Source organism: Ixodes scapularis, unplaced genomic scaffold (assembly GCF_016920785.2).
Source record: "Ixodes scapularis isolate PalLabHiFi unplaced genomic scaffold, ASM1692078v2 PGA_scaffold5__190_contigs__length_132052651, whole genome shotgun sequence".
NCBI lineage: Eukaryota > Metazoa > Arthropoda > Arachnida > Ixodida > Ixodidae > Ixodes > Ixodes scapularis.
In genome coordinates this window covers 9,526,560-9,598,484 of record NW_024609880.1, presented here as the reverse complement: position 1 = coordinate 9,598,484, position 71,925 = coordinate 9,526,560, and the positions used below count along the sequence as shown (strand labels likewise).

Here is a 71,925-nt window from a genome sequence, read left to right as displayed (position 1 = left end):
ATACATAATTTAAGGAGTTAGAATTGAAACTTTTTTTTTCCAAAAACATTAATTATTCGTTTTGGCAACCGAAGCACATATTTGAGGACTATAAATCAACTCCAACAATCGGCGAGAAAGTTGGTGAGATCGCCGAGCGCAGCGATTGAACAGCGCAGCGTTTTATCTTCTATAGAGTTTGAGAAAGCAAACGTTGAATGCCGCACGTCGGCGTTCGGCGTTCGAACGCCTCCGAACAGCGAGAAGAGGCTAATGCCGCAAGTTTTGCGCCTACCCGCTAGTGTTTTTTTGTTTTGCAATCACAGCTCTCATCTTCTCCTCCTTAGTTCCTGCCCGTACACTCAGTCTCGTCCTAGAGTCAGAACCTCATTCTGGACATAAAGGCCGGTCAAACGAAAAGAATAGCCTTAACGTGCAGGAGACCAAGTCAGGCAGGTGTGCCTGAGAAGTGAACACTACGCTACGCAGACGGTGGCACGAACTTCTCAAATTTTCCTATTCATTTATCTACCGTCCTCGCAAGATTCGTAACTGTACAGGTTTAACGCTGGTACTAGCTTACCCCAACTTCGTTGGAGTTTCTTTGCTCCTGCACGATCTTGGGCAGCAGGAAGTAGCATGTCAGTCATGCAGGAGACCGCGCCTCGCACAGTGCCTTCAACAGGCCCGAGCGGAAGAGATTGGAATCCGGTATCTGACTGTCGGTCGGTGCCTGCAGTTAACCGCGATTATGGGCGGGTAGCTGGACGGATAGCCTCGACGTCGCCGGTTGACGTCATCGTAACCTTGTCACCGTAATCGTCATCGTCACCGTAATCGTAATCGTAACATCGCTTGTGCATGCCACGTCGTTTTGGTGACGTGGTGGCGTCGTCACTACCACCATCACCTGTGCTCTCAGTGATCAGGCGGTGACGAGGGCTCCGGGAGGAATCTCAGCCTCAGGTGCATATCCACGTAGCTCTTGCTCATGGTGGCGCCGTCGCCAACGCCCACTCTTGTGCTCCCAGTGTTCGCAGTGTAGACTGTGTCTATAAAGTTCGGGCAGAGTTTTCTGCGGCATCCGTCACTTCTGCTTTCACACGTTCCACGGTTCCTTTTTTCGGACTTCGTTCACTTTATATTTTAGGTTCTGGTCGGAGAAATCCGCCACTGCCTCGTCACACGTCACCGCCGCAGTCCATACGCAGAGCGCCATGGTTTCACGGTTCCACTTCTGACATGCTAGAACCTCGTCGCCGACATGGAGGCCGGTTAAAGAAAATAAATGGTTCAATGTGAGTCAGGCCAAGTGAGGCCAACTTAGGCCAATCTGCCTGACAAAGAAACACTTAGCAACACGGATGGCGGCACGAGCCTTCTCGTTATTCTTGTCATTTTTCAGGACGGCAGTTACACCAGGTCTGAGTAGGAACTGAAGCTAGTGGCAAAAGAAACAGAAACATACTAAGCAAAAACGCGGCATCGAGACACATTGTTTGCACTTATCAGTTGGCGGTGACACAAGCCACGCCGCACGAAACACGCCATGATGAGGCGCTTTTGGCTCAACTTAAATGGTTTCATTGGGACGTAACGTTAGAAGCGCTCGGACATCAGGTAAAACATTGCATTAGAACCATATCTGTTCTTTTATTTAAACAACGAGCATTTTGATAAAGATACTCCGGAGGAGCCCTATGTATTTCGGGCGTCTCTATGTGCTCATTTAAAATATTATCAAACTTTGGCCAAATGCTCTTATGCAATTTATCTGTAGGTGGGCTTTTGGACTAAATTTCTATTTTAGTTGTTCCTACAGATACAATTTAAACAGGCAAATCATAAGCTACAAAATGAGTTCTTGAGAAAATATTCGATCTTCTAGGTTGCAGAAAGTCGCGTGAGAGCAGTGTTGCACTTGACCGTTTTGGCCTCGTCCGACTCAACTCGTTCGTTATTTGCTGTATGTCACAGTCGCCGACGACGCAAGAACGTTGAAATTGTTTTCTAACCGCAGGAATTACCAAGTCATGGAGCTGTTGCAAGTGGAGCAAGAGCCAAGCGTGCCTTGGATCGTCTGGTCAGTCTCCGTCAAAACCGTGCTGTTCGTTGTCTGCCTGGGCCTTCTTTACAAAGCTGTTACCATGTACACCAAAGGAGTTTGTCGATCGACGCAGCAAATGGATGGCAAGACGGTCATCATCACGGGCGGCAACGCAGGTTTGTGGTCCACTGAAAAACAAAGTGCCTTACTAGGAAAAACTTCCTATTTCGGGGACGTCCAACGGCCTTGGCGCAACACATGTACAGAATACGCCGAAAAAGTAACTAAATATACAGTACTCCTTACTCGCTCAAAAAGTAACTAAATACGTTACTCCTTACTGATTTTCACAAGGCACGCGTTACTTTACCTCCAAAGTAACGAGTTAATCTTCTCGTTGCTTTGACGACCAAATACGCTACTACTTTGGTTTCATGGATCCTTGCTTTCTTTTCAGTAGTCGCTGCACATAGCCAGTATACCTCTCAAAGTTTTCATCAGTTATGTTTCCCCGCTTCCTTGAGAACACATCTCCGGCGACGCTGAATGGTCGTTCTATACTGACGCTCTCGTAGAACCGACAACGCTGTGCTCTAGGAAGAGCTGGTGAATCTGGGATTCCCATCTCTCTTTGGTTCTCTCTGCTTGTGAAGTTCCAAATTGACAATGGGTTGAGTGCCATCCCGTGCTGGCAATGCCCGGGTTAACATTCGGCCTGCCCGCGATTCTAGAAGGTTCGACCAACGAACTTTATTGTGTTTGCGAGGTCAAGGACGTTTCGAGCTTCGGAGTTCGACTGATGTGTTCAGGGTTAAATGTAGCTGTACTGTCATACTATACAGTAATTGTCTTTTCCGGGTTGCCGATCTGCCCTTGTAACAATAGGCGCATCCTCAGGTTAGAATTAAAGCAAGACTATTTAAACGGGGTCCTTCCCCTTTTCTAGAAAAAGTAACTAAACACACCACTCGTTACCGTAAAAAGTAACTACGTAGAAGGAACTCGTTAATTATAATGTGTTACGTACATGTCTGTATTTATGATATAACCGTAACTGTCGCCCACTCTCGTTTCGCTTTCCCACCAATTCCTTACTATTTTCAAGATAACTTTTTTTTTTTTTGTTGTTGCTTATACCGAATATGTTTGCCAGGTGGCTGGGGACCGGAGTGAGCGGAGAAGGTCTATAAGCATCGGTTCACACTTTACAAAATGTGTCGAGAAACGCTGTCAAATGCGGCGAAAAACACGAATACAACTCCTTCGCCAAGGCGCGAAGGAGAGAGCAGAGCGACGGGTTAAAGCCACTGTGCGGCGGCCGTGTCACGTGATTTCAAGATGGCAGCCTTCACGCGACAGGGGGTAGAATTGTCTTTATTAAACAGCTAGGTAGACCGTATGATTGCGATGAAGTTACCAGTTTTGAAATTCGGCAAACTAGTCTTTTTTTAGCAGCGTAGATTAGAGACGCTGCTATTCGCCAATAATGAATGTTACGAACCGCGAAAGGGTCCACAATCCAATGCAGACTAGAGAGATGAGCGGCGAATAGCGCATTCCCCCAAAAAATTCTGAGAGCCCTAATGTTATATTCCTGGCTTTTCTTGATCGGGAATGGGGTTCGGGGGGGGGGGGGGGGGGGGGGGGGGCTTCTTTTAATTGTTTAAGGATAGCAAGCGGCGTGCTTCCAAGGATGGCGTTCTTCTTCTTTTTTCTTTTTTTCATGAAAATGGGCTTACTGCACCCGGAGTAACTGTATATGCTCCGTCAGTGAAGCAGAGTATCGAAATGCTGTTCTTAGGGAAGTCATGTTGGACCTAAGTTTCACTGCGGGGAAGCGACCGTCGCTTCTACAGGAAGCCCGGAGATGCCGACGGCGTGACTGTGAGACCGCTTGCCGCAGCGAGCGGAGCGGAGCAAATATAGAGCGGCGACATGCTGCGCGTGCGCCGCCGTTCGTCATTTGTCTCCGTGTTTCTCTTCATGCCCCTGGTAGAGCGTAGTAGCCGACGGAAACCTCGTTCCTTTGCAAGCCGTAGCGGCTCGTCATAGTCTGGTCCGGGGTGTCCGGATGTGCCTAACGCGTATCACTCCACGACCGCCCCTGACACTAGCAACTCTATCAGAGATGGCAGTAATGAGATTACTGTAATTAAATTACAGTAAATAAATTACTCTTTGTGGTAATGAGTACTGTAATATTTCACATTTATGGGCCGGTGACTTAGTAATTTAATGACTTACTTTGAGGCAGTAATTCGAAAAATTACTCATTACTTCTGAAATTATTTGTTCCAAATTAAAAGTTCCCTGGTGAGCTTTAAAAAAAAAGTGAAATTTATTATGCATGGTCCGCCTACGAATCGAAAGAGGTTCCAAAGGGGCAACAAACGACGTCACAGGAGCCTGCGTGTCACGCCAGGACCCGTAATCTAGCCCGTTGGTTGAACGCAGAAATCCCGGCAAAGCGTGCGAGCGATCGTGAGTGTCGCTCTCGTCTCCGCGTTCTTAACCCTGGCCACCCAAGCTTACTTGGACTGTTAAAGTGAAGCAACGCCGTTTATATACGACAAAGCCTGGCAGATCGCCACGAGAAGCGGCCGCTGAAATGGGGAAGGTGGAGCGGCAGACGACGGTTGAAAGATGAGCCACGTGACTGGCGCCCCGCTGCGGCCAGACGCCGAAACACACTTCTCCCGAGCGAACAAGTGTGTTTCAGGTCCTCGCCGCTGGAAAAGCTGTGCGCTGACGTCCGGGTTCCCCGAGAGATGGCTCTTTGATGCTCTGTACTACCAGATTCTCGTGCTCCAAATCTTCGACCGGGCACTCTATGGCTCCGTCGTCCAACTGCCAGGCTTTGTGTGTATAGAGGAGGCTGTAGCTGAAGGCGACAGCCTGACACTTGTAGGACATCATCAGGTAGAAATCGAGGGACCGTATTTGAAGACACGCGCTGTCGCCGAGCTTCGGCGTACCTGCCGCTCTGGGCGGATATAGGGGATCCACCATCGATGGCGTAATGGGCAGGCCTTATCTCTCGGGTGGTTCGACTGTAGAAACCTGAGCAAGACGTCCCAGGCAAACTTGTTCACACTTGGCACGCTCTCTTACGTTTGTACTCAATTGGCTCTCTGGATTTAACGGGCCTTCAATTTGTCTTTCATTACATGCAAGCACTCCTGTATTTTCTTGGTGCCACTGTAAGTGCCTCGGTTAAAGGACAGCCTTGAGGCACTGCCTGATTTCGTGCTCGCATGATTGGGAACACTTTCCGCATGTTTGAAGGCAGCATGCATCGACGATGCTTCAGGCAGTGATAATTCTCTCGTCAGGTCTGCAAACCGCGTCTTTTGTATAATGCGTTTACGGTGCTACCGCGGCTTTATGGGTTCATCTTCTTGGAATATAAAGGGCACAGCTTTATTAGTTGTGCTCAAAATCATTTTTACGGCCGACTACTAAAAGAGATAGAATAATGACAAATGAAAATTAGGAAAATTTATACTTAGACAGGAAACTTTTTTTTTTGTGAGAGTGAAATTTACTTTTCAGTTTCTCAACGAAAATTTAATGTGCAGTTCGTGTTGCCTCTTCAAAGATTGTTTTGTTTTTTTTTTCCGATCTTCGTTGCGCTTCTGTTTTCCTAATGACGATTCTTTTGCGTTCTTTTGCGGAATTATCTCTGGGTCTTTCTTAAGTTCCGTAAAAGTTGAACTGAATCGAATAGTTAGATTTTTTTATCGCTATAACATGTAGGAGTTTGTGTTGCGAAAATTCCAGCGTCGGCGTCGGCGTCGGCGTCGCATCGGGGGGACCAAAAAATTTCATAATGCAACGCGCGCAGCGACGTGTGACGTCACACGTGGCCTTAGCGTCATTACCCTATCGACCCCCTCAATTTAGCGGGAAAATGTTTCGGTACGTTTAGCGGAAATGTTCCCCTTAAATTTAGCGGAACATTTTCCCGCCAACTTTAAAGGAAAATGTTCCCGACATAATTAGCGAAAATATTTTCCCGCAACATTAAGCAGAAAAGTTTCCTGCAAAATTTGAAAGGAACATTCAAATGAAAACACGTGACGTCATGTGACGTCACGTGAGACGTGGCGCTACTGACTAGATCATGCACACATGCTTTCACGGTTTGAGAACGAGCGCAGGTTTAGTGAGAAGGCTTTGCGAAGGGGGCCCGATAACGCTATCGCGTTCCACTCTTAAAGGCGAAGCTTAAGTGTCGCCCAAGTTTTAAATCTCTGTTATTAATACCATTTTAATTGTAAGCTCCGAGTTTTAATCTCCCCTTCCAACCGCTCCTGAGAACAGAGCGGTATACTTGCGAAAACAAGAGTTCTTCCTCCCTTGCTCATATGCAATGCCCACCTCCGGTGAAATTTTCATGCTCAGGAAATCGCATCAGATTCTGTTCAACAAATATATAGACCCATTTGAACCAATAACCCAAACTAGAAGTCAAAATACTTTTTTCCGTATAGTTCTTAAAGTTTCAAATTTGTTCTCAGAGGCTTGGAGGCTGTACTTGAAACACTGAAAACCTAACGTCAGTCGTTGTAATTGGTCACATTTGGAAAATAAAGCTTGTTCCAGACAGCTTACAAGAAGTTTGATACTGTGGAATAAACGTCTGGGAAGTTCACGCCATCAAAACGAACAGGTGCTTCAGACGGTGCTTTGGACCGCCTGCTCAACTTGTAAGTTATACAACATTTGGCGTCATCCCACTGAAGGGCGCGAGAAGATTTGAATGGTAATTTCGGAATAACCTTTATTTGTCGGTTCTTCAATACCGATATTAAATATAGAGATAATAAATAGCTTGCTGTGAAGAGTGAAGCCCGGCTATTCCGAAAATATGTTTAGTTTTGAGAGAACAAAATAACAACTCCAGATGCTGTGTTTGACATGTCTCTGTGTATCTGTTGTTCTTTTTTGCTGAGGAACTTTTTATCATGAAATACTGCAATTATCGGTTGTACCAATCGAGGATTGGAGTCGTTCTAATTACAAAAATCCAAAAAATTCGGAAAACATAAGGCTGGGATCAAATCTCATAAATTCACATCTAAAACAATATAGTGCAAAACAAGAAACTTATTTTGGCTGCACACTTTATGAACACGAAGCGCTTCTGCTATAAATTATAGAGACAAGCATAATCTAGAGTTTTATGGTTTGTTTTAATAATAGCAATAATTACTAGTAACTGTAAAGTTGCGGGCACACTGCTAGTACATGATACAAAAGAAAGTCCGCAGACATGCTCTATACATGCCTGAAGCAAACATGCTCCCGGCATGCCTGAGGCGTATGCGCAGGTGATTTTGTTATCATGTCCGCAGCGAACGCGGCGTTTCTTGGGATGACGTACGAGCTGCGTGGCTAGGAGGACTTTTGCCGGTGAAGCAATCTCTTCATTTCCAGCGCAGGCTCGGTGAACTAAGGGCTTGTTGTTTCAGGCATCGGGAAAGAGACCGCCATGGAGCTCGCTCGCCGCAAAGCCCGCGTCATCCTCGCATGTCGAAACCTGGAGAAGGCCAACGAGGCGGCCCGGGAAATTCTGGCGGAGACCGGACAGAGCGTTGTCGTCAAACACTTGGACTTGGCGTCCTTCAAATCCGTTCGCAAGTTTGCCCGGGACATTGTGGACACCGAGGCGAGACTGGACGTGCTCATCAACAACGCCGGCATGATCCACGGTGGGTAAGACTAAAAGCCACAGTATATATATGATTTAGGTGCCAGAGATCCGACGCCACCCGAAACGACCTATATGGGGGACATTAGAAGCACCATAGCCTCCTCTATACTGACAAAGCTTGGCAGATCGCCACGAGACGCGGGCGCCGTAAGTGAAAAGGTGGTTGGCAGACAACGAAAGAGAGTATAGAGCCACGTGATGGGCGCCCCGCTGCGGCGAGACGCCGAAACTGAGCGTTTCGCCGCTGCCGCGAGGCGCTGTGGCGAGACGCGAGGATCCAAAATTGTGTTTCGGGTCCTCGCCGCTGCAAAAGCCCTGCGCTAACGCTCAGGTTCCCCGAGAAATGGCTCTTTGATGTTCTGAGCTACCAGAGACTGCTAAGAAACTGCCCAAAGACGTTTCTTCTTCGAGTAGAGCACCCCTTTACCCCTATGGGCCACGTTCAAACGTTCGACGCTCCACCGTCTTAGGGACGGTTGACATATTGGCTGTACAACACTAGAGCGCACGACACTAGAGCGCCGACATTAGAGCGCCGACATTAGAGCGTCGACATTAGAGCGCCACGACGTTAGCGCGCGCGACACTAGAGCGCCGCGACGTTAGAGCGCGCGACTCAAGAGCGCTGCGACGTTAGCGCGCGCGACTAGAGGGCAGTCCCTCGAGCGCCCATCACGAAAGCGCACAACCAGCGCGAGTGGCCCGACCGGACCGACCAATTTTTCGGGCCATAGCGTGTTTTATGTAATATTGGCAAGGCTTTATGCCGCGGAATTCCGCAATTGCAATGCCAAATGAGTCAACGAAATTTTTGCGTGTGGCAAACCAAGAAGTGCGACAAAAAGCTATCAAAACAAATTGCAGCGTTCATTTTTGCAGAAAAAAACATTGCAGCTGACCTAGCTTCATTAGTTTCTTTTATTTTGTATATCACAGATTTGGAGGGGAGATTTTCCTGAATCTGTCAAAGGACTGGAAAGATCTACATCCGATAAAATTGCGCTGAGCTTTCCTTCGATGAGTTTTTTGCTGATACTTTTTAGCGGTGAGCTTTCTTCATCACGGACAAGGACATCAGAATACCATTTAAACTTATGCGAGGGACGCCTAAATAGCCACCAAAAATATAGGAGCCTAAATGCCTGTCAAGAATAGACAAAATATTGCAAAAAGTAAACTTCTTATAGTATATCCGAGAGGCGCACCGCAGCGTGCACTGTGAAGAAATCGTAGACTCGCTGCTCCACTCAACTGCAAACTTTCCTTATATGCCCCCGCCCACTACGCTGTCCCTTTTCTCTCATATGTCAGTAAACAATTAATTAAAAAGAGTCATACCCTTTTTTCTTTTTATTTCAAGGCATTTTTAATCAGTCAAAAATCACCAATGCTTCAATCCAATGAGTCGCACATTTTTGTTCTGTCTGTGAAGCCGCGGGTGCATCACACATTTTGCGGTGTTCGCTCAAATGGGGTGCGCTCTCGTGTCGCGTGCTCAATTGGTCGTGCGCCCTTGTGTCGTGCGCTCTAGTGTCAAGCGCGCTACTGTCGCAGCGCCCTCCTGTCGAGCGCTTTAACGTCGGCGCTCTAGTGTCGCGCGATGTAAAGGCGCTCTCCCGACATATTAACTACAGTATGCTTTGTGAAATACACAAGCATTGAAGCACACATCCAGGTGGCGCTGCACTGTAAGGTGCCTTAGAGTAACTGAATGTGCTTCGCTTGCAAAGCAAAGTACTGCAACAGTATTTTGTTTTATAAGTATTACGCGAGAAGCGACCGTCGCTCTTGCAGCAGACGCGACGGTGCAGGTGCGAAGACTCGTTCCCACACTTGCGTCGACCGACGTTGCACTGTGTTGCGGAGTGCAGGACAGGGCCTCTCCATTGGCTCGTCGCAAGGGTCGCCTTGGCAACAGTTCGACGCAAGCAGTCTTAACCTAGTCAAACGCAGGTGTCTGAACGAGCCTCGCGTGTCTTTGAACTTTTCTCAACTACGTATCAATGTTGATTTGTCGTCGAAATTGTATGTTGCGCCGCTGTTTATTACATATTCAGCGAAACAAAAATTTAATTTTTATTTAAAAAAAATTAGTTTGCATGGAAATGAACGAGACCGATTATTCGATTAGTTAATCAATTAAAGGGTGTCGATTTATCGGGTTAAACTTTTAATCGACGCCCAGTCCTAATTATTCCGCTTGTTCGCGTTACTCGCGGACGCTAGCTGGCAGAATTTCATTGGTCGGTGTGAATGTGTAAAAGAAATTAACAAGAGCAAAGAAGCTATAAGAAAAACATTCTTATAATTTCAATAAAGCTGTGTTTTTGTGTTTTTTCTTTTAATTTAGATTGTTTAGCTGTTTCCTACACGTTGTTAGTAGGCGAAAGCTGACACACGATTGTACGCGACAATGGCTCGTGTAGGATCGAGCGCTGTAGTGCCGCCTTATGTTCGATTGAATCATTACATGGTCGCACCTTGAGGACGCCCTCTCGCCCCCTGGCCGAGAGAAACAGACCCATCCGCCGAGAAACTGGAGGGAGAGGAGAAACCAAAAACGGGCGGGCTCGTCAGAATGCAGAGCTCTGATTGGAAGGATTAGTGGGTAGAGCTAGAGCTACTTGCCTTCGTCTCTGCTGCACGCGTCGTAAGCGTTCGAATGCGAGAGCCAAACGCCGGAGTTCCGCGTTCTAACGCGTTCGACGAAGGCAGTGGAGACAAAGGCAGCCAGCTTTATGCCTACCCACTAATCCTTCCAATCAGAACTCTGCATTCTGACGTCCCCTTACCGCTGTCGTCTCGTACTCACCCTCCATTTTCTCGGCGCATTAACTCGCAAAGGCTTCCAGCGGCGTCTCAACCAGGTTATAAGATAGACAGGTGGGGAAACGAGAGCCAAATGAGCGACCGGATTGTGTCCTTCTCGGTTTTCTCTTTTTCTGTGGCGCCATCTATGTGGAGCACCGCGAACTCTCACTCCGATTGGGCGACCGGCTAAACTGACGGAGATGATTTCTCGTGGATTTTCAACAGAGGACTGTAGTGCTCTCGGTTTATTTTGCGCACTCTCCCATAAAGTTCCATGCAAATCCGATTCCGATTTTTTTCTTCTCGCCGCAGCACCATCTGTCGCTAATCCGGGGTACCCGCAAGCAGACGAGTACACAATCCGGTCACCGCGCTGCGGTAGGCTTCTATGGGCCGTTTCCCCACCTGTCTATCTTGCACCCCGGTCTCAACACCGGGGCTCCCGTGATGCGCGCTTTGACTTGCTCCGTGAATCAAGCGTTGTAACAAGGGTGCGGGAGAAAAAAAAGAAAGAAGAAAAAGAGAGAAAGTGCTCATAACAATATACGGAAACTCGTGTTTTGTTTTGTCTTTGACAGATTCGAACACCGTGAAGTTAACAGAAGACGGCTACGAAGTTTGCTTCCAATCCAACTACCTCAGCCACTTCTTGCTCACCGTTCTTCTACTTGGTAAGTATTGTTTCTTCAAAAATCATTATCTTGGGTGCCTTCTTTTTCTTTCTTTCTTTCTTTCTTTCTTTTTTTTTCCTTCTTTCTTCATTTTTTTAATGAGTGAACATTGAGCTTAGATGGTCAAGTTATTATTTTTTCATTCATTTTCTGCATGGGACGCCTTGGCGAGACCAAGCTCACGGGACAAAATTTTTCCGCTTCGTCACTTTCACGTGCCTTTCCCTCATAGCGAGTTGTTATTTGAGGCTTGGTGAAATGTAAGAGGGGACATATCTATGCCCTACAAATCTTAGATACGCGTGCGGAATAGATAAAGTCATTTAGTCATAAATGTTTATTTCGACCCGCAGAAATAAATAAGAGGGGGAGTGTGCCGGTGACCGTGAGGCCTAGGCAAGCGGTAGTACAACAGGTGACAAACAAAAGTACAACAACGTGATCCTTCGCGAGTTTTTGCAAGCATCCCCTCAAAAATTCTGGAACCACATTAAACCAAGAAAGTCAAAAACCTCTAGTGACAGCCTCGGAAAAACAGAGAATGGCAGATTAATTCAACGGCTACTTTGAGTCCGTTTATACGGCTCAAAACGGTAACACAGTTTACTTTCTAACTCCAAATAATGACTCTCAAGAGCTAGGACGACTAATAGTCACTGAGCCCGGTGTTCTCGATGTACTGCTTGAACTGGACATAAAAAAGTAACGGTCCCGACGAAACTCCTAAAATGTTCCTAAAACGCTACGCCGAATGGATTAGTGAATATTTAGTGCTAGTTTTTAATAGGTCTCGGCTGTTCTTATGTGCCGACCGAGTGGAAAATGGCTAAAGCTGTACCTATTCACAAATCCGCAAATATACTAATCGGCCTGCGACTATAAACCTATATCTCTTACATGCACGTGCTGTAAACTTCCCGAAACCGTCATCCCTAAATTCATGATGTCATTTATTGATAAACACATCATTTTATACGTGCAGTAGCACGGCTTTAGGATTGGACTATCAACTGTTACGCAACTGGTCGAGAGTATACACGACTTCGCGACGAGTACAAGGAATAGAGGCCAGATATATGTAATATTTATAGACCTATCAAAAGCGTTTGGCCGTGTTTCACACATCAAAGCTCTTAAAAAACTTACACGGGTCATGGGTGAGGGTTCTATAGTTTCGTGAATAGACGATTACCTAAACAATCGGTTTCAGTTTGTGTGTTATGAAGGGCACGCCTCTCGACCAGTTAAGTACTGCCTGGTGTCCCGCAAGGCACTGTTTGGGCACCACTCCTGTTTCTTCTCTAGATAAATTACATTGTTAATGGTATCGGTGCAAATATAAAACTTTTTGCCGACGACTGTATTATCTATCATGAAATAACAAGCCAAGCTGACCCAATTCTACCAAGCGAATCTCTAAAAAAGATAACCGGTTGCTGTGATAACTGGCGAATGGCTCTAAATTCTGACAAAACCGTTGTTATTATGTGCCGAACAAGGAAAAGAAGAATATTCTCGAGTTTCCATACAGTGTTAATGGTGTAGACTTGCGCAAAGTCACTGAATATGAGTATCTCTGTATCATATTAGCATCCGACCTAAACTGGAACGCACAAGTTAAATATACAACAAACAAAGCCCTGGCAAAATTATTCTTTTCGAAGAGAACGTTAAAATATTCAACTCCTGAAATAGAACTTTTAGCATATACACACCTCTTGTGCGTCCAGTACTGGAATACGCAAATATATCCTGGTTCCCACATACGCAGGAGAATATAAGTATTATAGAAAGTGCCCAGAGAAGGGCAGTCAAATTTGTTTACCAGAAATACAGTCATTTCGATTCACCAAGAGGACTACTAAAGAAAGCTGGTTTCTTGACTATCGTTGATCGTGTCAGACTCAGTCGACTGAAATTTATATTCCTCCTTTGAAACGATGCATTTAATATAGAAGAAAAAGTACGTTAAGCGATTGAAGCGAGAGCCACCAGACGTAATCATAGCGACACACTCGTTGAGCCTTCAATAACAACAGCTTTAAATACTCATTTTTTTTTCTACAGCCACAAGAGACTGGAACAATTTAGATGGGCACTTTTTTAGTTTTACAAGTGTTAAACTGTTTAGTGATGCAGTTGAAAAATATCTACTTTGTCAATTTATGAATATGTTTGTTGTTGTTTTCTTCTGTTCCATGTATGACGCGATATGTCTGCTTTTCCCTTTTTATTGATATTTTCCTCTTGGTGTATATTTCTTTTGTCCCAATATCTGGAAAAATCTAAATCGGGTTGGCAGTATTTTGAAATAAAAATTTAAAAAAATAAGCGAAGAGGAGTAAACTTAGATCCCTAAAAGCTGGTTCAAGCAGTTGCGACCGCTTACGACCGGAGAAGCTAAAAGCCGGTTCTAAGCCGCATGTCAGAGGGGCTTAGAACCGGTTTTTACTCTCTCCGGGCGCGTGCTGTCACAAGTGTGTAAAAGGCGTCGCTCACACACTTGAAACCGAGTGCGACTAAGAGAGACAAAACCGGTTTTTAAGCCTCTCGCGACGGCGGAGGACCAGAGGCCGGATTCTCAAAGCGAACTTACGACGAAAAAAATGCGTACGACAAGTTTGAGAGAAAATCCATATTCTCGAAACGAAATTGTCGTAACTTTTGCGCAGGTTACGACAGAATCCTACGACAGCTCCGAAGCTGTCTTACGCACTTTCTACGATCAAATTAACATGGCCGACAACGTCGCTCAGTTGCTCGGTCGCCGACGACCAACGGACATTTATTTTTCTACCTGCTCTTCTTGCGCGTCCCGACTTCAAACAGCAAGAAAAAAAATGAAGAAGTACTTGAAACCGACCACGACGAACATGAACGCTGGATCCACAGACACCCGGAAAAGGCAACAAAGGCAACAATCCCACCGACCAAGCGAGCTCGGCAGAATATATAGGCCTAGCAGGCACTCCGACCCGTTCCGGCGCAGCGTTGCTCAGACTAGAGCACTATAAAGCTCCTACGGAGCTATATAGTGCTCTAGCTCAGACGGTTCTTGGCCAAGACCGTCTGCCCACGACCGGCTGGCTTGCTGAATGGAATATGCCCACGCGACCCTTGTGGACCCTCCCCGTATGAATAGTTTGATAGCTGAACTAAATTTCAGAGGATCTCGATCACCTTGTTTTCCGAGGCAGCCGTGACAGGCCGTGACGAACGCTGTCGTCGAAAAGGGACTCCTCGATTCTATCTCCCTGTTTTGTGTAATATAGAGCTCAAATAAACGCCGTATGGATTACCTTCGCAACACGGTATGTACACTTTGTTATTAGTATGCCATTTTTAACTGACGAGCTATATCAGTTTGTGAGAGCTACGCGATGCCGGTGCAAACTTTCTTTGCCGAAAGTCACGTCAGTATCGAGTTGCAATCGTAGAAGATCGGTCCCGAAGCGCTTACCGAAACACAGTCTGAATCCAGCACTTCGATCAAACGCACGCGTCCGCTCCGAGTGTGAACAGGTATTTGCGTGACTCTTGCTGACACTCGTAGTTCAAACGTATCTCTTTTAACGTCGGCTCACTCCTGCATTTCCGAGGCCGCGAGAAGCGCCGCGGCGGTTTGTTTCCATCTACGTCGCTTTGCAAACGACTGGCACGGGGCTTGTACCAACGATGACAGTTGTGTTGACTTCGTAGCGATCGAGTTTGTAGCAGTCAACGAAGCGTTTAAATCGTGTTAGCGTCGATATACCACTGCACGGACACGAACCCCAGACAAGCGGTGGTGCAAAGGCCGCCCGTGTTTATCAGAATCAGCTTGAACACTAAACATTTACACACAGACAGGACAGGACATACACTCGTCTATCAACGAGTGGTTAGCCTGTGTTTGTTATTAAAAATCCACGTGCTCCGAACTATGCCTAGCTCTCTAATTGGTTGTTCGTTTTGACGAAGACGCCGTTGCCATAGCAACAGCACCGGAAGTCATCGTTTCTTCGTAAGAGGTCGCAACTTTCCTCCTCTCACTTAAGAACGCGTTTGTGAATACCGTTTTTGCCTCATCTTACGATGATCGTAACTTTACGAACATCGTAGCTAAGATGTCGTAGGTAAGAGGTTTTTTATGAATTTGGCCTCAGGTCCGCTGCTGCAGAGCAGGTTGTACACCGTCGCAAGCTTAAAAATCGGTCTTGTTTCTCTCGGTCGTACTCGGTTGCAAGTGTGTGAACAAGGGAGCCTTCATGTGCGCTTTGCTAGGGTGATACCACCTTTTGTAATACCACTCGCCGACAAACCAGCAGCCATTTTGGTCCTCGGCGATAATCCGTGGGCTTATAACCCTCCCGGAAACAAGCACCTTATCTCACAAGTTCGGAGCAGCGTTGCGGAACCCACGGAGGGAGGATTAGCATTTTCCCCCTCGGATGGGAGGACCGATGGACACAAAGGCCACTTTCCGGCCCACGGGGAAACAATGAGGAACAAAATGGCGGTGGACGAGGGTGTGGGAAAGGGAAACAGGCAGTTGGCATCTCCCTATGCGAAGCGCACATGGAGGCACCCTAATGTGAACGAACCCGACCGTGTGGGTTAAAACCTCTTGTGACTTTTTACGACGAGAGAACAGTGTCGCCATCTATCGGGAAGTCGTGAAACACTTGTGATTCCCGTATATTTCTTATCTTAGAGCGCAGCTCATAGGCGTCCGTTCCCGCATGTAGACCATTCCATTTAGCGCTCTTTGGGTGGCACCATTTTGTTCGACAGCAGCGCCCTCTCCATACATCCTGGAAATTCAGCGGGTTCGGCGGATAAAACGAGAGAGAGGGCACGCGCCCGACTCCGCTAGCAGACGACAAAACGGGAGGTGGCCATTCTCCATCTTCGGGCTGTATCGGGGGGCTGTACGGAACATCGAACTCTCGCTCGCGGCTGCCTTTGTGAAGTGGTTCGCGTTCTTAGAATTGTTATGTCTACTCCAAAATCAGCCTAGAGTTCTCTGTTGTTCTATTTCAGTAAATAATCAACTGACATATCTTTTTTCCGTTACTTAAATAGGAGTTGAGTAAGCCGGCAGTACTTCCCTCAACTGCTGCGCGTATTCCGGCAGGAGAGCACGTTTTTATTTGTTATTTCAGACATACACTCATGGTCGCTAAAGGCCTACACCAGTACGAACTCTGTATAGTAAAAAAGGTACAGCCACTGGATTCACTTTTCGCCGGAGACTGGCCAGTCTGACAGAGTTTTCCCTATTTTTTTTTATTTGCTCGCAGATAACAGCGCAATTGAACTCTGTTAGTCTTTTTATCTAGCATAGTAGTACAAGATAACTGGCATACCAAAATCTGCACATCTGCGCTTGAAAGTCCCAAAATGGCGTGATTTTAAACAGAGTTTGTACGCCAGCCGGATGCTAGGTACTGCCCACTCGGCGGAGCAGACGACATGCGGGTGAGAGGGGGAGGGCATTTTTTTTTTTCTCTTTTTACCCTCTCTGCTGTGACCCTAATGGAACGGTCTATAGCGGCGTCGCCGTCGGCGTCGGCGTCACTGTCGGAGTAACCGCGAGTTGCATTATAGGATGTCACATGTCTACACGCCAATTCAACTTCCCGGCTAAATTTAGCGGAGAAGCTGAATCGATGTGTATCCTTGTCATGTCCCATAATGCAACATGACGCGCTTTGCATTATGGGACGTGATGGTTCACGGTCTCACGCAACGCAGCTTCACGGCTCTTACCGCCTCCAAACAGGGTTCCTACCGTACCCTCTGGTGAACCACCTGCTTCGCAATTTAGTCGCGCTGTCCTTGTGTGTGTGTGTGTGTGTGTGTGTGTGTGTGTGTGTGTGTGTGTGTGTGTGTGTGTGTGTGTGTGTGTGTGTGTGTGTGTGTGTGTGTGTGTGTGTGTGTGTGTGTGTGTGTGTGTGTGCGTGTGTGTGCGTGTTTGTCTAAAGGGCCTGAGGCCTTTGCAGTTTAGTAGAAGATACTGAAGGTTTACTACTTTCATCTGATTTTCACAGAAATGGCAAATAGGAGGTGCGAGGGCCTTGTTGGTCTTATGCCACATCGCACACCTCTAAGGCGTGCAGATTATATTTGTTTTGATGTGGAAGAGAAGGACCTCCGTTGTCCTGTAAAATTCTCGTGGAATGTGCTCAGAGTGTTGAGGAAGGCGTTCCATGATAGGTTCAAAAAACACCACTCAGTTTGACGTGTTTGTTCTGAAATAAAAGCCTCATGTGTTATAACTGGCCACTTTCTATTGCGTCTGTTCGGCGGCCTCGCGGGGATGTAAAGAGCTGTCGAAAGTCCAAACTTAATGTCGTGAACTCCTGGAATATGCGACGAAATATTTGAGGGGTTAATGTAATTTATGTTTATACTAGTATAGTATGCCAACATACGTCGAGGCGTGAAAAACAATAGAAGTAAAAGTGATCAGCACCGGTTAACAAACAACTGCCACATATCTATCTATCTCTCTCTCTCTCTCTCTCTATATATATATATATATATATATATATATATATATATATATATATATATATATATATATATATATATATGCGTACATCAAAGGTATTTCTTGTCACTATGTATTGTGGCGTCCAGTGAACAGCACGAAGACGACTCCTTTGGTATGGTCCTCTCAATGCCTCCCTCACACCACATGAATTCGACGTATTTTCTAGTTTATTCTCCGCACCAGATTCATAGTCCGCACCTAGTGCCTATTCCGCCACTTGAATAACACCTACTTAATTAGCTCACAAATAAGCGTGTATGATGCACAAATCCTCATTAAAATGCTCAGCAATTCACACAATCAATGACGTCTAGTGATCTGCGATTTAGGAAAAAAACAAAATATTTGTATTCTGGTATTCATGAGTTGTTAGAACCGATAATACTGTGTTAAGCACAATTCGAGTCACAGCTTTCTTTTCTCGAGGCATAGCCTTGGGTATTCCGTTGTCTCTACGATTAAAAAAAAAAATCATGATTTTTATTCAGCAGACCAACTTAGAACTGTAGAAGTGTTCGTTCAGCTATACTCCCTTTTTGGGGGAAAGAGCGGAACCGATACTTAGGTAATGCGTTACACTGACAAAAGCTTCATTTATGCAGTGTCAGGGTTGATTGGGGATCGCTGAACTTGTGACTGTGTTAGATAATCAAAATACAGAGTCAGTGGCTATTCCGCCCAGTTTCAATACGCCTCGCAAGTGGGCTGATTTTCGTCTTCTGCGCATGAGAAAGGAAGTAGAGGTGGCGTCAGAACGCCGAGTCTGATTGGCTGATCGCGACCCCCTATCTGAGCGTTGTCTGCTCCTTTGCAACGTCGTCTGCGTCTGTCTTACCTTTCCTGCGACTTTCGGAAGTCGAGCGAGCTCGACCTCGCCTTTCAGAGAGGGCAGACGAAATAACTCGAGCGGTACGTTGTTTTTGTCTAACAACTAGCAGACGCGCATCAAAGAGGGAAGTCAAAGGACTCACTGGCGAGGTGTCCCGAGACGCCGAGGTTTGTTTGCTAGGAACCGAGAGTGAGCGTGTTAGTGTCCGCAAGTTCCCTCCCAAATACTTTTTCCCTCCTTTCGTGTGCGGCGAGACTCCTCACCCTTTAACGGCGTCGGCGGGTTGGCGCAGTTAACGTTGTCTGCTTTACGTCTGCTAGTCAAAGCGATGGCTGCTTTACCTTTCCTGCGTCTGTCGGAGATTCACCGCTTTTTTTACCGGCGAGAGTCACCGTTGCTTCGGAAAACAGGGGGATGACAGGAGGAAGAGATTGACCTCTTAATCTAAAATTGAGGTCAGCGATCAAAGTATTGGCGACGTGCGCGATCGAAAGCGTCGCTGTGGTCGGCCCACCAAAATTGGCCGAATGCTGACTATGACGTCATGAAAGGATGTCTCATCGACGGAAATAAGAGGAATATAAGAACTTCAATTTTGGCGGTGTTGGCAGTGTTGCTTTGAGAGCGCTATGATTTCAGGCTTCCACCATGCCCATTACAAACACCATCGAACTTGTTCACAAGGTAGTGACGTCACAAAAGGTAACCGAACGAGGGCGCCACTGACACATCTCGCCGCTAATAAGACGGGAAGGGTTCACAAGGGTCGCGCGGGCATATTCCATTCAGCACGCGCCAGCCGGTCGTGGGCAGACGGTCACCGAGTCGGAGTGCCTGCTAGGCCTATCTTCCGTGCTCGCTTGGTCGTTGTCCGTGGAATCGTGGCCGTTGGAGCTTTTCCCGGGTGTTTGTGGATCCAGCATTCTTGTTCGTCGTGGTCTGTTTCAAGTACTTTTTACTTTTTTCTTGCTGCTTGAAGTCGGGACGCGTGAGAAGCGCACGTAGAAAAATAAACGACCGCGACGCAGTCGGCCATACTGATTCGATCGTAAGAAGTGCGCAAGACAGCTTCGGAGCTGTCGTGGGATTGCGTCGTAACCTGCGCAAAACTTACGAAAATTTCGTTTCGTGAATACGAATTTGTTCTCAAGTTTTGTCTTACGAATATTTTTTGCGTAAGATCGTTTTGTGAACCTTCTGCACTTCCGAAAGTCGCAGGAAAGGTAAGACAGACGCAGACGACGTTGCGAGCAGACGACGTTGCAAAGGAGCAGACAACGCTCAGATAGGGAGTCGCGATCAGCCAATCAGGGCTCGGCGTTCTGACGTCACCGCTAGCCCCTGCGCAAGGAGCAGACGAACTTGCCCTCCGCATAGTTGCTGTTTCACAACAGATATGGTTTTTGCATTAAATACACATTACTTGAGAGCGTATCAACGTTTAGTCGAACTGCCTCAATCAACCCCCTTATAGCGGAAACATACTAATCTTTCACTTCAAAAAATCGGCCAGTATTAAAATTACCAAATTAGGTTGCTTCAATCTTTAAGAGACGATCCGCACTCGTTCTGTCCGAACAGATTTGCTCAAGAAGAGCGCTCCAAGTCGAATCATCAATTTGTCCTCGGTGCTTCATTACTTCGGAAGCATCCAATACTTCGAGCAGAAGGCCCGAGGAACCTACCCGTGGAAGTACCCGCTGCTTGTGTACTCCAACACGAAGCTCGCCATCAACGCGTTCACCCGGGTCCTTGCTAAGAAGCTGATCGACTTTGGTGAGTGACCACCCTTCTATGCATTGGCGCTGGTTCACACAGTTAACTGTGCTTGCAATCCAGTGCTCTGGGCAGCCTCGTGCAGCTTTCTGCACGCTTTCCATGAGAGAACAGGCTGACGCCACCTGTCCGGTAGAACTGGAACACTTTCCTTTGGCGCGTATTGAAGCGTGGCATGCGTTTCATTGAAACCCCCAATCCCAAAAGTTTCTCCGGCCGTCCGTGCATTTCCCTCTAAATTTAGCGGAAACACTAGATTGGCGTTTAGGTCACCTGACGTCGAATGATGACACGTAACCTGACGTAACGTGACTTATTCACCAATTAAGATTTCCCGCCAATTTTGGCGGGGATAGGGACGTCACGTGACCTGAAGCCATATGACCTATACACCGATCTAGTTTCCCCGCTAAATGTAGCGACGAAATTGACGTGGCGTGACTTGACGACACGTAACTGCTCAGTGGGATTTCCCCACAAATCTATAGCATCACAATGGACGTAACGTGACCTTTATACTATTTTAATTTCTCCGCTAAATTTAGCGAAAAATTGACGCCACGTGACCTTTGCACCCAGTCTTCCACCTCAATGTACCGGGGAAATTGATACTAATGATGCTTTCGTCACTCTTCCGAAACGACGGTTCAGTGTCTTCTATTCTCGTTTTCACCTCAAGAACCGTAGTAAAATAGTCCGGCTCCTCGCCAACTACAACTAATTTCCCTTTTTATACAAAGAATTAAGACATATGTAGGTGCATTTTAGATCAGATATATGTTATCTTATCAAGACATAGACGTTTCAAACGCCAAAAGCAACGCTTCTTCGTTCAGCGACGCAACCTCGTAACAACTACTTCGTGCCGTGTGTTAACTGTCCCGCCGAACTCTCTGCGTGGGTCGTGCATTTTCAGGTGTCACTGTGAACTCGCTCCACCCTGGGACTGTCAAGACGAACATCGCCAACGAGGCACCTGGCCTCCTGACGTTCCTCTTCATGCTGTGCAACTTCTACGGAAAGGTAAGCAACTACCGGCGAATGCGGCCGATTCCACCTATAGATGACGAGGCCTTTGCCGCCCGAGCGTCATCACTGGAAGATGGCCGCCAGTATAGCCGCCAGCGCGTCCCGCATCGTCTCACAATTAACCGTCACGCGCCAGGACGCAGCGACACCAAGACTGGCGCGTCTGCCGGTTTACGGCGTCTCTCATGGAGCTTCAGCGTGTTGGCCGTTTGGGACATGTCGAAGATCCTCCGACGATGGCACTACTGTCAAAACCGGTTATAACGAAGTCAACAGGAATTGGAAATCACTTCGCTATATCCGCAATTTTGTTATAACCGACTTCGCTTATAACGAAGTGCAAAAAGGAGTGGGAGGTCGTGATCGCTTCAATGTAGCCGCTATTTTGTTATAACCGACTTCGGTTATAACGAAGTGCAAAAGTGAATGGGAGGTCGTGATCGCTTCAATGTAGCCGCTATTTCGTTATAACCGACTTCGTTAGAACGGGTCTCGACAGCATACGCAAACCTTTCCTTCTATAGATCGCCCTGCAAGTGCTCGCGTATGCGTCTGTATACCGCTATTCTAAAAGTGCTGGTTCGAAGCAGTCCTCTCACTTCAACCGAGAGCTTATGCTTGCGTCCTATACGCAGCGCTAATGTGAGGGTCTTTACGTTATTCCAAGACTCTCATATATGCCATCGGGTTACGGAACGCACTGCCCGGGGTTTGATTGCCGCTCTATCTATCGGAAAATCCCGGTTGCTATAATTATAATCAATTTTGACTAATCGTGCATGTGCTTTATATTCTGATCCACTGCATGGGATATGTATTTATATAGCATTGACCCGCGTGTAACGGCTTTTCGTTGTACTCGAGCGTAACGCTTCCCACATGGAATCCACCACAAGGACACATTGTGCGTTAAAATTCGAAAAACGCGCCGATGTCGTGTTGGTGCCCGCAGCGTCGCGCAGTATATGTTCTATCGCGCACAATGTGAGCCGAAACAGTGCTTCGTACCCTTTTGGCTTACCCGCCAGTTTTTGAGAGAGCTGTGGGTACCACAGACACAAGAAAATGGTCGGAGGGATCGTGGGGATCTATCTCCCGCCGTGGGGGTGCCTTAATTAAAACGGAACTAAACCTCTTTTTTATTTTTTTTGGCAGACTCCGAAGGAAGGCGCGCAGACGACGCTACACCTGGCCCTGGATCCCAGCCTGGAGAAAACGACGGGAACTTACTTCGTGGACTGTTCTAAGGCCCGCGTCACCTTCAGCCTCGCGAACCGCGACCTCTCGGAAAGGGTCTTTGAAGCCACAGTCAAGCTCGTGAACCTCGATGACTCCGAGATCGGCAAGCTGCTGGACACGTGACATCGTCCAAGCGTGTAACTCACACAGCCAAAAGAGCAATTCTTCGCGAAACTCGGAGGATAGATAGAGTGAGCGGGTCATGACGTTAGGTAACGTGACCAACGTTCGAATAGCAGCCGCAGTTTAGCGATCTAATTTGTCGTCAGCTTATAGGCACTGGATAGCACATCTTGCCACTGGATACTTGGAGGGCAGCAACAGGGTCGGCCATATCGGTGCAGGAAACATCAAAGTATAAAAAAAAATACGATTTTATTTTTTTGCAGAACACCAACACAGCCAATCACGGCGAGAAATGGAAGAATCCCGGCGGATGAACAAGATCAGAATACGATTGGAATCGGAAAATGTACCGGGACAAGGAGAAATGAAAATGGCATGTTCATTAATCCTGCGCACGTCGCATGTGTTGGGTGGGTGGTCTAATTATATTCTAAGCTCCGTCATTCGCTGCGATTCTTTTATCGTTTGCCGTGATTGGTCCTCTTTGTGTACTCCGGAGAAGTGCAATCACGCAGGTTTCTTTTTAGACTGATTTCTCTAGTCTGTCCGAGTCGCTGTAAAATCAGGTACAATTTGCTGTCTGAGACATATTTTGTACACAATCATTTTAGAGTGGAATTAGTCAAGTTATGAAAAAAACAATAAATATTTATTGATCTTCGGCCACATACTCTAGGATGTGAGCATTCGCTTTGTTTTCGATGTTGTTTTTTACGCAAGTATGCTGGACTTTTTTTGACTAGCTTTAACGTAGCCACTTCATGCAGTGTTAGTACTTTTGACGTGTATTTGGTGTCCTTGTAAATGATGTACCTAATTAAACTTGTTTTGTTTTCTTTCTTTTGGTGCGTGTCTGTCTGTTGACAACATTTGGTTTTATTCATAATTCTAGGGAATAAAACATATGGCTGCATCAAACTTTGATGAGGGCCGAATCGCCCTGAAATAAAAGTTTCGCGGACACGAAATTTTATAAGCGTCGAATTTGCGAAAGCAAATCAGTTTCAAATGTTAACCTACGGTTACATCTGATTTCATAAAAAAACTGAACTCGCAATGCACAAAACCTTTCCCAAGACTAAACATGCTATAGCAAAAATCAGGTACTAGTTTTATGGAAAAAAAGATTAAACTTGTTTTCATTTTAATGATAAACACGGGGAGCGTAGAATATAAGTCGTGTGTGCAATGTGTGTGCGCTATTTGTTATGCATGGTTAGAGGGATCTTTGGGCGGTTTCAAATGCGTTGCAAACTTGGCATAGTCATCTGTTTTCCGGCCTTGTCAAAATAATTAAGACAAGTTTAAGCTTATTCAGCCGTAGAGTGTGTGAGAAATATGCTTTAAGGAAAAGTTTCCGTGTGATATGCTTGTTTCAAGGTTTTCTATAGCGCCTTGAGTACTTCGTGTCCTGGATGGCGAGAAGATCCTCGTAGTAACTGAAGTAATGCACATAGGTTATGACGTCCAAGTAATTTACGTATCTCGTGCAAACCGTGTATATTCGACTTCCGCTCCTGGTCGGGTACATGCCGGGTCGGGCTTGCACGACAAACTCGAATCACTCGTACATTAACTCCAAGGACCATGAGTTCTTGAGGTCCCGAACGTCGACGTTGAAGTCGCCGCGCAGAATTACGTGCATCTCATGGCTCCCGGTGTTCGTGTAGATTCGAGCTCGTAGCGCGCAACCCACGAGACATGCCCAAGACAAGAAGCAAAAGTTGCATAGACCTGGCATTCCCGTGCAATTGCGCCACGCTTCGCCTGGTGCGGGAAGTGTCTCTCACACTGCAGGCGGTGACGTCAGCTATGTCGCGTGATGCCTTATCGCGAAGCGAAGATGTTCATCGTGTCCGCTACGCAATTTCTGGCTGCTCTGCAAAATAAGATTTCACTAGACCTACAGAGCAGTGGTCTCACTGTAACTTTTAGAAAAGCAAAAGCTACGGCCACTTCGACCCAATCAGAGCGACGAAGGCGAAGCATGTGCCAGCCCTTACCAAAGGTATGGTGCCGGGAACAAGTGTCCGCTTCGTGTTTTTACCGTGCCCAAGAAAGTGGGTCTCAATTTCCGCCTGATGACGACACAAGTGTCATGCTGTCGCCGGTCGCGATCCTAGCGGTGTCACAGCAGAGGTGGTGGATATGCCCGATGCCTGTTCTGCTGCGGGTCGCTCTCCAGCTGGACAGGTCGCAGGAACTCCGGCAGCCAGGTGTTGGAACTCCGCGACGACAGCGATGCTTGCTTTCTATCGTGCTTTTTGCCAGCATTTCTAAGAACAATCGCCATGGAACGAGTCATGCCTCACAGCATGACACTCCGGCTTATTTTACGTCATTTTATATTTACTATTTGTATTCCCTTTACCCTCGGTGTCCAAAGGTATTACAGAGACGGAGAACAAAGTTGGGATCAAAACAAGATAATTTATAGTTATTCACACTAAAAAAAAAAGACTGGTAAGAGCAGATCAAAGAAGTACAGTGTCAGTTATGAATGCAATTGATCCGGGAAGGTGGTTTCAGTAGAGGGATGTGCGAGGAAGGAAAGAAGATTGGAATGTTGATGTGGTAGCGATAGGTTCCTCAACTTTGTGCTGATGATCATGATGAGCAGAACTATAGAAGGGACGGGTGATTAATTTGTCGCGAAACACAGAGTTATAAAAATAAAGTTTGGGAAATAAATAGAGGCGTGAAAGCTTACGTAGTAGGAAGAGAGGCGGGTGTGACAAAGTTGATTTCATAGAAGTGACGCTATATGTGTAATGATAATTACAAAGAATAAAACGACCGGATGTATTTTGAATGACTTCCAACGCGGTGATGAGAGTGGCTTGTCCGGGATCCAAGACAGAGGCTGCATATTCTAACTTCGGTCGAACTAGAGTTTTATAAAGAATTAGCTTGAGGGAAACACGTGCTAATGAAAAGTTACGCCTGAGGTAACCTAACATTGGATGCGATATACGGAACATCTGTTTTCATGAGAGGTTAAAAGTTATATGTACACCTAAATATTTGTAAAAAGGTACCGTGTCAAGCTGGGCTTGATTAAGAAATAGGTTCCAGGTTTCATGTGACTGGCGAGATACACGCATGGACTTACATTTGTTAGTACTAAGCGTCATACACCATACGTCACACCACTGGTACGTTAATGTCAGACTGAAGCATGATAATATCATGAACATTAAGCATCTCTCTGTAAATCACACAGTCGTCAGCAAATAAACAAATAGACAAGAAAACATTAAGAGGGAGGTCACTAATGTATATTAAGAAAGTAAAGGTCCTAAAACAGATCCTCGGGGAACCCCAGAGGCTACACACGAAAAGTAAGCTGATAAGACTGCTGACTGGAAGAGTTGGTAGCTCATGTCGAATAACGTAACAGCGCACAACTAGAGTTCGATGCTTGCTGCCTCGATAATCTCCCTGGTAAGCTGATTAGGGCTCCTTCCCAGCACAGTGCAGTTGCTCAAACGAGCCGAACACCCACAGTCCCCACAGTGCACTCCCAAATGTTCAGAGAAGGCCTGCTGACAAGTGTGTCAGCAGGCCTTTGTTAACTCTCTCACTAAGGGAGCTGGAGTATTTAACCAAAAGTTTTCCTAGGCACCAGCAGTGAGAATTGTTAATTATTTTTTACTTTTTAATTTTTAATATTTATTTTTATATAAATCCTAAATATTATTGGGTATTTTTGTATTCTGTGCTTGAGGTCGTCATCCCTTTCCTAGAGCATAGAAAAAGAGGAGGTGGGTCTTTTTGCATAGAAGAAGACGATACAAATACAAGAGTTGTGAGTCAGCGCTGAGTGAGTGCATATTTTTTGGTGTGCCTGAGTTTGCGAGTGTTTCTCTAGTTGTGCGCTGCTACGTTATTCGACGCGAAAAGTAAGAGTTACTATTATTTACTGTAGCAAATTGTGACCGCAATAATTAAAAAAAGAATAATTTATGGAGAACGTTAGAGTCTATGTTAACCTTATACAGTTTCAGAAGTAGTTTATTAGATACTTTATCGAACACTTTTGAGATATCTAGGAAAATCCAGTCTGCCTGCGACCCTCGGTCCAGAATGCAGTGACGGTCATGTGTGAATGATAAAAGCTGTGTCTCGCATGAAAATGTTTTTCGAAGTTGATGTTGGGATGGGCAGAAGAAGTTGTCAAATTCTAAGAAATTGACAAGGTGGGAAAATATTATATGCTCAAGGAGTCTGCAGAAAGACTGGTTATAGCAATTCGGCGATAATTTAAAGGGGAATGTTTGTCACCACTCTTGTAAATGGGAACCCACCTTCCCCACCTTCCAAACTAAAGAGAAAACACGAACTCTAACGGACTGATTAAAAATATAGTTAAAATAATAGAAGAGTGATGTTTAGTATTTTTCAAAAACTTCGAGTTAACACCGTCCACTCCCGCTGAAGACGACAATTTCAATGTTTCAATGGCATGATCGAAACCAGCACAATCAAGCAAGATGGGTTCGTCGGCAAATAGTCTGAAATGTCTAATAAAGGAAACTGTGCTGCTGTCACCAAGCAATTATTGGACGAAAACTCGGTTCAATACATTCGCACTCTCCAATTGATATAGCATCCCCACTTTCTTTTTCTAGACTAACAGAAAAATCTGTTTTTTTGTTCATGATGTTCCAGAACTTTCTAAGGTTTATGTTTAACATATTGGGTAGGTGCGTGCAAAAGACTCCAACCTGGCCTTATCAATCTCAGCTCCAGTGCGGTATCTGGACCACCGCCGTTCACATGTGGTAAATTTGACTGCTCCAAATAAACCCTTCTTTTTATTTGAGATACGTCCGAGGGCTCTGTTAAACCACGGACACTGGCAATCTTCGAGTACAGTTCTAAGGGGAATATGCAAGTTAGTCATTCTACTTTATTCTTAAACATTGGCCAATTCTCTTCTACTGAACGGTCTGAGAATCCTTCTAGATATGTATCAATAAAAGTTACTAGATCATTGGTAATTTTGACGAAGTTAGCTTTTGCATAATCTCGAATTTGTTCTACGTAACTCGATAATTTCGGCTATGCAGCTTTAACATTAAAAATGTAATATACAATTATCACTAAGTCCTAGAAGATATAATATGGGGGAAACTAGGTCAGGGTGAATCGACAGGACGAGATTCAATATGTTTGCGTGAAGCAGGCGCAAAGCTAGCAGTGGCGGAACGCGGTGATAATCTTATCATCCGCGTTTCCCCACTGCTAGCTTTGCGCCTGCTTCACGAGCGGTAACTTTGACGAGCCTCGAGTTTCCCAAAAGCTTCAAGTCGGTCTAAAAAGTTGATTTGTGGGTTTTGATGACACTCAGTAAGTTTCCAATTGGAACCATATGTCTATTTTCACTAATTAAAGAGCCAGTTAACGAATTTTAATTAATTAGCCGACTTACCGCCAAGATTAGCCGCTCAAATAATGTCCCCCTGGACGTATAACTTACCTGCACAAACCGCTGAAGTGTAGCTTTCACGGTATCTTTTTAAACAAATCTGTAAATTTTTAGAAAAACGGTCTATATATATATATAGAGATAGATAGATAGATAGATAGATAGATAGATAGATAGATAGATAGGTAGATAAATAGTTAGATAGATAGATAGATATCACGTGTATATATATATACCGTACATATATATATAACTCACATGCATGCCATAATTCTCACAATACATGCAATAAGCTCCTAGCATAGCAATTCCGAAAGTGCGGATCTTTGAGTTATTACATTTTCCCGGTCCATTGTTCTCAAACTACTCTGCCTCACTTATATATATATATATATATATATATATATATATATATAAAAGTAGATGCCACCGAAGGGTCAAACAAACTTGGATGATTTAATTGAACATGTATAATACATGTTCAATTAAATCGTCCAAGTTTGTTCGACCCTTCGGTGGCATCTACTTTTATAAAAATACGCCTACAGTCTACTTAGCCCCAAGATGTCATTATATATATATATATATATATATAACGAGAGAGAGAGAGAGGAGTGACACCTAAAGCTTTGTAAAAGTTTTGTTACCTTTATTCGAGCCAGCGTTTGAAAGCCATTCTCGCAAATTTCTACTGGGTCGCTGGATTATGTCTCATTTTTCGATGCTTTGCATTCTTGCATTCTTGTAGTTGCTCAACTGTAGTATTGGCAATGAGTCTGTATATTTCACTTTGTTGTGAGTGTCACACACTGTACACAATCATGACGTGGGTGACTGTAACTGCTTCTCCACTTGGGCTGGATCCAGCTGCACCAGTTTCAAAGAGGCCTCGAAGACTTCCTGCGCCCTCTTGCGTCCAAGGGCGTTCCAGCCCATCAAGTCCTTTCGGCAGTCTACAAAGTACTTGCCGGTCTCGTTGACCAGCGAGGGCTCTACAGCCGCGTAGATGGACGTCTGGGCTCCTTCGTGAGGTGTCTGCGAAGATGTCCGAAAACAAAACAAATATTTATACTATATAGCATCTGCAAACTCAAGTTGCATCTTTTTCTGTGTCAGCATGTCATTAGTTGGTTGATTGAGCACATTTTCAATAACAGGTTAGGCACAACGACGCTGCCTCGAACACGGCTGCAATTGGTGTGTCCTATTGCGCCCATGCACAAAACATATGGTTCCCAAGTGACAAGCAAATTACGTCACAACAGCCGAAGATGTGCAGTGTCGGATGTTGCGATCCTGGTAGAAGTTTTGACAAAGAGCACGAGCAAACGCGAGTGTCACAGGTGTCACGGCGTCTCAAGTTCTGTCTGCAGAAGCTTCCGCGGACTTCCAAGCTGGATGGCGACTTGAAGTACAACAGGCCTCTGCCAGATGCACCGCCAATGCTGCATGTGACACCGCCAAGATTGCGATTGGCGACAGCGTGACGTCATCAGGCAACACTCGAGTCTTTTTTTTTTTAACCCGGTAAATGTGGTAGAGACACCTGTGGCAGACGCCTCCAGGCACCGTTTTACAACGACAACGGGTGGTTCTCATTTGAACCCGTTCGCATTTCTACCTTCTCGTTTTTACCTTCTCATTTCAACCAAGCGCAAAACAACATTCGCGTTTCTCCCTTTCTCATTTAAACCGTCCTCAAAACAAACTTTCGGGTTTTGACCCTTCTCAAAACGACTTTTCTCATTTTAACCTTTCTCATTTCAAATTTTCTCAAAACATACTTTCTGGTTTTGACCATTGTCAGAAAGACTTTTCTCATTTTAACCTCTCTCATTTCGAACCCAAATTAATCCAACATTATGATCTCGCAATCTTTCTGCGGTATTTATGGCGAATTCGAGTTATTAATTGCCTTCGAGCCCTTGCCTGTGGCACGGGCGACCAAAAACGCGCCAGCGGCGCATCACGTGACCCTCTCCACCCGAATGCAAAGCAAATTGAACTGACGTTTTTACTTGACTGGGACGCAAGTGAGCTCCGTTAGCTTCTTCTTCGATCATTCTATGGTACCATGAGCGCGCTGCATACGCCAACAACATAAATTACGACTCTTTGAGATGTGTGTAAACAGAAGCGGCTTCACAAAGCTTTTCAAAATATTGGCATTACCACAGTCCGTACAGCTGACAGAATATTAAAATATAAAATCAATGAAAGGGCAGATGCATAAATCAGTGTGATGCTACCCGCACGCAAGTCAAATTTCAATAAACTTTGTTTGGATTTTCGATTAACTGTTGCCAAGGAGGCTTGCCAGCGTCGCTTTCCATATTCTGTTTACTGTTAGTACAGAGTTTTAGTAGATCGTTCCCATGACTCCGATAACGATACCCGATACTCCGCCACCGCCTCCCTTGCGCATGCATAGTATCGTTATCGGGGGTATCGGAACGATCTATTGAAACTCTTTAGTACCTTTTTTGACTCCTCGGTCTTCTCATTGCACCCACCCTCCTTGAAATTGTATTGCGTGTTCAAGTTTCAAACTGCATCACTATGCATACTTTTTTTTTTCAGCGGTGTAATAACTTGTTATTACAGATTTGTAAAATAAAGTAATATATGATGCAACCCGTGTCTCAGAGCAAACATACCTTGCTCAGGCTGGATAAATTCCTTAAAAAATGTTGACTTTCTTTGAAACATAAATTATCTTTCTCTTCGTTGTTTTTGCTATCTTGTCTCAGAGCACAAAAAGGTGCCTGTCTCGATAGCTTCGTTTGCCACTCGAACCCGCTATTTGCCGCCTCAGCGAGCATTGTTTCGTTTGGTTCCCTATCCCGATTTTGATGTGACGATACCGGATACAGTCTGGCAGACAAGCTGCCCGACCTCTTGGAGCTCGAGAAAGCTTCTGCTGGTAAATTGCCGGTACACGCCTGAGAAGCGCAACCCGAAAAGTTTGCACCCGCCAGCCTTTGACCACGCGAACGCCCTTGCCGAAGGTATGGGAAAACTTTTTTTCAGGGAAAATGACCTCCCGAATTGGCCATTACAAGCCATAACACACGACTAGCACAATGATCCATTTGCTCCACACGACGACATCTTAACGACATACAGCGACAGAAGAGAAATGAAGTACCGAATCTGCGCTAGCACTTTTGAAACCACGTCACCATGTGACCACGTTGCTACGTCAACAGACTCGGGGTGGCACGCAGGCATAAAGAAAATTGTTTTATGTGCTATGCAAGAGATAGTGCCGCTTCGCTCCATCTTCAACCTTCATCCTCAACTGTTTTTCCTTCTTTCTATACCTCACTACGGTGTTCAAATGACAACGGGTTCAAATGAGAAAGGGTCGAAACGCGAAAGGTTAAAACGCGAAGGGCGTTTTGCGAATGGGTTCAGACGAGAAGGGTTCAAATGAGAATGGGTTCAAATGAAACGGGTATGAATAAGAAAGTGTCGAAAAGCGAAAGGTTAAAACGCGAAGGGCGTTTTGCGAATGGGTTCAGACGAGAAGGGTTCAAATGAGAATGGGTTCAAATGAAACGGGTATGAATAAGAAAGTGTCGAAAAGCGAAAGGTTAAAACGCGAAGGGCGTTTTGCGAATGGGTTCAGACGAGAAGGGTTCAAATGAGAATGGGTTCAAATGAAACGGGTATGAATAAGAAAGTGTCGAAAAGCGAAAGGTTAAAACGCGAAGGGCGTTTTGCGAATGGGTTCAGACGAGAAGGGTTCAAATGAGAATGGGTTCAAATGAAACGGGTATGAATAAGAAAGTGTCGAAAAGCGAAAGGTTAAAACGCGAAGGGCGTTTTGCGAATGGGTTCAGACGAGAAGGGTTCAAATGAGAATGGGTTCAAATGAAACGGGTATGAATAAGAAAGTGTCGAAAAGCGAAAGGTTAAAACGCGAAGGGCGTTTTGCGAATGGGTTCAGACGAGAAGGGTTCAAATGAGAATGGGTTCAAATGAAACGGGTATGAATAAGAAAGTGTCGAAAAGCGAAAGGTTAAAACGCGAAGGGCGTTTTGCGAATGGGTTCAGACGAGAAGGGTTCAAATGAGAATGGGTTCAAATGAAACGGGTATGAATAAGAAAGTGTCGAAAAGCGAAAGGTTAAAACGCGAAGGGCGTTTTGCGAATGGGTTCAGACGAGAAGGGTTCAAATGAGAATGGGTTCAAATGAAACGGGTATGAATAAGAAAGTGTCGAAAAGCGAAAGGTTAAAACGCGAAGGGCGTTTTGCGAATGGGTTCAGACGAGAAGGGTTCAAATGAGAATGGGTTCAAATGAAACGGGTATGAATAAGAAAGTGTCGAAAAGCGAAAGGTTAAAACGCGAAGGGCGTTTTGCGAATGGGTTCAGACGAGAAGGGTTCAAATGAGAATGGGTTCAAATGAAACGGGTATGAATAAGAAAGTGTCGAAAAGCGAAAGGTTAAAACGCGAAGGGCGTTTTGCGAATGGGTTCAGACGAGAAGGGTTCAAATGAGAATGGGTTCAAATGAAACGGGTATGAATAAGAAAGTGTCGAAAAGCGAAAGGTTAAAACGCGAAGGGCGTTTTGCGAATGGGTTCAGACGAGAAGGGTTCAAATGAGAATGGGTTCAAATGAAACGGGTATGAATAAGAAAGTGTCGAAAAGCGAAAGGTTAAAACGCGAAGGGCGTTTTGCGAATGGGTTCAGACGAGAAGGGTTCAAATGAGAATGGGTTCAAATGAAACGGGTATGAATAAGAAAGTGTCGAAAAGCGAAAGGTTAAAACGCGAAGGGCGTTTTGCGAATGGGTTCAGACGAGAAGGGTTCAAATGAGAATGGGTTCAAATGAAACGGGTATGAATAAGAAAGTGTCGAAAAGCGAAAGGTTAAAACGCGAAGGGCGTTTTGCGAATGGGTTCAGACGAGAAGGGTTCAAATGAGAATGGGTTCAAATGAAACGGGTATGAATAAGAAAGTGTCGAAAAGCGAAAGGTTAAAACGCGAAGGGCGTTTTGCGAATGGGTTCAGACGAGAAGGGTTCAAATGAGAATGGGTTCAAATGAAACGGGTATGAATAAGAAAGTGTCGAAAAGCGAAAGGTTAAAACGCGAAGGGCGTTTTGCGAATGGGTTCAGACGAGAAGGGTTCAAATGAGAATGGGTTCAAATGAAACGGGTATGAATAAGAAAGTGTCGAAAAGCGAAAGGTTAAAACGCGAAGGGCGTTTTGCGAATGGGTTCAGACGAGAAGGGTTCAAATGAGAATGGGTTCAAATGAAACGGGTATGAATAAGAAAGTGTCGAAAAGCGAAAGGTTAAAACGCGAAGGGCGTTTTGCGAATGGGTTCAGACGAGAAGGGTTCAAATGAGAATGGGTTCAAATGAAACGGGTATGAATAAGAAAGTGTCGAAAAGCGAAAGGTTAAAACGCGAAGGGCGTTTTGCGAATGGGTTCAGACGAGAAGGGTTCAAATGAGAATGGGTTCAAATGAAACGGGTATGAATAAGAAAGTGTCGAAAAGCGAAAGGTTAAAACGCGAAGGGCGTTTTGCGAATGGGTTCAGACGAGAAGGGTTCAAATGAGAATGGGTTCAAATGAAACGGGTATGAATAAGAAAGTGTCGAAAAGCGAAAGGTTAAAACGCGAAGGGCGTTTTGCGAATGGGTTCAGACGAGAAGGGTTCAAATGAGAATGGGTTCAAATGAAACGGGTATGAATAAGAAAGTGTCGAAAAGCGAAAGGTTAAAACGCGAAGGGCGTTTTGCGAATGGGTTCAGACGAGAAGGGTTCAAATGAGAATGGGTTCAAATGAAACGGGTATGAATAAGAAAGTGTCGAAAAGCGAAAGGTTAAAACGCGAAGGGCGTTTTGCGAATGGGTTCAGACGAGAAGGGTTCAAATGAGAATGGGTTCAAATGAAACGGGTATGAATAAGAAAGTGTCGAAAAGCGAAAGGTTAAAACGCGAAGGGCGTTTTGCGAATGGGTTCAGACGAGAAGGGTTCAAATGAGAATGGGTTCAAATGAAACGGGTATGAATAAGAAAGTGTCGAAAAGCGAAAGGTTAAAACGCGAAGGGCGTTTTGCGAATGGGTTCAGACGAGAAGGGTTCAAATGAGAATGGGTTCAAATGAAACGGGTATGAATAAGAAAGTGTCGAAAAGCGAAAGGTTAAAACGCGAAGGGCGTTTTGCGAATGGGTTCAGACGAGAAGGGTTCAAATGAGAATGGGTTCAAATGAAACGGGTATGAATAAGAAAGTGTCGAAAAGCGAAAGGTTAAAACGCGAAGGGCGTTTTGCGAATGGGTTCAGACGAGAAGGGTTCAAATGAGAATGGGTTCAAATGAAACGGGTATGAATAAGAAAGTGTCGAAAAGCGAAAGGTTAAAACGCGAAGGGCGTTTTGCGAATGGGTTCAGACGAGAAGGGTTCAAATGAGAATGGGTTCAAATGAAACGGGTATGAATAAGAAAGTGTCGAAAAGCGAAAGGTTAAAACGCGAAGGGCGTTTTGCGAATGGGTTCAGACGAGAAGGGTTCAAATGAGAATGGGTTCAAATGAAACGGGTATGAATAAGAAAGTGTCGAAAAGCGAAAGGTTAAAACGCGAAGGGCGTTTTGCGAATGGGTTCAGACGAGAAGGGTTCAAATGAGAATGGGTTCAAATGAAACGGGTATGAATAAGAAAGTGTCGAAAAGCGAAAGGTTAAAACGCGAAGGGCGTTTTGCGAATGGGTTCAAACGAGAAGGGTTCAAATAAGAATGGGTTGTTTCGAGATACACCCTTTACAACAGTCACTCTTGCGAGTTGGCGTCTGCGACCGAGGAACTCATTTCTGTTACTCTACCTTAATCTACGGGGTTTACAGCATTTTTAAGACGAGCAATCGTATGCACGCACTCCCTATTTGCAATAAAGGGGCGATTACAGAGGACTTTCGAGCAAATGTAGTGAACCACAAATTGATCACTATATAAAATCTTAAGATGTTGCGCCGTGTTTCGAAAATTTTTGTGCCCTGTCTAAAGTCGTATCGTGGCTATTCAGCCGAGCATTTCAAGTGCCGTCCGACGGAGCTCCTGCGTGCATTTAAGGCAGTGTGGAAGATACATGTCCTGTCCTGGGAGGCAGAGCCTGGCGCCTCCTTAGAGAGTACTGTACTTGTATCGCACTCATTCGGTGCTTCTCGATAATTCAAGCACTCGCATTAAAAAAAAAGTATTTATCGGCACTTCTCTGATTTAGAGCTAAGGCCTCGAGCTCAAGACGCTTTGTAAAATTTGGTTTATACACTTCCGGCTGAGTACAACCGAGTTCTTTTAATCTCGACGAGAGAACACCCTAGTGGCTCTAGGACAGCATTTCACTAGAGCGGAGGTTTTCTTTTAGATCAAACGCACATATTTTTTTATAAAAGACGGTCGTTTAAAATATTGTAGAAAGTTTTCGGGCCAATAAAGGAAGAACGTTGAGCGAAAACAATAGAACATATACGAAACTTGAAAGTGTTTCTCGGCCACCCGATAAATGGAGCAAGCAGTCGCAAATGTGTGAACCAGTTTCTATTCTAATGTTTGCTTTACCAGGCACGCGCCGCTACTCTGTTCCACCATAATGAAAAAAAGGCGCCAGAAAAACGGGTTGCGTTCTTTTACTTTGTCTGCAACGAAAACATACGTTCAATTTGCTTTTGCCATCAAGGTGCACGTTTTTTGGTATAAAATTGCCTTAATCAAGATTTTCCAAGTTAGTGCTTCAAATTCTTAAGAGTAATTCTTTCAGGACTGAGGGCTCCTCTATTTGAGCGTAATAGGCTTAGCCGGTACGCTATTGTAGTGATTTATTATTTTTTTTCCTACTGTACTTCTGAGCGTTAGCTCTCAAATATTACGGAATATGAATTGATACGTTACATAAGTAGATATCACTACTTTCGTTTTGTTAGGCCATTCGTAAAAATCATAAAAAAAAAAATTGGATATCGCGTTTTCGAACAAGCGCATGTTGCGCTGTCGTAATTGCTGAAGAGCTTTGAAACCACCCTACTGATAGTTGGGCGCGCTCATTAAATTTAGAAACGGGCTATTTCTGAACAGGTTCGTAATATTCGTTTCGAGAACGAGTACTAGTGCAGTCGCGAGGCACTTTAGTGCTCATTATGAACCCACTCGAACGGCACTTGAACCCTTGGCGTGAGCGGCGCAAGACGTCTCTATACAACCATTTTTCGTTGTATCCTTCCAAATGATAACGGCACTTCTAACTGCAGCTCAGCCAGAGAATGGGTTTCAATGCTGAACATTCGAGCAACACAACTACCGTTAAGCAGCGTTGCAGCGTTATGGTGTGAAACTGTGACTGACATTAGAACTCGTGAAGCACACAAGAAAAGTCCCACCAAAGCGCATTACTTCGGCCAAGGAACTACCAAGTTAACCGCACATCCGAAAGCAATTCGCCAACCACCTGTGGGCGAGTCCTCTTGTGCAATCCTACTCGCATTGTTGACATATTACTTGAGCTAGTGCTGAGCGGCAGCTTCACTAAATGGAAGACGAAAACTACTTCGGTTCAAGGCGTTATTTATCAATTATTGAACGGCGTCGGATTTCCTCAAAGTTATTTGCCTGCTTGACTGTTGCGTTCCTAGCTGCTCGCGCTGTCAGGTCCCGCTGTGTTCGAAGGAAACCACATGGATCAGTGGTTGCGTTTTAATCAGAATTCACCAAGGTGTGCCGGCTAATAATAAACATTCGTTGAATATCCCGGAGATGGCACATCTTGTTAATTGTCTAGCACCCTGAAAACTGAAGATCGGAATCTCTTTTGTACATAATTGAGTTTAATATGAGGAGAAACAGAAGATCAGTACCTCATTAGTATTTTCTTTTGATACTTCACTTCTGAAACTTGATAAACATGTTCCGCCTATAACGATCTTGGCAGGTGTGACCAAGGCACTTCCGCAATTTTCGTTTCGCAACAGTGTATCATAATGAACACACTTTACATCTTACATGTCAACTCAGTAAAGGCAGTGTCCAGAAGGCGAGGTTCTGATGACGAACTCGTCAAGGGCTTAGGAGGAAGCAAATGCAAAAAGGTTTCCCACATAAAAAAATTGCATCGTCAGCCGGCAGAGGACGCAATGTGTGACAGACTGTCGTTCGAAAATCAACCGATGCCTTCGCGTATCAACGGCTGTCATAAACGAGGCTTCGAGAAGTCATAAGAAAGCAGTCGCGGCAATTTATGTCTGCATAGCGTTTTGTAGATGTAGTTTTTTGTTGTTGTTGTTGTTGTTGTTGTTGTATTTGGCCTCGTACGTGTTATACTCCCGCTGAATAAATTTCGATTGCTCGACTGTACCTTTGGAAAAAAGGTACCACTTACCTTTCCGAAATAGTTGAAGATGAAGGTGAAAAAGAGAGATACAGAAAACGAGGCGCCTTGAGCGATGCTTGTCTTCACGGGACCTGGGTGAACGGCGTTGACGGTGACACCTGTAATGCACAAAAATTCTAGTTACAACGAAGAAAAAATTGGCCTGGAAAAGGTAGCCCAGCACGCCCATATTTCAAACTACGACTGTGTCAGGCTAGAGGCTGGTTTAAGAGATATTGGCACGCGCGCCCCCGAGCAAGGGCGTCCGTGGCCCGAACGGTTATCGTGCTTGGATTTCACGGAAAGGGGCACGATTCGGTACCTGGCAGTGGAGGTCCCACCTTTCTGTTCGTTCTGTAAATGTTGCTTTCTAGTAAATTCGAGAACCCGGTTCTTTATTCCAGGTTACAACGCTCTACTCCCCGAACCTTCTATGTCGATCGTTCCAGAAGCACTCGCGTGTACAAAAAGGGGGCCGTCGCCCCAGCGCTCGATCCTGCTGTCTTGCCGACATCGACGCCAGCGACGCTATATGTGGGCACGGGAAACCGGGAAGGGCCCGGTTTCCCGTGCCTCTCTCAGCTTTCCTCTATAGGAGCTGCGCAACAATTTCAGTGCTTTGCTTAAATAATTTGGGAGTTGGTGTCTCGACCTTTTTGAAGTAAAGAACAAAAAACGGCTTTTGCCTGCATGTTCTGGTTTTTATTTCAAAAAATGGACAAAGAATGACGTTTTCGGCACCTCTCAACTCATTCACTATCTTCCGAGTCACGTGCGCTGTGACGTGAAGGGTGGCGTGCGGTGTTCCGGTGAAGCTCTCTCTCTCCAGAACCACCAGTGAGCAGCGAGAACCACCCGCTCGCGACCACGTGACCACGTTTTTGGGCAGCGCGATCAACATGGCGGAAGGAGGAAACTCTCGTCCGGGTCCGGCCATCCCCGTCCGGCTCTGCCCCCGTCCCTTTCCGGCTTGTGCCGGCTGGTCGCGGTAGCAGATAGAGCTGGCGGTTTTGTTGACCTCGCATAGATGGCGCCACTAAAACTCCGTATGATAAAAGTTGGGTCGATGATACCAGGGTTTTGAAGCATTTATATTTATGCTGGAACGACAAGATTTATAGAAAAGTTACCTTTTATCGAGCAAGTATTTGCACAACTTGCCATCTTTTTACGAGTTCCCCATTGACGTGACGTTGCGTGGTTCTCATGGCCACTACTCGCGGCTGCAGCTCGGGAAATATTTTAATTTTTTCCTCGCTCTTATGCGGTAGAATCGCAACATTTCGGAGGAAGGAGATGAGTTTTTTGCCTTTTATAACAAGATAAGCAATGCGAAAAGTAGAAGATGCAAATTCTTTCAACGTTAAAATCGTTTCACAGCTCCTTTAATCTTCTTCCCTGGGTGAGCCGTGTAAATAGTGGAACTACGCTACGCGTGTTGCTTAACACAGCCTCGTCATTGAATATAGTATCGTGCCTAAACGGAGTCAAGAACACTTTTGTGAATCCGTTAAAGCGGAAAAGTTTCAGACCCATAATTAAAGCCAGTGTCAGTCACGTCCAGAGAACTAGTTCGCCGCGCAAAGCGCATACGGTCGAGTGCCATGACAACGAGACACTTATTGTTTTTATTTGTTCCTTTTTTCCTTTCCGTCCGGCCGGCGGAAAGGCTAGTGCCATTGGCTACTGTGGCGCGCGTCAAGAGGACTTTCTCTATTCCATGGCGTCGCAGCGTTCCCTGTGCTTTGTGCCTTCACTTAAAGGCTGTGTTTAGACGCGGGATGCTTTCGGGGAGGAATGTTGGTGGCATCAGCGATCGGCGGAACCCGTGGGACTCCCTTCCAGACTCCAGCACTCACACGAACGGCGGGAACCCGACAGGAATTTCAGTGTTTTAAGGCGCATGTAGGGGTTGCCCTCTCGATAACAGGGCTAGGCGCGCTGACGAGAGCATGAAAATGGAGGCGTATACCTGAAACGTCGATACGCGAATATGGCAGCAGCGCTGTTAAATAAAAAAAGCAACAAAGTTCCTGCTAAAAAAAAAATTAAAACTATAATGTTTAATTGAGTACAAGGAATCCAAAACCAGTTGTATGAGGAGCGCCTTGAGGGCGTCATTGAATAATATCGAGGACTCCTTCGGGTGCCTAGGAGGAAATGCGCAATAGCGCAAACCACGACACGTTAGGCGATCCCGATGCCAGCGCCGGTATTCCGCAGAGCAAAATCTGCAAAGTTGCAAGACACATACGTTTATGCAGCCCGAGGTAAAGTTTCCCCCATCCCCCTGGAATGTCTACGTCAGCGCGGCTCGCTCAAAGGCGTGACGTCGTTACCACGTGATGCTCATCCAGGAGAGCAAAATGGAGAAATTTCTGCCTCGTGTGAATTCCCCTTACACCTTGGAGTAGAGGTATATTTCGCTGTATCAAGTGGTTGCAGTGCGTGACGAAGCGAAAATCTATATTAATAATTTTCAGTATCACTGCATCCATACATTATTCAAAGCTACCCGGTCGCGCCGAAAGACCTGCCCCCACCGATCTAGCGCTGAAATAACGACAAGTATAGTGTACGTCGGTTTAAGAGACTAGTAAACGCCTACCCGGCTACGTCGGAGCCTGGAATAGGCGTTTCGTCTACCTAGTTAGTTTCTACCTCGTTACTACAGGCCGCACGCTCGCCAAATCAAAGGAAACCAACAAGAGTTAGACGCCCACTCTGCTAACTGTGGGTATGAAATTACCCAATACGGCCTACAGTAAATGAAGAAACGAAACTAATACAGATAACTAATCAAAATTAGCCTACCACTGTAGAATTTCGCTGCTAATGGCGGGCATATTTCGAAATAGTGTCTTAATCTCTTGTGTAACATTGTACGCTACAATGAATGCAACGGAAACGCTGAACCAATGATGGAATTTTTTATCATAAATAGTTACAACATTCGCTCTCCTTTCCGGGCTTTCCTATGCGTTTACGCACTGGCAGAAGAGGCATATGTCCTCCAGTTTGGTTGCAGTAACATGGCAGTACCAGAACTCGGTAACACATTAGTGCTGGTGGAGGTCCAGCGTTTTAATTTCAACGCACCGGAATTTTATTCGCCTTCGGATGCAACAACATTAAAGACAGAATACATTTTTCTTTTTTTTTAACGTGAATCGTTTTTAAGCAAGTTGTTCCGGATTTTGTGAAGCCATGGCCTGTGACGTCACAGGACTTCAACATCAATTCAATGTCCAAGCTTTATTTCTGCGGGACAAATGACGTCACATGATTTCGTGTCATCTGACGTATACACAGATTCAGGGAAATCTGAAGGGGAACGTCAATGCGGTGGAGTGGGGTGGAGACACCTGGAGGCACAGCTCGAGGAGAAATGCTTGGAGGTTACTAGCGCTAAACTAGTCACGTTTCACGTAACAACACATTTGCAAAGCAATATTCCTTAGAATATATATATATATATTTTTTTTATATTAAAAACGTGTTTTTGATTTTTCAATAAACATAGGCTGGGCAGGCACATTCACGTTTTCGCCGACGGCCTGTTTTTGGAGCGTAAATTCTAAGTTCCCATCCACGCTGCTTCAAGGCAGAATTGGATTACTGCACCTCTTTAGTAAATCGTTCCTGAAACTGCGTTACACCACAAAACAAACAAAAACGAAAGCAAAAAGATAGTTAGTGCGCGATCCTCCGATCTAGCGCACAAAAGTTCCAAATGCAAAATGCATTACCGATGACACGCAAATCAGGGCAGCATCACACAGTGACGTAACGTGACGTCACACCACCAGGTTACATTATGGCTTCAAATGGTGGTGTCACGTAACGCCACGTGATATTATGGCACCACGCGACATGACCACGTGATGTGACGTCACGTTTCGGCACGTCCGTGACACTCAGCGTTACTAGATGTGTAACTCGGTTTTAGCATGACGTCACGAAACACCACAACGTCGCAACGTGGGCCATGTTATACCGCGATGTCACCACGGCGTGTCACCATGACGTCACGTGACCTCGTGTGACCTGGCGCACGTTATGTAGTACCATGATCACCCCACCCGTTGGTGTGCCAACCACGTGACCACATCACCCATAGTCGGCCAACCACGTGGCCATGTAATTCATACTGCGCTCAATTTAGCGGGACATTAGGCAGTTTTAGAATAGCGCACCCTGAAGCTTTATGTACGCAAAGAATAGCGCCGTCGCCATTGCGCATGCGTCGAACGCTAACCACGTTTTGTCTATTTGCGTCCGCTATTTTAGCGTACGCTTTTTTTTTTCGGAAATTACGTGCGTACGCAAAGAGTCTTTGCGCTCTTCCAGGGAGGATTCGTGATTAAAAGTTGGCTAAAGCCAAAGTGAGCCCAGTTAAGAAATGGCATCTACCATCACCGCGACTGCGGCCGCTTTCGCGGCGTCATGAGCGCGACTTTGGTGGCATCCTCGCAACTGTGATTTTTAAATACAGGGCGACATGGCACTCGGTTTGGAAGACCCAGTAAGGTGGGCAACGATCACAGACAGCTTGATGCTTGCGACGCGCGAACATTACTCGGCGAAGGGATGGTGTGAGAAGGTCGGTAGACGAAACCATTGTATTTGAAAATGCTTTCAACAAAGGAGATCTCTGTGTAGAAGTTAGTTGAGAGTGGCTGTGTGGGTATATATGGGATGATAGAGAAATAAACCAGTTAGCTGAGTTTGAGACTTTTCCTTTTTTGTGTGTTCCTTCAACTAAAAGGTTTAGCTTTTCTGTACCACAGTCTCAAGTGTTGAACGATAGGATTAGCTACCACCAGCTCGCCTGCGTACTTACAGTCTTTATATGAGACCTCTCTTGCCGAGGCGACGTAAGTGGACATGACCGGTCGACCGCACGCGTCGCATCAGCGATGTTTAAACGAATCTTAAATGTTACTCTGGACCAAAACACCTGTTTTGTTTGTTTTTTCTGACGTTGCAGCCTTTCGTGCATGAAATAGAAATTGTGACTGTATCTTGGTGGCGTTGCAAGCGCGAGATGCTTGGGCTTTTGCCTTGGGACGGAGAAACGCTATTCTAAAACTATTTCGCGTAGCGTGCGCTAAAGTGGCCTATATTGTTCTAAAACTGCCTTATTAGACTGTTAAATATAACTGACGGCTACATTTCCGACCAAACGGCTACAGAAATTGCAACGTCGCTTCCGTTAAAATTCATTCTGGAGCAAAAAGCTAACTCGGATTTCAGACCGCCGCCAAACAAGCACGTCCCATTCCTTGCACCGTTAACAATGGAGGCTCCAAAGTCCGTAGGTTGTTTCTGCTGTCACGGAATACTCTCCGAACGAAAACGTCACAACTGCGCATGCTTACCGATGGCTTTGTCTTCCGGGCTCCTGATCATTTAGGGGGTGAAGGCGGGCGTTGCAAGACGGCAGAAACGATCTACGGAAACTCCGTAATAGTAAGAAGTTTTAGCGAGTCGTTTTGGAGCACACAGTCCCAAAATCATGCAAGGTGCAGCTGGTCCGTTCCGAGAACCGTACGTGAAATTCATCATGTTTTAACTAAACTTAAAAGTGGCACAACTGTGAAAACAATGATGATGATTCCGCTTGACCGGCAGCGCCATCTTCTTGTAAACATGCGAAACATTCTGCAACGTACAAATCCGTGGCGGCTCGTGTTTCCGGCGTACGACCAATGTAAACAAGTCGGCCGACGTAACATTCACCGGTCGGAATTTCAAGATGTGCGAAGCTAGATAGAGTAAAAAGTGTATAAACGACCGCAATGGTAGGCGGTGTATCTTCGTCATGTTCAACCAGAACGATCGTTCAAATGTTGTGTCATCGAACAAAATCATTTCGTCTGCTCGCAGTCGCGACGCTGCAGCCAGTCTCCCGCAGGCAGCAAAAATTTACTAGAATGCGCAGTTTAGGCATTCACGATCGCTTACCATTGTGAGCAATCCTCAGATTGATTGTGTTCAACCTCTCAAATGAAGCAGAGTAACAAGATGGCAAATCGCCCGCCGCTGTCCTAAGCCTAACTCTCGACTGGGGCGGCAGGTAAACCGCCCGCCACCTTTTTCTGCCCGAGTACTGTCTCCGTTACGGTGACGACCCCAGCAGCCGGAGTGGGAGAAACGAACGAGAAGAGCCTCCCAAAGTCCCCAACGACTCGCGCGCGCATGCGCAGTGGCGTCGTTTCCACACGAACAGTTCGTGTGGAAACGATTCGCTAAAACTCCCTATTACTGCTGGGTCAAGCCCATTCACGGCGAAAGGAGAAAATGGGGTCTGAACGGCGGCCCCTCGGCAGGGTGCAATCGTGGCGATCGTTTGCTCGCTTTTCTGGCAAACGCCGTGAGATGGCGTATCGTTTCTATTGGCATCTTACTGGGTATCAGGGACACCCCGGGAGCCGCTCGAGGAACCCTCAAGGTAAGCTATAGAAGGGGAGGTGAGGCCATTCCTTGCTTCTTCCAGCGGCCGAGAGCAGTCCCACGTACGATTCATGCCTTCTGTTTCTCATTGTACTATTGGTATGCTGGCCGCAGTTACAAAAGGAAATTCGAATTAATCCTTTAAAAATTGGGATCTATGGGTTCTAAACAAAATGTAGCAGACAAAAAAAAATAAGAGATCGTGTTTTTATTTACGGCTGAACAATACCTCTACAGTGTGGAAAATATGCTCAGTCTGCCCATTTTTGTTGAACTTTTTTTCCTTTTGTGTAGCCGAGGAGGGCCACGTCATGAATGGTCATGAGTGGTCCTAAATCGCGGGACTGCGCTGACCCGCGCGGTAGTCACGCTTCCTTTCTACAGCCCACCAGAGAATCATGCTTATTGGCGCACACGTTTTCAAAGCCGCGTCTGCGCGAAAACTCCTAAATCGACAGTGCCCCTGCCGGCAGATGCGCCAAGGCCGAGCAAACTTTAGCCGCTGTAGCTGGCCTTGCTTAGACAACTGTCTTATTCCACCGGGGGCCTGTCTTACCGTGAGGCTTGAGCTTGGCGGCGAGGGCTCTGCTGAAGACAAGCATGGCCATCTTGGAGTTGCTGTACACGAGGACCGGATGGGTCCAGGAGTGGTTGCCCGTGGCTTTGTCGTGCAGATCCGCCGTGCTTCCGATGTGGTGAAGAATAGACGACAGGTTGATGACGCGACTCGGGGCACTCTTTTTCAGCAGCTCTGCATCGGAAGAAGGGACCGGTTGGAGAGCCGCCAAACGACCGAGACCTTTCTTTCATAGCACCGCCTTCATTAACCGAAGCAGAATGTAACGTCTCCTAAAACAATCTAATACGAAGAAATTCGAGACACATTAATGTTCGCCGAACGTAGAGTCGGCACTAATAAATGTTAGCAGAAAGGCTCGACTGCAAGGTCGGTGCCCAACTGGTCTTACTTTGCTTGTTTGTTGAAGCCATCAATACATTTTCTTTTCTTTTTTTTTAATTGTAACATAGTTGGTGGTTTAAAATGCCGAACTGGACAGTATCATAAATGAGAGCATCAATCTAGTAAAAAGAACCACTATTTGCGAGTGATAACTGCCTGTTCAGCACCCCTTAAATGAAAAGGTAAGAACTACCCGCTCACCTTGGCTTTCGGTGTATTCGCAGTCGCACCAACGCGGCGCCGCGTGTCGTGACTCTTCTTCTAGTGCCGACTGTACAACGGCGGCGAATTCGGAAAGAGTTGTTTAACCACACGTGTACGTAACGCGCTAGTAGTAACGAGTTACTTTTACCTAGTTACTTTGTCGGTAACGAGTAAAGTAGTTCTTTTTATAAAACGAACGAGTAAAGTTCTTAGTGACTTTTAGGGCCAAGTAAGGAGTAACGTTATTTTTCATTACTTTTGAGGCGTAGCGTGTACAACAACGTTTAAACAGCCTCGTTTTAATTCCAACCGGAGTATACGTCTAATGCTAAAAAGACAGATGGGCAACCCGAAAAACAACTAAACAGTATGACAGTATAGCAACGTTTATCGCTGACCACGTCAGTCAAACTCTGCAGTTACGAATGTCCATCACCCAGCGAACACAATCAGGTTCGTTGGTTGAATCTTCTACAACAGGGTACAGACCCAATGTAAACCCGGAGGTAGGCAGCGCGAGAAGGCACACAACCAATTGTCAACTTGGAACTTTAGAAGCAGAGAGAACAATACAGATAGGGGAATCCTAGATTCACCAGCTCTTCCTGAAGCACAACACTGCCGTTTTTTTTAGCAGGAGACATATTCTCAAGGAAGCGGTAAAACATACCTGGTGAAAACTTCAACAGGCAGCTACTGCTTAAATGCAACGAGTACTAAAAAACAAAAAAAAAACAAAAAAAAAACAATAGGCTATGAAACGGAACCAGTTGTTTATTTGGTCAAAATGTAGCAAGAAAAGTAACTCGCTACTTTTGAGGTTAAGTAACCCGTTCCTCTCGAGAATCAGTAACGAGTAACGTATTTAGTTACTTTTTGAGCGAGTAAGGAGAAACGGTGTTTAGTTACTTTTTGGGGGGGTAATGTGTACATGTCCGAGTAAAACTCTGGCCTGACCGACGCAACCTAGATAAAATTCTACGTCGGGTACTGACGACCGACCACCTCAACTCGTTGACGTCCGCTGTGGCGCCTCTCACGGCACTGCGCATGCCCGTCTCCCGGCACGGGTCTTGTTTCAGCGCACGCCCAGTGTTCGCACCTGGAGTCGGTAAGCGGTGTGCTTGTGTTTACAGATCATGCGTAGAGTAATATAGTGAGACGCAAAGAGTGGCCACCGAAGCCCTATCGCAGTCCAGCTGTTAGGATTCACAACACCAGCAATAGCTTGAGCAGCGGCGCCTAATTATTTATACATTCTTTATACTCGCACCATTCAGAAATAGTTTTACTTAAGTTTACGTATTTCTAAGCGGCGGATGCTGGTGCCATCGTGTGAAGTTCTCGACGTTTTTTTCTTTATGCTGAAGGTGAGTCGGTTCAATCGCAGCCACGTCGAGAGTGTTTCAAGTGTCTTTTAAGCGTCAGCTGGGTCGCCGAAACGCTATTTTCTGTTCTCCATAAATTCGAGCGAGCTGATGCTACAAACACGAACGTGTTGTCTCGAACGACGCTGTTTCTTCACGAGGACGCGTGCCTTACGAGTACGTCTGAAGTGTCAAGCTCGCTTTCCTTTCTCCTCATTTGCTCGCCTTTACGATAAAATTAAATACACATTTCTACGGACGCCTGAATAGCAGTTGTTTTTGTTATGGTTGTTCCTTGGTCACAATTAATGTCTGTGCATTACTCGGTTATATTGTTGCTTGTCTCCTTTTCTCTGTTGAGCACAGCGGTTTTAATTTTACATTGCATATGGTGGATGATCTGCTCTAGAATTTAGAATTTACTCATGTATTAGGTGGTCAGTTACTACCCATTTAAAGTTATAATTAGTGACGGCAGGAATGGAATCAACGATATTAGTTATCCCCATTCAGATAGCTGTCATCTATGTTTCTATATTCATGTAGTGAACGGGCGCGCGAACAGGAAGCCGACATTAACGACAAAACAGCCGCTAGCTGCTTTGATAGTGAAGTCAGCCGCTGGGGCCTACGGGAGTAGCCACTCTTCACGTTACACCATATCACTCCATGAATCGTGTCCGCATTCGGCTGGAACTGACGGATTAAACGCGAGTTTAAGCCCACGTAGCATTCGTGTTTATAGTCGGGGACACTGTCGTCCGGGAATGTATATATACATATACATATATATATATATATATATATATATATATATACATATATATATATATATGTATATATATATATATATATATATATATATATATATATATATATATATATATATATATATGTATATATATATGTATATGTATATATATATATATATCGTAAAAGGAGGTAAATGCTTTAAAACGTATTTATTAGACGACGTTCCGAGCGGAGACCGCTCTTCATCAGGTCCTAATGTTGCAGTGAAAGCTGGAAGCCCGCCACTTTGACACGGCGGCAAAAAAAAAAAAAAAAAAAATGAAAAAAAAAACATTGAGGAAAGGCGAAAAAAATTCTCAGGACCGATTATGGGTAGACGAAGGCCGCGGCCAGGGAAGGGGCCCCGCATGCACCCCCAAACAACCTCCCGCTAGGCGCCGTTGGGGCTCGGCAGTGTCCAGAACGAAACAACAGAAAAAAAAAAATCAAGGGGGCCCAAAAGCGCGCCCGGGTGGCCGAGAAGAGCCAGCAGAGACACAGGAGCAGCTCGGGCGCGAACCGAGACGCGTGATGGTTCCAAGTTAAACACCCAAACACCCCTCTTTACCCCCCCCCCCCCCCCCCCCCCCCCACACACACACACTCACGTGCAAGCACGCCCCCCCCCCCCCTCTTTTCCTCTTCCATTTTCCCTATTTTTATTTTTCTCACCGCCCGCCTCCCCATCTCGCACCCGAGAGCGAAGACATTCCTCCAGGTCGTAATGATGTCCAGCGCAGGGAAAACTCTAGGCAGGGGACTCCGTCTGTTCGTTTTCCCGTCGACGTGGGGGTTCCGAGGAGGGAACCGTTCAAGATATAAGCAGCTAAACAAGCCGGCGCTCTCGTTAATGCCCGCGCGAAGCGTGTTAAATTTTTTAATTAGGTACGATTCCCTTTGCTCCCTTTCGCGTGCTGTACTAAATCCCGATTGAAGTATAGTTACTAATATTTTGTTTATGTGGTTTTGATCGAGACGCATATGTTTGGAGAGCGGGAGTTTGGGGAGTGTGTTAAAGTGGGACTTATGATTGTTAAATCTTTGACGGAAGGGGAGATCGGTCTGTGCAATATACTGCATGTTGCACGCGGCAGTGCAACAGATAGACAATGTTAGCTGAGTTACAGTTATAATTTCCGTTTATCCTAAAGGTGAAGTCCGAATTTGTACTTTTTGCCTCCACGGATTCCGTCATGTGGCTACACACTTTGCACCGCGGCACCCCGCATGGCCGAGATCCCAGGAACTCCTCATGTGTGGTTTTTGATCGTACCAGCATGTCTTTAAGGCATTTTCCTCGACGGTAGACGACGCGTGGAGCCTGCGGAAAGACAGATAGGAGGCGCTGGTTTTGTGAGAGAATATTAAAATTTTTGCGTAGGATGTTGTTGATGTTGGGAAGGTTACTTGCGTAGGTTAGCACTAAATTATACTGATTATTCTCTGAGTTTCGAACGCTTGTTTTGTTGATGGCTGTCGTGCGGTCTAGTTTACTAGCCTTTTCTATAGCATTGTTTATGACGCCTGGAGGATACTTTTGCCTAATGAGTGCTTTCGTTAGATTATCTGCGTTTTGTTTGAAGTCTTTCTCGTTGCTGCATATTCGTTTGTACCTATGCGTCTGAGAATAGGGCAAACTATTTTCGCAGTAACGGGGGTGGCAGCTATCGTAGTTAAGATATTGTTGCCTGTCCGTGGGTTTTCTGTAGAGTTTAGTGGAAAGTTTGTTATCCTGAATTTCGACGGTAACGTCCAAGAAACTAATTGTCCGCTGCGATACGTTGTGGGTGAGCCGAATAGAGGAATGAGCCGAATTGTCATTCCGAAATAAATGTGTTGAGTTCGTCCTCGGTGCATGTCCATATCATAACGCCGAGAAAACCTTGTATTTCACGGCATTAGCGACGCACCAGAGGAGACCTGGTCTCAATCGGAAGAAAAGGTTATTTCTTTGTGCAGCGAAAAACTCGGAATTAACCTTGAACCTTACATATTACCCGGGCTCACCGCATTGGCCGTTACAACCCCAACAAACAACGCCCTATAATTGTTAAGTTTGCATTAGGTAAAGTACGGCAGCAGCTTTTCTCCTCCCGGCTTTCGTTGCGAGGAACGAACGTCTCGATAGCAGAAGACTTCTCGCAAAGTACCCGAACGGCCCGCAGCAAATTAATCGAATATGGAAAGACACAGGCAGCTCCCTTTAAGATTTCCTTCAACAGGCTTCTATTGAATGGACGATGTTATATGTACGACCGGTCTAACGATACTGTTTTTGAATGCCCGCGATAGCAACCACCTAGTAAAAGCTTAACACAACCAGCTACTGGAATTACAGCACCATCAACATGTACCAATGCGAACGATGCCAATACATTGTCTTTTCTGTACACCAATATTAGAAGCCTAATACCGAAGCGTGACGACATAAATGAATTAATCGATGTTATGAACGTTGATGTTATCGCACTAAGTGAGACCTGGCTCACGTCAGAAATAACTGATAATGAAATTTTCTTGAACTCAAGTCACCAATCTTCTTTTGTTATATTTCGCAGTGATCGGGTTTCAGGGAGAGGCGGTGGTGTCCTCCTCGCTGTAAAAAACAATCTTCATCCACGAAAAGTGAACGTTGTGTCTGATCTAGAGATTGTATTTGCTTCCATCAACTGTTCAAACAACACTGTCATTGTTGGGGTTTGTTATCGCCCACCTTCTTGCAACCTTCTTTTGTTGAAAGGCTGCATGACGCACTGTGCGACGTGAGAACGCAGCACCCCTTATCGAAACTGGTTTTGGTGGGAGACTTCAACTACCCAGACATAGACTGGGGCGAAGATCTGCCGTCGGCAACGGCATCTCGAAATGAATCGAAACTTTTCTTAGATATGTGCCTAACGTTTAATCTAGAGCAACTCGTAACGCAGCCAACAAGGGTAACTGAATCATCTTCGGTTCTAGACTTAGTCCTCACGTCGCACAGCGAAATAATAAACGATGTAAACATCATTAATGGCCTCAGCGATCACAAGTGCATACACTGCTCTTTTAACATTAAAAATAACGCAGCTGTTGAATCCTATCGAAAAATTAGAATATATGGAAAAGCAAACACTGACTTGATCAACCTCGGCCTGAAGTCTTTTATGGAGTCATGTATGCCCAACTTTTTTGATCGTTCTGTACAAGATAATTGGATGCTTTTTAAAGAAACGCTACTTTGTTTAATTGACCGTCATATACCACTAATACAGTTTCGAGAGAACGAGTCAGCCCCTTGGTACACCCGAGAGCTTAAAACGCTCTGTAACCGGAAAAAGAGATTGTACCGACGTGCCCGACGTCTAGACACAGATCAGGCTTGGTCTTGTTTCTCAGATGCTTTCGCACTGTACAAGTCGACTGTCGCGAAAGCTAAAACACAATTTTATCAGAGCGATCTTGCCGCTATTCTCAAAAGTAACCCTCAGAAATTTTGGAAGATAATAAACCCCCACTATCGTAAACCAGTTTCATTGGTAAATGACAACGGAACTAATCTCTCTGATGATGATGCTGTTGAAAAGTTTTGCGATGCATTCTCCGCTGTGTTTAACAGTAGCGTCATCACATTTTGCCAGATAATGTAACCATGTCGTTTCCACGAATGCATCCAATTACTTTCACGGAAAACGGCATTAGCAAGTTGATAGATGCACTTAAGATCTCATCGTCACCAGGGGCTGACGACATAAACAGTAAAATACTAAAGATTACTAAACCACTGTCAACTGTTTTTCTAACCTTTCTGTTTCAACAGTCCATAGATACTGGTGCTATTCCTGATGACTGGAGGGAAGGTAAGGTCGTTCCGGTCCACAAAGGCGGCGATGCGCACTCCCCTCTAAATTATCGACCCATATCATTAACTTCTGTTTGTTGTAAACTCATGGAACATGTCATTCATTCCCAAGTTATACATTTTCTAGAACAAAACAATTTCTTTTTTCCTAATCAACATGGCTTTAGAAAACATCGTTCTTGTGAAACACAGCTTGCCGCTTTTAGCCATGACATTCATATTTCCCTAGAAACCTCTCCTCAGGTTGATGCTATCTTTCTCGATTTTTCCAAAGCTTTTGATCGTGTTTCCCATAAACTCCTACTAACAAAACTGTCCGCAATTTCCCTTGATTCTTCCGTTCTAGCATGGATTGAAAATTTTCTCTCTTACCGAACCCAGCATGTGCACATCAACAACTGCCGTTCCCGAAGCGCTCCTGTAACCTCTGGCATACCGCAAGGATCTGTTCTTGGACCCCTGCTTTTTCTTGTATATATTAATGATCTCCCCCTTTCGCTGTCCTCTACGGTCCGCCTGTTTGCCGATGACTGCGTAATCTACAGGCCCATAGCTAACACAAATGATTCACTTAATCTGCAGACTGATCTTGACCGAATTAATGAATGGTGTTCAAAGTGGCAAATGCTCTTAAATGCTTCCAAATCTAAATCCCTCTCTTTTTTTCGAACCCGTCAACACCTTCAAGCTTTTTACTCTATTGGTAACCTCAATGTTGATGCCGTCTCAACTTACAAATATCTTGGCGTTCACTTCACTCACGACCTCTCCTGGAAGACTCATATTAACAACATCATTTCCGATTCAAACCGCACTCTTGGTTTTTTACGCCGCAATCTTCGTTTCGCGTCCTCATCTGTCAAACGCCTCGCATACGTCACATTAGTACGCCCAAAGTTAGAATATGCATCATCAGTCTGGGACCCTCATCTTAAATTCGTTACATCGGACATAGAATCACTTCAGAACCGTGCAGCTCGCTTTATAACGTCTCAGTACTCCAGGTTTGTCAGCGTAACTGAACTTAAACAAAACTTATCTTTGACTCCTTTATGTTCACGCAGGCGTATTGCTAAACTATGTCTTTTTCACAGGTTTTACTACGATGACCAGCTACATAGCTCATTCATCTTGCCACCTCATCGCATATCTCCTCGTGTTGATCACCCTGCAAAAGTTGGCCTTCTCTTTACCCGAAACACAGCATTCTTTAAATCTTTTTTCCCGGCGACATCTGTGGACTGGAACGGCCTGCCTGAAATCATCGTCTCCACCCAAGACATCGGCTCATTCCGCGAATTGTTATCATCACATCTCCTACAACCCCACTCCCTTATGTAATACCCTAACTCCAGGGTTCTTAAGGTATTTAAATAAATAAATAAAGATATCGTCAATGTACCTTTTGTAGAAATATGGCTGAATCGGACGATCTGCGAGAAACGGACCCTCCAATTCCGCCATGAAAATGTTGGCATAATTTGGGGCCATTTTTGTGCCCATGGCGGTTCCGCTAATTTGGAGGTAACGTTCATCTTCGAGTTCAAAATGGTTGCATTCAAGCACGAGTCGTAACAATTTTGTTAAGGACTGACAATCGAGTATCGAAGAGTTTCGGGTGTTCACAAACGCTCCAATTACCGCTGCGATGCCGTCATCGTGCGGAATGTTAGTGTACAGCGCAGTTACGTCTAATGTTACCAGAAATGATCCTGTGGGTATGGTTAGCTGGGATATATCCTGGATGAAATGGTTCGTGTCCCTCAAGAATGACGGAAATGTGGGGGGGGGATTTCCTTAATTATAGTGTCAATAAGACTTGATATTCTTTCGGTTACTGTTCCTATGCCAGACACTATTCGCCTTCCAGGGTTATTATATATATATATATATATATATATATATATATATATACGATAAGAAGGTTCAACGGGCCGGTTCGACGTAAGACGACAGTGGAGGAGTTCCAGGAAAGGCCTTTCTTTACTGCACCAACGTTTCAAGCGGGGACCGCTTTTCTTCAGGGTGAATGGTTGTGAAGTGTCCTCTTCTTCTTGTTGATGTTCGTGTGGAAGAGGAAGAGTTGCTATGAAGGGTGTTAAAAATATTCAGAACAGGAGCAAAACAATTATCGTATATCTTTGCAATTAGTATTTATATACAATGTTAATCCAAATCAATAAAACGAAATAAATAGATTTGTAGTATTTGCCACAATCTTTGTTACAGCTCTTAAGCGCAATCACCCCCGAGCAACCGGAGCGCACACAAAAGTAGCAATGAGGATGTGTTCGGGATTAACACCGCTTCGAGAGCGGAGATCTAGACAGCGCAAGAGTGCCGTGGCGGTTTTTTATGAAGTATTTATGTCATACTTTAATGATGCTTACGCGCCCAAGAATTTAACGCAGCGGAAGGATTACCACGGGACGCACGCTCACGAGGATGTTCACGAGAGGCGTGGAACGAGCTCACGATGGCAGGCGCCTTTGGTGCAACCATGTGATCGACGCGCTCGGCTAGCACAGTCCGTGCAAAACCACAATAATTGTGTGACATCGGCCCTACACACAGTGTGGCAGCCAAGTGAGCACGCCTGGACTTGCATTAATACCACAAGCAACTGAATTGAATTTGTGAATGAAAAAAGCCTCCTTCAACTCTGTGTCGTGATCAGACCTAAATCCAGATTCACGAAGGATGAAAACGTATTTTTTCAATGCTGTGCTCTTTAAGATGCATGTGTTTTGAGAACGGGAGCGTGGGTAAGGACTTGACATGAGACTTGTGATTATTGGAGCGCAACCGAAATGAAGTACTGGTTTGTCCTATATAATCCATGTTACATAGTTTACAGCGTAAAATATAAATAACGTTACGCGTACCGCAGTTGAGGTTTCCAGTGATTTTGAAAGAAAAGCCAGAGTTCACGCTAGTGACAAGATTCTTGGGCGCGTAAGCATCATTAAAATATGGCATAAATACTTCATAAAAAACCGCCACGGCACTCTTGCGCTGTCTAGATCTCCGCTCTCGAAGCGGTGTTAATCCCGAACACATCCTCATTGCTACTTTTGTGTGCGCTCCGGTTGCTCGGGGGTGATTTCGGCAAATACTATAAATCTATTTATTTCGTTTTATTGATTTGGATTAACATTGTATATAATTACTAATTACAAAGATATACGATGTTTTTGCTCCTGTTCTGAATATATTTAATACCCTTCATAGTAACTCTTCCTCTTCCACACGAACATCAACAAGAAGAAGAGGACATTTCACAGCCATCCCACCCATAGAAAAAGCGGTCCCCGCTTGAAACGTTGGTGCAGTAAAGAAAGGCTTTTCCTGGAACTCTTCCACTTTCGATATATATATATATATATATATATATATATATATATATATATATATATATATATATAACGTTTCGTTATATATATACCGGGTGTTTTCGCGAAGACTTTCAAAAATCCCAAAAATTAGGGCGATTGAAAAAAGAAGAAACTCTCTTCGGGAACAAACTACCAGCCACGGCGGACGTCAGGAATTGCCAAAAACCTACTAATTAGTCAGATAATTAATTAAAACTTGTTAATTAACTTTTTAATTAGGGGAAATAGACATATAATTCCAATTAGAAAGTTGCTGAGCGTTATCGAAAACCACTAAATCAGTCATTTTCAGAGAGACTTTAAGCGCTCGAGAAGAGTAGTAGCGCAGTAAAACAACCACTCGTGGAGCAGGTACAAGGCTGGGGCTAGATAAGAGGCGGAAAAATCGCGCGGGCGCCTTACCGCAACCACTAGCCTTGTACCTGCTCCACGAGTGGTAACTTTAGTGCGCTACTACTCGTCTCACGCGCTCAAAGTCTTTCTGAAAATGACTGATTTAGTAATTTTCGATAACGCTCAGCAACTTTCTAAATGGAACCATATGTCTATTTCCCCTAATTAAAAAGTTAATTAACAAGTTTTAATTAATTATCGGGCTAATTAGTAGGTTTTTGGCAATACCTGACGTCCGCCGTGGCTGGTAGTTTGTTCCCGAAGAGAGTTTCTTCTTTTTTCAATCGCCCTAATTTTTAGGATTTTTGAAAGTCTTCGCAAAAACACCTGGTATATACCGGGTGTTTTTGCGAAGGCTTTCAAAAATCCTAAAAATTGGGACGATTGAAAAAAAAAAAACTGTCTTCTGGAACAAACTGCCAGCCACGGCCGACGTATTGCCGAAAACATACTAATTCGCCAGCTTATTAATTGAAATATGTTAGTTAACTTTTTAATTAGGGGAAATAGACATATGGTTCTAATTAGAAAGTTGCTGAGCGTTATCGAAAACCACTAAATCAGTCATTTTCAAAAAGACTTTGAGCGCGTGAGACGAGTAGTAGCGCACTAAAGAGCGGTTGCGGTAAGGCGCCCGCGCGATTTTTCCGCCTCTCATCTAGCCCCAGCCTTGTACGTACCTGCTCCACGAGTGGAAATTTTAGTGCGCTACTTCTGTTCTCAAGCGATTAAAGTCTTTCTGAAAATGACTGATTTAGTGGTTTTCGATAACACTCAGCAACTTTCTAATTGGAATTATATGCCTATTTCGACTATTTAAAAAGTCAATTAACAAGTTTTAATTAAGTATCTGGCACATTAGTAGGTTTTTGGCAATTCCTGACGTCCGCCGTGGCTGGTAGTTTGTTCCCGAAGAGAGTTTCTTCTTTTTTCAATCGCCCAAATTTTTAGGATGTTTGAAAGTCTTCGCAAAAACACCCGGTGTATATATATATATAATTATATATATATATATCTATTGGGAGTGAGGGAAGATTGGCAAGAACCAATTGTAGTATTGGCGAACGAAGAGGAGAGGGAGTGATTATTGAATCTATTGCATTTATATTAAAAAAGTGAAAGGGAAAGTGCTGGCGAAAAATCGGGCCAGGAGCGGGGATCGAACCCGAAACCTTCGCCTACACTGGGCGACGCCTTCATCGATTAGACCATCAGGCAACTGGTTTCGGCTAGCTAAATTCGTGTCAAGCTCTCTGTGTACTGTTAGTTTCGAATTCCCTTAAAAAACCTCTGACACGGCAAAAAAAAATTTTTTTTTTTCACGCTAGGCGTTGAAATGGCATGTCAGGACATTAAATAAAAATTGTTTTGCTAAAAAGTTGCGTAGTTTTTTTTATAAAAATAGAAATAGGAGGCCGAATTCAAAGTTCCCGCCAGTGCACTGTTACGTAACAGTGTACCGCAAGGTGTCGGGGCGGTCAGAAGGGAGGCATCAATGAGGTAGAGGGGCTTAGAGTGATAAGCCGGAAGTTCCGAAGTGGCACCCCCCGGTTGCCGCCATGTTTTACGCAAATGTGACCACTCGTCACGTGACCTCCCAAGAGCCGTGACGGCACAGGTAAGATGGCAGCGCCCAGAGCTGGCGGATGCGAGTTTGTTCGGTGCGCGGCAGCCGTGATGTGCAGCGGCTTTCCGACGATTTCGGGCTTTTTCGTGCTCGCTGACGCAGGTATATTGTGAAAATATGAAGGAATGAGACTTTATACCCTTTTTGCGCAAGATCGCTCTGGATCATCTGGATATTAACGCCTGTGAGACAGCATCAGCCGTATCGCCGTACCGGTGCTCGGATTCGGGATCTGTTCAAGTATCGATAAAACTTTGAGTGGTTTTAACATAAAATTTTCGCATTCTCTTAGCTTTGTTTGAATGTTGGAATGTCTGAGAATCGATGCGAAAGGTATACGTCGCGTTAGGACCTAGGAGAAGTTGTTTCAGCCCTGCGTCACCGAATAACCACAGCAACTTTTAGCGAGGAAGCTCCTGCGATCTTTAACCCTTTGTGCTAATCGACGATTCTACATTCGATCGCTTTTCTTCCTTTTCTGGTGAGTGCGAAGTGCACACTTATTTTCAGCTACGAGGATGACGTTTTATTGAGTGTGGGGATGAATAAATCGTTGCAGGCACCTGCTTCAAAGCTATTTGACTTGCAATAAGAACAACTGTTTTGGTGTATGCATAGATTAACTGCAGCTTTTTCTCTTTCGTAGGATTTATTGCAGCAATACTTTTTTTCGTCAAGAGTGCATTATATTAGTCGTTCAATTATTTACTAGTTCTAATTACCTGGTAAGATGATTCATGTTTGTGTTGATCCCTTGCCTGAAGAGCAGTCTTGTTGAAAAATGTTGACCATCCCTTTCGGTCTCTTCAATAGACCTTTTTGAAAAGTGTGGGTTGCCTATACTTCGTATCATTGTAACCTGGAAAAGGGCAACCACCACAGCCCCCTCGAACCAATCAGAGAGACAGAGCGAAGGTGTGTGACAAATCTGTGCAGACGAGCACTCTGAATGGCATGTTGTCATGTGCCTCTCTCCAATGTGCATATTGGCTCACCGAGAATGTAGCCTTTGCCAAATTGGGATGAAACGAATTGCAGTAGATACTACTCTAATTACCCCAGGCTTTCATACTTTGGCCATTTGTTCGACAAGAATGTTATGTCCGCCATCACTGTGAACTCTGCTCGGCACCTATTGGACTCGAATGCTGCATTAGCATTCGACATGAACTGGGGCCCATTTGTGTGCTCTACGCCGAAAAAAATGGTAACAGTTGTGTTGCTTGATGGGGTTCTGCAAAGGGTCTATTGTGTCATACATATAGAAAGTGTCCTGCTATATAACAATGCATCAACACATACTATTAAAGTATATGCTCAGAGGTGTGTTTGTTTTTGCAATTAAGAAGTTACATCAGTGTACTTTAATGTTATTATAGTGTGTGTAGTTTGAAGTATCCTCTCTGCAATGCCTACGAAGGCCCCTGGAGGGAATAAATTAATAAATAACATTTTCACATCACTGGAGTTGGTTTTCTGATGTGCCACATGTTCAGGAGAAGTGGAATAAGTGCAGCCCAATGCAACAAGTCAGCCAGTCTGGTATGTCCCATTAATTATTATTGAAGGGTCAGAGATGCGAGTGCCCTCAAAAGGACCTGCGCGTGCGGTGAACTCAATTCTTAGTGTATAAACTCTCGAGGTGTAAAGGCAAGTGGAAATATGTTTATCTGGTTAGTGTGTCAAATATGTTTATTTCCACTGGATTACATAATTATTGATTCTTAGTTAATGGTTCCAGAACGAGTTCTTTCTGCGAGAGTCTCCTGTCAGGCGTTGAGTCGTAATACCTGGGGACCTTGTTGTGGGATGACACTCCTGGCACGTCGGTGTTCAGTTTGGTCGAGTAGCAACTTTGACCGACTGATGCCGTCCTGTAATCATACGTCAAGTGCGGCCACTGACATGTGATGCACTGAAGCTGCAGGGCTGGCTTCTAATCCGCAAAATTTTCCTGGTAGTTTTCTGCACCATTGCAGCAAGCTCGGGCATGTATTGGTTATGTGGCTGTGCCTTTTGCTGTACCGTTGACTTGATAGCTGGCAACAATGTTTGTCTGCTATGCAAGCCACCTCACTTCCATTTCGTAATGGAGATTTATTCTGCATCCTGCGACCACTGCAACTTGTGTAAGTCTCATGTGGCAAAGTGAAGTCTGGTGATGCTTGCAGTCCACTTTTGAGAGCAACCAACCATTCTATTTCTTTAAGTCACTGAGCGGCATTCTCCCTCAAAGTTGGAAATCGTGTGCTTCGTGGCGTGGACACAGACAATTAGTGTCAGCAAATTATTAGGTATTGTCCTTGGACGACAACCGACACCAGATCAACTCTCCTTGCATTGCCGCTCACCTGCTTTGTCGTGCTTACCTCCCGTCCAGATGAAGTAGATCACGAGCTTCGGGGTAATGTCGACACCAGGGACAAAGACCGCCGAAGATAATCCTCAATCTTCCGCGGACGCTCGTCGAGACGTGGTTGAGGGCCATTCGGCACGAACCTTTGCAGGCCAATTCATTGGTACGGGCACCTCCAGTAGACATGGTCGGCCTCATGCAGTGGTAGCTGAGTGGTTTTCGGTCGGCCATTCGCAATACCTCCGTTTTCCTCGGTGTACTTTGTTTAGCGCGGACCTACACTGGTTCTTCCCAATGTCGGGAATGCTTCGGCGTTGGAGTCTCTCGTTGAATTGGCATTCAATAGTAACAGGCAGCCGGTGGTGGTCGTTGTGACTTTGTGGCATAAGTCGCCCTCAGTTCGTCAGATGCCGCTTCACTCAAAGAAGTCTCCAGTTGAAATGCCTGTCGAACTGCTTCTGAAACAATCTCGGCGATCAAAATAAAACCCGGGCAACTGATGGCAGGAACTAGCTTCCTTATCTCCTTCCGAACACCGTTGTGGATGATGTCACGGATGCCTGGCGTCGAAGTTGCAGCTGGACAACTCGAGTGTCGAGACGCTGGGGAGTTGTTGATAGGGACAGGCTCGGGCCTGCAGTGTACATTCAATGTTAGAAGCCTAATTTATATGAACCTTTCGACTGTTGTCGTGGGGTTGCGGACAAGGCTGCTGAAGGTGTTGTCCCTCACATGAGGGACATGGGATTCTTAGCTTCTTGTCTTCTGTAGCATCAGGGTTGGCGTGGGTGCTCGATCAGAAGCAAAACATCCTCCACGAAGGTGGTGACGCTCTCGTTGGGGCTGTGTCCTGGACAGAATCAGGAATTCGGCTCTCTCTCGTCAATGTTGACTGATGAACGTGCACTTCAGCTCGATCTTGCAAACTTCCCACGACGTTAAGGAGGATTCGTGGTTCTCAAACCAGTGCCTCGCAGTTTCTTCCACGAGAAGTATAGGTTCTGCAGGAGCTGGTTGTCCATCTACCCACTGTGGCGGGCGACACGGACATATTGTTCAATCCAGCCCTCAATGTTTTACGCACCTTGCGTGAAACTGCATCAGAGTGTGAGATGCAACGGGCATGCAAACGATGGTGGGAGCGGACGTGGTTTGCTGCTACAAGTTTGTCATTGTTGGCTTAGTCCGCTTCGGTTTTTCTGGCAAAAGACCTAATTCCGGTGGTTCTTGCTGATAGCAGCAACTGGCTTGGATTTCAAGTTCTTCGTGGTGCATTTCCGCATTTCGTCCTTGTGGTACTCTCTCGTCTTGCAGTTTTTCTGCCGGGATCGGGATAGGACTTGGTTCACGGCTTGCCGGGGGTTTAAGACTCGGGATAACGTGCCACCCGTGTCTTCTTATCGGGCAACTCGGCTGAGGAGCCGCCAGGGTCCACACAGAGTGAAGGGCTATGGATAAAGTGCGCAGCACCTCCACCAGAACATACAATGACAGCTGAGCATGGCCTGGAACTTTCCAGAATAGTAAATATTGCTAGAGAATAGGACTGGAGCAAGCATCCGTCACAATATAACAAAACAAACAGAAAAGAGTCTATCCTGACCACTAAAGAAGCTGCATTGCTTTAGTGGCATTCTGTCCGAATAAATCCTCTCCTTTGGGGTCTGGCGGCTGCCGTGGACGAGGTGAGCTGAAATCGATGTGGGACCACTTTTCTGGTAATAAGCCCCTGCAGACTGCCGTCGCAAAGCGCCGTGAACGGGTGGACTCGGTAGGTGACACGCGCGATGAAATGTCCATACGGCTTGCAATTCGCGTAACGAGTGTTAATGAAACTTTGGTGTCGACGAAACGTGCGACAGACCAGCGGAATCAATACCAACTGCAACACCTGTGCTCCGTGAAAGTGCACGTTTACGCCGGAACAATTTGGGAAGCAGCACAGTATCATTTAGCACGGCACGGGAACTACAAGCGGTAAAGCGCGATCCAAACCAACGCTTCTTTTTGCGCCTGTAGGTCGTGCGGCTGCGGATGTGACGCATTTCGTGGCGTTTTTGCTGTTTCCGGGCGCGCTTTTTGAGTCAGAACCGTGCGCTTTGGTTTGGACGAGCGAAACTTCGGCACGAGCGCACAAGCAAAGTGCAACTGCGCCAGACGGCGAGAGAAAGAGAGAGAGAGAGATCGCGTTGTCATGTTGGAAGAGAATAAAAGGGGGGGGGGGGGGGGGGGGCAGGAGAGGGCAGCCAGACGGCGAGTAACGCGGAGCCGGAACTAGCTTGCCCTCCACCGATTGGCCGGGACACAGGAGCGCCCTACTACGTCACCGCGCGTTTTTGTGCGCGTTGAGAAAGAAGTTGAAATCAACCAACTTTTTTATGCGCGCCCGGAAGGAGCGAAGAAGTGGCGCGACGTCACGAAAATACGTCACATCCGCAGCCGCACGACCTACAGGCGCTAAAAGAAGCGTTGGTTTGGATCGCGCTTAAGGCAGCTCTCCGGTGCACCGCACAACCAAAGTGAGCCTTCGGTCATTTGACCTGCGGCACCACGATTGCACACTGCCAAGCACGACTCACGCAATTTCCGTCGCTAAACTGTGTATCCAAATATATTGCACACGCTTTACTGCAGATCTAGAGGGTTCTGTGGTCAACGAGAGCACAGAAACGTCGCCTTAAAATTTATCCTAGCGGTGTCCTAATCAATCCGAGGTCCGAGCAACGTAAGGCCGATTGTCTCCTTCGTGGCAATATCCCCGTCGGTTACTAGCGAAATGCACACCGTTCCTCCGTATTTTCACGTTATACCTACGTCAGGCACCACGCTGAACTCTGAAGTCGCTTTCGATCGGCCTCATATGACGGCTTTCGTGTCTGAAATCAGCTCACCGAGACGAACGACAACCAACAAAGCATCCGACAAGCTCCGGCCCAGCTGGGGCCAGCCGCTGCATGGACGCTGCCATCTTTCCTGTGACGTCACGTCTTTGGTTTGGTCATGTGACGAGTGGTCAAATTTGCGTACAATGGCAGCCGCCTTATGGGGGTCACTTTCGAGTGCAGACCGGAACCCCGGTTTATCGCTCTAAGCCCCTCTACCTCGTTGGGAGGCATCGACCTACGTCACTAAAAGTGGGTTCGCAGGAAGTCACGTGAGTTTCACTCCTCGTGCTCTCCGCGACCGTGCCTAAGACTTATTTTTCTGCTCTTTGTACGAGCGATTGTAGAAAAGGAACTTTTATTTCCACTAGCTCTTTATCGCTGCACCGTTGATTAGTTTGCGTGCTGTAAAATTTGAGGACGAAGAGTCAGTAAGGTCAATGATGAAAGCGTTGCGAGTACAAGCCAGTGTATGAGTGCATGCGATCAGTCCGATGATACAGAGCTATACTGGGCGCAAAAGAAGCTATCAAGTCTTGGAAAAAAAATTTTAGAACGCTCGCAGAACTTTAGGATTGCTTGCGTACGACACGCCCAATTGCATTGCTGAAGGTTCGGACACCGAGGTCGTCGAATCTTCGTAAACTTTCCAGGCTGAAGATGCCTGCCGTCCCTCGGAAATGCATGCAGTGTGATCTCTTCTTCAGTTGCTGAAATACCGGGACAGTCCCTCACACAGCACCTTCTATACTCTGTTTCACCTTATGATGTTCCGCAGGAAAGGCTACAAGCGCGAGCTCCTTGCTCTGGGGCACATCTCGGCGGCACAAGCTCTCGTAACTTAAGAGCAGCTGCCAACCCTAATGAGCTCGCGCTTGTAGCCTTTGCTGCGGTACAACATAAGGTGAAACGAAGTATAGGCATTGTAGTTGATCACTTCAATTCACTGACTCCTCTTCTACCTTTACAACAAGATTAAGCGATGAAAAGCAGATAAAGAAAACCTTGTCTGCTTGGATCGCTCGTGGAGGTGCGGAGAACAACAAAAATATTTTAAAAAAATATTACACGCGCTCGCGGTAAGCACGAGGAGGGATATAACTCACGTGACTTCCGCCGATGCCTCCCTTCTGACCGCCCCGACACCTTGCGGTACACTGTTACGTCACAGTGCACTGGTGGGAACTTTGACTTGGGCCTCGTATTTCTATTTTTATATAAAAAAACTACGCACCTCTATAGTGAAACAATTTTTTTTTGTAGTGTCCTTACATGCCATTTCAACGCCTAGCATGAAAAAAAAATTGTTTCGGCTTGTCAGAGGCCCTTTAAAGAAACACTGACGCCACCATTTTTTCTTTTTTGCCAAGCGATTTATTGTGGTGTCAGGAGACTACCCAATCGATATATTGTCACAGAGTCACGTAGATATTTAATGAAGCCAAAAAACTAAACTGCTTGAAACCGAAACCGGAACGCAAGCAGAAAGCTCATGGCCGGAAGCCACGTTGCTACACCCAACAAAGATTTTTTTTTTAATACGTAAGCAGTAGAACGTTTTTTTTTTTTTTTGACGAGAACCCGGCAGTGCCTTTCGTTTGTCTGTTGTCACGTGCGACGCTCCCATTGGTCCGAAGCGCTGACGTGAGTACGCGTCAACCTCTCCCTTCTCCCCGGCGCTGACAAACTGACAGACACTGCCGGGTTTCCGTCAAAACGAGCACTTTTGTTTCCGGCAAAGACACGCGCACAGCTGGCTCGGAGCCAGAGAGGAGGAGGCGCCGCACAACACTTTGAATAACAAAGCCGAAGTGCTGAATGAGATGGCTTAATCAGAGAAGGCGAACGCTGGGCACAAATTGGAAACGAGTGCTGCGTCAGCGCTCGGCTTCGAGTCAAGTTTGAGCTTAACGTTGACGCAATCGTCGTGTCGAGACTGTTATCAGAGTTGGTCTTCTGTGATGACGCCATATCATTCAGCACTACGGCTTTGTTATCTGGGAGGTGTTGCGCCGCGGCGCGGTGGAATGCGGGCGTCCTTAGTCGCCACTCTGCTGTCCCCGGTTGTTTTTCGCTCTGGGTTTCCGTAGTAGCGGTGCTTGGGCTGTGATGTGTGTGTTAATAAAGCGATGGATGCGGTTCACTCCACGAGGGATATGGATGTGGTTTCTTCCGCGAGTGAGATGGTTGACCGTATTCAAAGGCGTTGACGTACTCTGACGGGCAGAGTAAAAAAAAAAACGTGAAAACAATTACAGGAAGATTCATCGGTCGATTCTTGGGGAGTCCATTAGCATGACCCTTGCAAAACGCCACAGGCGTCCCCCTTTGGGGAACGCTAACACTGACGCCGTATCGAAGCCAAAGAGGGGCAGCGAAAAGTAGAGGAAGCAAAAGACAGAGCCAAAAGAAAAAAGTGAAGGGGTGAGCGTTTGCGTTTTCCAAAAGGGAACGTGTGTGGCGTTTCCAAAGGCCATGCTAACGCATTCCCAAAGAATCCATGAATAGATTTTTCTGTAATTTTCTTTTTTCTTTTTACTCTGGTTCTTGAGGTGAATACGGGTGTATCTTCGAACGGGTTTAACGCCAGCCAACGACGAATCCTTTTTGTGGCAAGTGTTCTAACCGGCACTGGTAATGCCTGTAACAGCCACGAACGTTCACAATCAAGAATGTTTCCAAACTAAAAGTGCCCTAGCGCAGTGAGCCGATGGAGAAATCACAACGACTCGCGGATATCCAAAGAGTCCACCTCTATCGATGTTTGCGCGCAACTCCCCACACGTCTAGAAGCACAAGGTGGTCCTGAATAGTGCTTGTTCTATGTAATTTGGAGAGTCGTGGTAATGGAAAGTTTGAATGAACCTTTTAGCGAGCTGCCGACACCTGTATTGTCTACGAAAATACGATCTCATAAAATTCTCAAATATGTTCGTAAATCGAGGCGGAAATTATTCATCCTTTGTTGCGGCGATATATGGAAAAGTACGTCTTTTTTTTCCATTTTTTTTTATTAAGCTTTTTCAATAAAAGAAAACATTCTTCATTGAGTGTGAGCACACGTAAGAGTGGCGCGATTATTTCTTATTCGCAAGAAGACCCCTAAACTACGGACAGCAAAATTTTAGGACGTTACGGGACACAGGGTTGGAACTAAGTAATCCACCGCGTAGCGTAGCAGTATTTTTCTTATTCTCACACCTTGACAACTGATTGTTTCCGCCCTTCTGCTAATACCTTTATAGAACATTTATACAGGCACCTGTAAAAACTAAACTTAGACAAAAATGTTAAATTACGTAACATTTTCAGACACCTAACATTCGGTCGTACTGCGTAAAGAGAGGAAAACAAGTGGCCTTTTTGTTCAGAGCCTCTAATATCTCGAGGTCTACACAGAAAGGGTGCATAGGTCACTTCGTCATAAAGCACCGCTGAGGCTTTTACAGGCAAGTATATGAAATCTATGAAAACTCCAGTACAGTGGCGCATTTTAATTTTCGCTCCATATAACATCAGCTGCAGGCTGGTTTTACCAGGCCTTCTCGGTTTACAGTGACCGTTATTGGACTAAGCACTGATTGGACCCCACATCGATGTCCTTTATAGGAAGATTTAGAACAAAAGAACTGTTTATATTGACATAATTTACAAATCGGGGCATGTTGCCCCGATACCATCTATATATATATATATTATTCTTTACCCCCTGACCGCCACATTTAAATGGCCCAAAGTCGTAGTTGTCCGCCAAAAGTATGCCCCTCGAACCCTCTGACACATAAATACCAAATCAGAGCATAAAATGCGGTGGAGCGATCGACGTCTGATTTTAAATTTTTCAAATGAACAAAAAACGAAAAAGAAAAGAAAAGAACATTTCTATTTCTTTTTTCCGTAGGTCATGAAACATCTCAATTATATTTTCACCCTAGAAACACTTTCCTTACCAGAGAGCAGAATGGTCAGAAGAAAATGACCGAGGTAGTTTGACTGGAAGCACACTTCGTAGCCGTCCTCAGTGAGCTGCACTTTGCTCGTATCTGGAAAAAGGATGTATCCTCAATGTTACGCGAACACTATTTATATATTCCCTGAGCAATTAAAGGACATCTCAGCCTGGAACATATTTGAATACAACTTCTTTCGCCAAATTACCCAAGCATTACCCAGCATGTTAGAAATCTTAGTACTCGTGATGCACGCGCTCGCCGTATTTTTATGAAGGCTTCAAAGTGAATTATAAAAATTAGATGACGAACGCCAGTGTAGTTCGCTATTTGTTTTAGATGTTTAGTTATCTTTAGAACGCTTCTTTCTGCAAGCGTGAGCACGTAAGACGCCTGTAACTACAGTCGTAGTATGCTCCTTAATGCGTGTGGAAATTAGCAAAAAGATATATCCTGGTCGCGCTTATTTAATTACGACGAGTCCCAATTCTTTTTTCTAATTTTTCATGTTTTTTTTTTTTTTACTGGCAGAATCGCCATTTACGAATATGTTAGTAAAAATGGTAAACTGCGCTGCCTGGTAACGCTAGCAAAAGTTAATAAAATCTACCGCATTTAAGTTATCTGACGTTAAGCGCGTACCATTATAAACATTCTAAATACTTTTTTTTTTAATTTAACCATCTTGCAGCACACCCTGGGCTCATAACTCCAATGACTAGGTGTCGATCTAGTTCATTCACAGGCGAAAGTTTGTCTTACCGAAATTTCTTTAAAATACCATCTGCTGCTGGATTTGAGATTCTAAAGTATATTGGCACTTATTCGTTTACATATCACAAATTCTAGCAATATTTGCTGGTTTATTAATTTATCTCAAATATTCTCAACGCAGATACGTGCGAGTAACGTACAGAGTATACATCTAAAAATTGCATGTTTTCGAAATAGAATTGATAAATAATTGATAGCTGCAAAATCGATTTTTTGGTTATTGTTTTAGACGCGTCATAAAGGCATAATGTAACCCATTAGATATTGTTCCTCGAAGAACAATTGAAACTGCAAAGAGCCCGACGGAATTACCCTCCCCTTTTCTTCCTCCTCGTTCTTTTTTGTACTATGGCGCAGCTGGCAGAGGCATATTCAACAATTTAGAGGCGTTACAAGTTGCAGATGTGTAACATTTATTCACAAAATTCGTAAATATGTTTTCACCAGTTTTCGTTTAACGCAGAATACGTCGTGCGCTTGTGTCGACCTGCTTCGATCTGCTAGGATTTAATGCGCCCGTTTTTCCCCTTAGACCTCTGAGGTAATCTGGTAGAGAATGAGATTTGAAACACACGGCAGGCTCTGCGTCAGTCTGTCGTTTGCGAAGTATTAAGGAACGTTATATTTTCTTCAACCCTCGCGTTAATCTTTAGAAGGTTTGTAACCCATCTCTTACCCATGTGTCATATTTCGTGGCCACACGATTACAGATATTCAGAAGCATAAATAACACTTTTCTAAGCCGCTCCGGTAACGCAGGGGTAGAACGTCAAACTACAAAGTTCGTTGGTTAAATTCCCGCCAACAAATGAAGTAAATGTTTCTGAAGAAACTCGCTTAGTTATTTTGTTATTCGTTCAAACCTTTCTTGACACTCTAGACTTAGAAGCAAGTACAAAAAACTCAAGGTCCCGAGGCAGGGCGAAGGTCGTCCCTCAGTGCTCTCCAGGTCGCCTCCTAGTTGTCTGCACTTTGCACGCACAGAAAAAACATGCGGCAAGCGCGGAGCAAACGTTTTATGCATATCCCAAGACATGAAGATGTTGCTTCAAAGCTCGAGCGTTTAACCTATTGCGTAGGCTTATGCCATTTTGAGTAAAAACTATTTTTTAACAATTTAAAAGGATATGGTAAGAATAAAAAACAAAGTTAATTCGATTCTTTTTTTTAAGTACTACATAACATCGTTTGTTGCTTCCACTTTTTTGTCCGTACTTTAAAACTATATTACTTCTACCATTTTGCGGGACAAGGCACTGTGTATGGGCATCAAACGATCAGGACCCCATGGTAAGAATAATTACAGATACTGACTCGCAATTGTTTTTTTTTTTTAACAATTTCAGCGTGAACACGAGGAGACCCTCAGGCTCCGTAAGTTGTACATGTGGCTCGTTTTATGGTGAAGCTCACCGTTGATGAGGCCGGCATTGTTGACCAGGACGTCTAGCCTAGACTCCGTCTTGAGGATGTCGTCGGCAAACTCCCGGACCGACCTGAGGGAGGCCAGGTCGAGGCGCTTGATGACTACCTTCTGCTGCGTCTCCTCGAAGATCTCCTGCATCGCCTTGTCGGCCTTTTCCAGGTTCCGACAGGCCAGGATGACCCGCGCTTTCCTCCGCGCCAGCTCTTTGGCCGTTTCCTTGCCGATCCCTGAGGGTTACACGAGTCTTCTAAGTCTTCTGTTTTCACTGACAACTTTACGACCGACGACCAGTTCGCGCTTTCCGCTTTTCCTCCGCTTCCTCCTCTCGAACCTGCTACCCCGTCCACCGTCGGCTGTTTCCCCCTCCCCATAGTAAGGAGGATCTTCTGGCTTGCGGAATCTCGAGTCTGGTCGTCGGCCTTTAAGAAAGGTCCAGCGTGGTGTGTCCGGATGATCGTATCAGCGCCCCGAAACCCATTTAGGGTTGTGGCATCAGCTGTTATGATCTCCGAAAAACGAATCCTCAACCAAGAAGCCCGTACCGTCATTGATTTATGCGTTTTTTTTTAAGTAGCCACAGGCTTTGTCTGTCACAGGCTCAGTCACAAGTTGTCACAGGCTCTGGTACAAGCTGTCGCATGCTCTGCGTTTCGTAAGCGGCCACTGACGGTAAGAAAACAAAAATAGGTGTACCTAAAGAGTTATGACTAGTGATAAAGTCAGGTGGCAGGGAACGTAACGCGCGTATTGGGCTCCTCTGGGCGTGTGTGGAAACCTATGAGCTCTTCTGAGCTAGCGGGTCCCACTAAATACTGCTGAATTTAGGGGCTAAGCCTAAATGTGCATGTGATTCTACAATTACTAAACTTACCCACTAATTACAGCGGAAAGGGTTTCGCCCACTAAATTTAGCGGGTAATTTTGAATGGCCTGGCAATATACCAAAATTCAGGATTTCCCACCAAATTTAGCGGCAAGACATTAGTCCGTTAAACTGAGCGAAACCTAGTGTGACTCCCAAGCTTGGGTTAAATATAGCAGGAAAACGCTTCTGCAAAATTTAGCGGGAGGGCATAAGCATAGCCTTCTCTATCTATATTCACGAAGCCTGGCAGTTCGACGACGGAGCCACAGAATACCCGGTCGCAGATTTGGAGCGCGAGGATCTGGTAGCACAGAGCATATCTCGGGGAACCTAGACGCCAGCGCACAGCTTTTGCAGCAGCGAGGACACGGAACATGGTTTTCAAACCCGACGAGAAACGAAGCGGTTGTGCGAGGAACGCGAGGAGCACGAGCGGACATTCTCTCGATCGGGAGAAGTGTGCTTCGGCGTCTCGCCGCAGCGGGGCGCCTGTCACGTGGCTCTCCTCTAATCCGTTGTCTGCCGCTCTACCTGTTCAAGTTCGGCGGCCGCTTCTCGTGGCGATCTGCCAGGCTTTGTCACTATAGAGGAAGCTATGGCATAAGTTAGCTAAATGTAGTGTGAGATATATTTGTACAGTTCCGCTCGCCACCTTCTTGACGATTTTGTTTTAATTACTATAATTACTGAAAATAAGAAAACGGCAGGAAGGAGATTCAGTCGTCCCGCCTCTAGCGCAAGCTTGCTGCATTCGAGAAAAGCTTTGGCGTTTCGGGCGCGCAGTTAAAGCCCGGCGGAAGGCACGGAGCGCGTGCTGATGTCAAGCTTTCGAAACACACGTCCTGCCGTTCTTGTTTTATTAGCGTCTGTAACGCTACACATATTGTATGTAAAAAAAAAAAAGGATTTACGCACCCGCGTTGCCTCCCGTGACGATGACCGTCTTGCCCTCTAGCGTCTGTGTGGACCTGCAGACGCCCTTACTGTGAACCAGGTAGAGTTTCAGGCAAAGTAGACCGACAGCCACGAGAAGAACTATCTTGCTGGTGGCCAGGGACAGCGCGACTCCGAGGATTTGCACTAGGAAATTTGTCATCTTCGTTTGCTGTAAAACAAAACAAACGATTCCGAGGAGGTCAAAAGAACCGGATTTGGCCGACCAATCAGCCATCCAACTGGCTACTTACGCTGCTCGGATGCAGAGAGACGTCATATTTAATTACAGCGACAGCTGTTAGGGGGAGACTTCGCTATTTCGCACCGTCGACCGCGCTCTATATCGACGCTAGCTATTTTTGACATTCCGCCAAGAACATGGCACGGGCCGCTGATAACGAGATAACGAGCGAGCAAGATAACATGCATGGCCAGGCATGGTAGCGAGATAATACGCGTAGTCAGTAAAACATTCCCCGCCGAGTAATGGGGCAGCGCACTGGGATAGGTATACCCTGTGACCCAGAATCAGCACAAACAACAATTCTGGGGAGATACGCAGATAAAGCCGCCTTAGAGTTTTACGATGCATTCTGTATCCGAAAGCGAGGGGAAAGCTAGTGCGTTAGTGCCCCGTCAATGCACCTGACAACATACAGAGTGTTATACTGTAAACGAATAGCCAGAAAGATGGCATTAATAGTGTGTTTTTGTTATAAACCTACATTTCAGAATGCACTTCGTCTTGTCTACTTTTTTGTTCCCGCTTACTCGGCGCTTTTCGGTTAGCACGTCTCACTATTTGTACCGAAGTGACGTAGGAAAACACGCTTCCCTCTTACGCAGACTTCCGAAATGTTCACTACTTAATACCGTTGGTTCCAAAACGCTATTGAGTTTTCATCCGGTGTGTTACTCCGTGAAAAAAGATACGCCTCTGCGTACTCTATGATGCGCGCTCGCAGCGTTTGCCGTTCATTCGGTCCATCTGCTCCGAATTGACACCTTAACGGTTTCGAGGTAAGTCCTCAGCTCTCGCTGTGCTCCACCTTACGGGTTTCGTAAGTGTTTACAATTTTTAGTTCTACCTTATGTGTTATTCTTCCTATCTCTCCTTCTCTCCTTCGTGTCTCCTGATGCAGAAGGGGATGGACGACATGTGGCGACTGTTATGAGCGTCACATGCCAACATAGAGCTTGCTGTGACAAGTGAATTGCGCTTCACTTCGTGAACAGTGTGACAAACTACAATCGCTCCGAAATGGGCTACAGGTTCCTGTTGAGCTCCTTGGTTCATACATGTTAATGTGAAAGGTGAGTATTCTACAACACGCTATACTTGTCCACTTTTTTACTTTCTGGTTCTGTCAGAAATTCAGCCGTGCACATAATAAAGTACCATGTACTGAAAAATGCCAAGGACATTTAGCACTGCAGAGCTCGTTAATCATAATTGTGCCTAATTATATTCCTTTTTTAGTTTTTATTTTGCCGCTCTCAAGAGCAACCTTATTTCGGGGCCTAAACATCTACACGCCAAACTGTGTTACGGAGATCAGTGGGCACCTTTCAATTTAAATGTGGAATTAATATCGATATTTCTGATGATGTGGATACTATGAAACGAAAAGCGTTCGTTGAAGGAACACGAAAAAAAAAAAACGGATTGCGGAAAAATTTGCTAGGAACAACCAGTGACCGACAGCCAGGCGTGTGAGCTTGTGAAAACGAGCCCAACCAAGACTGGGCTGCAAGTAGCGGACAACCAGGAACCCTCCGGACGAAGTCCCCAAGGCAGCGGAACAGCGCGACCCCCTTTCGAGAAAAGCCAGAGAGTCGCCGAGACAGTCACCTATTAAAGCTTCTTTCGCGTCGAAGTTGAAAAGGCAAGCCAGAAGAGCTGGACCCGCACATCTAATGGTGAGCCTCTAAGCTTCGTTCCACGACCGACGTACGCAGCAAGGTCACTTTTAGTGGACTGAACAAAATAGAACAACGTATCCTCTCTGCTAACATTTGCTATTTTGATCTATATTTTTCTTTGCTTCATTATGTTTCTTATTGCAGATTGCTGAGATTTAGTTTTTTCTTGTCCGTTTTGTCTAACATAATTAGTACTCAAACGAACCT

At 45.4% G+C, this 71,925-nt stretch overlaps 2 protein-coding genes across 2 annotated transcripts; one reads left to right on the top strand and one right to left on the bottom strand.

Annotated features, from left to right (window-relative positions):
- The first annotated feature begins 2,012 nt into the window (after nt 1–2,012).
- On the top strand, nt 2,013–22,758 carry LOC121837960 (retinol dehydrogenase 11-like). The gene is made up of 6 exons (XM_042293897.1): nt 2,013–2,202; nt 7,501–7,740; nt 11,132–11,224; nt 20,173–20,367; nt 21,284–21,390; nt 22,552–22,758. Exons 1-6 carry the CDS (start codon nt 2,013–2,015, stop codon nt 22,756–22,758), a joined length of 1,032 nt encoding a protein of 343 aa, XP_042149831.1.
- Nucleotides 22,759–29,011: 6,253 nt separating this feature from the next.
- Nucleotides 29,012–69,955, bottom strand: LOC121838040 (retinol dehydrogenase 11-like). Its single transcript, XM_042294020.1, has 6 exons — nt 69,775–69,955; nt 67,982–68,221; nt 65,795–65,887; nt 44,583–44,777; nt 37,580–37,689; nt 29,012–29,227 (listed from the first exon to the last, which is right to left on the bottom strand). Exons 1-6 carry the CDS (start codon nt 69,953–69,955, stop codon nt 29,012–29,014), a joined length of 1,035 nt encoding a protein of 344 aa, XP_042149954.1.
- Nucleotides 69,956–71,925: the final 1,970 nt, after the last annotated feature.

Bases quoted from the DNA above. Each gene is read 5' to 3' on its own strand.
- LOC121837960 (XM_042293897.1), top strand. From the start codon at position 2,013: ATGGAGCTGTTGCAAGTGGAGCAAGAGCCAAGCGTGCCTTGGATCGTC. The intron at 2,203-7,500 runs GTTTGTGGTCCA...TTGTTGTTTCAG, and splicing joins CATCACGGGCGGCAACGCAG to GCATCGGGAAAGAGACCGCC. The intron at 7,741-11,131 runs GTGGGTAAGACT...TGTCTTTGACAG, and splicing joins CAACGCCGGCATGATCCACG to ATTCGAACACCGTGAAGTTA.
- LOC121838040 (XM_042294020.1), bottom strand. From the start codon at position 69,955: ATGACAAATTTCCTAGTGCAAATCCTCGGAGTCGCGCTGTCCCTGGCC. The intron at 65,888-67,981 runs GTGAGCTTCACC...TCCTTTTTCCAG, and splicing joins CAATGCCGGCCTCATCAACG to ATACGAGCAAAGTGCAGCTC. The intron at 37,690-44,582 runs GTAAGACAGGCC...TGTGCATTACAG, and splicing joins CGCCAAGCTCAAGCCTCACG to GTGTCACCGTCAACGCCGTT.